The sequence below is a fragment of the Quercus lobata genome, chromosome 1, assembly GCF_001633185.2.
Source record: "Quercus lobata isolate SW786 chromosome 1, ValleyOak3.0 Primary Assembly, whole genome shotgun sequence".
Classification (NCBI taxonomy): domain Eukaryota; kingdom Viridiplantae; phylum Streptophyta; class Magnoliopsida; order Fagales; family Fagaceae; genus Quercus; species Quercus lobata.
In genome coordinates, this window is record NC_044904.1 from 20555035 (window position 1) to 20627123 (window position 72089).

General features: G+C 34.6%; 4 protein-coding genes and 1 pseudogene across 7 annotated transcripts; 1 reads left to right on the forward strand and 4 right to left on the reverse strand.

Moving 5' to 3' along the window:
- The first annotated feature begins 11706 nt into the window (after positions 1–11706).
- Positions 11707–18957, forward strand: LOC115982750 (transcription factor GAMYB-like). 4 transcript variants are annotated; one of them, XM_031105461.1, is made up of 5 exons: positions 11707–11820; positions 13255–13303; positions 13489–13865; positions 17341–18343; positions 18429–18957. In XM_031105461.1, the coding sequence occupies exons 2-5, from the start codon at positions 13282–13284 to the stop codon at positions 18635–18637; spliced, it is 1611 nt and encodes a 536-aa protein (XP_030961321.1). In that variant the 5' UTR covers positions 11707–11820; positions 13255–13281; the 3' UTR covers positions 18638–18957. The 4 variants fall into 4 exon arrangements, with proteins under 4 accessions (XP_030961321.1, XP_030961337.1, XP_030961314.1 ...); XM_031105454.1 differs by lacking the exon at positions 11707–11820 and adding an exon at positions 11905–12455; XM_031105477.1 differs by lacking the exon at positions 13255–13303 and having other exon boundaries at positions 11708–11820.
- Positions 18958–22848: 3891 nt separating this feature from the next.
- On the reverse strand, positions 22849–24407 carry LOC115986784 (zinc finger protein ZAT9-like). Its single transcript, XM_031110129.1, has one exon. The coding sequence runs from the start codon at positions 24304–24306 to the stop codon at positions 23011–23013; it is 1296 nt and encodes a 431-aa protein (XP_030965989.1). The 5' UTR covers positions 24307–24407; the 3' UTR covers positions 22849–23010.
- A 9969-nt stretch (positions 24408–34376) lies between these two features.
- LOC115982770 (tRNA (guanine(10)-N2)-methyltransferase homolog) lies at positions 34377–40804 on the reverse strand. Its single transcript, XM_031105484.1, has 6 exons — positions 40457–40804; positions 40106–40317; positions 39204–39521; positions 39033–39107; positions 38777–38851; positions 34377–35134 (listed from the first exon to the last, which is right to left on the reverse strand). The coding sequence occupies exons 1-6, from the start codon at positions 40656–40658 to the stop codon at positions 34583–34585; spliced, it is 1434 nt and encodes a 477-aa protein (XP_030961344.1). The 5' UTR covers positions 40659–40804; the 3' UTR covers positions 34377–34582.
- A 3076-nt stretch (positions 40805–43880) lies between these two features.
- On the reverse strand, positions 43881–56618 carry LOC115950644 (annotated as a pseudogene).
- Positions 56619–64360: 7742 nt separating this feature from the next.
- Positions 64361–64786, reverse strand: LOC115950651 (trihydrophobin-like). Its single transcript, XM_031067878.1, has one exon. It carries the CDS (start codon positions 64784–64786, stop codon positions 64361–64363), a length of 426 nt encoding a protein of 141 aa, XP_030923738.1.
- Between the last annotated feature and the right edge of the window lie 7303 nt (positions 64787–72089).

Below are 72089 nucleotides of genomic sequence, written 5' to 3' on the forward strand. Positions count from 1 at the left end.
AGAGAGAGAGAGAGAGAGAGAGAGAGAGAGAGAGAGAATTGGTTCCTGTGGTTCTGGTCTTCTTTCATTTGTCATCAATGGCTCGTGTCCAGTCCTCAGCCAGTAATTGTAAGAGGTTCAGCTCTATTTAGGCGGGAGTATAAATTATAATCAAAATATTATTACGCGTGTTTTATAAAATATTTTTATTTACGTGTACTTTGTTAGTTTTTATTTTTAGATGATGAAAATAATTTTAAAAATGTGTAACCAAACAAGCTATTTTTTTTTCAGCCCAAAATATTATTGTTCAGTAAGACTAACGTGGCAAATCATATTCACATCTAAAATTTTATATTTTGTGCTAAATGAGTTACTTAGTGCAAAAGACGAGGAGTCCAACATAAATAAACCAAAAAACCCAATCATTCATCTAATCTATACTTTTATCCAATTATTAGATTTTCATCATCAAATATCTAATTTTGTGAAATGTATCAATTTTTGTGTCAAGTAAGTTACTTAGAGCAAAAGATGAAGAGTCTACCATAAGGGTCCGTTTGGATTGAGAGGGGAGGGAAGGGGAGTCGAGGGAAATTGAGTAGAGTTGGCTGAAAATAGGCTAATTTTGGGCCAATTCTATTCTATTCTACTCTACTCCCCCTCAATCCAAATGGTCCATAAATGAGCCATTAAAAACCCAACTATTCATCTGATCTATACTTCTATTTAGGTGGAAGCATAAATTATGATTAGAATATTACTACACATGTTTTATAAAAAAAATTTATTTACATGTACTTTGTTAGTTTTTATTTTTAGGTGATGAAAATAATTTTAAAAATGTGTAACCAAACAAGCTATTATTATTATTATTTTTTTAAAAAACAAAATATTATTGTTCAATAAGACTAATGTAGTGTGAGTTCCAGTTAGCTCAATTGGTAAAGTCTCTGATAGTTGAATAAGGAATCTTGGGTTTAATCCCCGCTTACACTAAAAACCAATTGATGTCTTGGTCTGATGATAAAAAACTATCATCAGAAGCGGACGCCATAAGTTGAAAGTTTCTCTAAAAAAAAATAAGACTAACGTGGCGAATCATATTCACATTTAAAATTTTAAATTTTGTGCTAATTGAGTTATTTAGTGCAAAAGACGAGAAGTCCAACATAAATAAACCAAAAAACCCAATCGTTCATCTAATCTATACTTTTATCCAATTATTAGGTTTTCATCATCAAATGTCTAATAATGTGAAACGTATCAATTTTTGTGTCAAGTAAGTTACTTAGCTCAAAAGATGAGGAGTCTACCATAAATGAGCCATTAAAAACCCAACCATTCATCTAATATATAGTCTATACTTTGAGAAATTATAAGGTCCTCATGGTGGACAAGTGACGTGGTCCACCATTCTACTAAAAGACTCTCATTTGTTTAAAATTGCTGAGTTATAATTTTTTTTTTTTTAAACAGAAACTGATTATTGACTTAGTAATTTTAAACAAGTGAGAGTCTTTTAGTGGAATGATGGACAAATAATGTAATCCACTAGAGGACTGTATAAATTCTCCTATACTTCTATGCCAATTTTTTAAGTTCCTATCATCTATGTTAGTATTAATACGTATAATTACTCCAAGCATCCTTATAAATCCACCACCCCAAGTACCAACGCCATTGAAATATACTTTGTTAAAATCTAATTATTTTATCGGCTAAAATACAAGAGTGATCATTTTGGAGTTAGGATTCCTCTAACTTGATGCTATGCAAGGGAATACTACTTTAAAACTTTCATAGAATCACAATAAGCAAGTTTGTTCTATTTATCATCTAATAAGTAAATATTATGTTTTGGGAACTTTTTCAATGGCTTAGATTTGCCTTTTCCATTCAAATTCTATTTGTGCATTCATATTTGTTTGCAAATTACCTCACCAAAAAGACATTAATTTACTAGCAACGTTTTTTGAATATTTTTGTTCTTCATATATTTACGTTCACAAAGTTGGCAATAGCATTAGCCATTAATTTGATGATAATTTCTTCTTCTAATTCACAATGACATAAAAGGAGACATACTTCTATTAATCAAATTGATGCAAAAAAACAAATTGATTTAAGAAACAAGATTGGAATTTGAAGAAATTGAATGTGTTTATTTAATTTCCACCAATATCTTCTTCTTTTTTTTAAATAAAAGATTGCATATAACTTTATGCTTTTGGGATAACTAAATAATAATTCTTAATTTCCTTTCTCAATATAATGTTAAATCACAAAATCCTTGCTCTTTTCAATGGTATATTTATGCCAAACTTTCATGATAAATGATATTACACAATTGCATGATAATAGGAAAGAATGATTTCATCTTTCGTGGATTTGGAGACAAGTTTATAAAATATTGGGTAAACTACATATTTAGTCTCTATCCTTTATTCCATATTTTAATTTAGTTCCTAACATTTCAATTTTGTCAATTTGGTCCATAACCTTTTAGTACTATGTCAATTTAGTCTTTGTTGTTATCTAATGGATGCAAATTATTGACATGACAAATGACCAAAATAAAAAATTAGTTTCTGTTTATGTGACAATAAACTATATATATATATATATATATATATATATATTGGCTATTTGTCATGTTAGCAATTTCCATCCAAGAGATAACGACATGAAATAAATTGACATGACGCTGAGAGGTTAGAAACCAAATTGACACAATTGAAAGGTTAGGGATCAAATTAAAATATACCCTAAATGATAGGGACCAAATACGTGTCCTATATAAATCTAAATTTTTAAAATTTTTGTGCCAAGTGAGTTATTTAGAGCAAAAGACAAGGAGTCCAACATATATTTTTTTATTTTTATTTTTTTTTTAGAGTCAAAATGGAGCAATATTATTAAGATGTTGAAGAATCAAAAATAACAATCAAATAAATGTCAGGTGGAACATGCTCCATCCAAACTAGCAAAGGAAAATAAATTCTTGCTCTCTTGGCCAAAGCATAGGCTACAGAATTGCCTTGCTGCTTAGTATGAGAGATAGAAAAAGTTCTAAGTGAACCTAAAATAGACAAAATGTTTTTAACAAACTGGCCAATTAAGAATTGATCCTTATTTGTTGACTTCAAAGCCTTGCACACCACCTCCAAATCTCCTTCAAATACATATTGAGATATGCCCGACTCCACAATAAATTGAACAGCCCTTCTTGCAGCTAATACCTCCAAGAACTATCAAGAACTCAACCATTCATTTAATCTATACTTCTATAGCATTGTTTTTTTAAGTTCCCATAATCTACATTAGTATTTATATTGATAATTACTCCAACTATCCTTATAAATCCATAGGGATGTAAATGAACCAAGCCAATCATGAACAACTTGGGCTTGAATTGAAAAAAAGCTTGTTCATGTTTATTTGTTTATAAATAAGCAAAGCTTGAGCCTTAGTTTTAGGTTTGTTTAATAAACAAGCCGAACCCAAGAAAAAAAAATTGTTCATAAACAAGTTCATGAACTATAAGGCTTGATACAAAACAATCCAAGTATAGATTCATTTATAATTTATATGTGTTAGCTAAATATACTCATTATACATATCTTAATAATAACATGGCCAACATGGGACCACTACCCATTACCTTAATTTTTCCATTCCTTCTAAATTGTCTAAGAACCACTTTAGACTTTTATTGCATTTAAAAATAAATTAATTAGTTAAGTGGGCCATATATGATCTTTCCCCATCAATCATCTAATGTAAAGTTATGAAACATGTTAGTATTTTCCCATTCATAATAGTTACAAACAAGTATTTTTCTAGTTCTTCACCATCTAACGTTAATGTAAAAATTGTATTTTGAACAATTGTTGAAGTTGTAGATAAGGAATGATAACTGAATGAATTTAATTATATAAAATTTTAATTTGAATAATAGCTAACCAAAAGTAGGACTAGATGCATGATAAAATGAGTGTACTATTTTTTCTTTTTCTTAATTCTAGAGATTAAAGCATTTGATAATTTAATTTTCTTAGATCTCAAGTTCAAAAGGTTAACCTGAGCTCAAGTTTAAGCTTGATATTGTCAGGGGCAAAAAAGTTTCCTTCCCGACAAATAAGATTTATGTTGGGTTGGGAGGTCTAAACCGAAACTCGACGATGGGCTTGATGTACGGCCTAAAGGCTATTGGTGAAAATCCAAGAAATCCACTATATTTTATGCCTTAGGCTTAGATTGGAACTGACAAGAGTGGCCCATGAACAATCCCTACAGCGAACACGTCATCATGGTTGAAAAGCATACTGTAAGAAATAACCCAGCAGTAAAGCGTTTCTGCAGAAAATAGCCCAACGATAAGGTGTTTCTACAAAAAATAGCCTAGCGGTAAGGTGTTTCTACGGAAAATAACCCAGCAGTGAAATGTTTCTACAGAAAACGGCCCAGCGGTAAGGTGTTCCTGCAGAAAATAGCCCAGTAGTAAAGTAAAACAAAACAAGATAGGTCTCTAGCCGTTAGTTACTTTACAGACTAAGGGAAATATCTATATTTTCGGACTCATTATCCGTTAGTTCTGGAGAGGAGTTTTCTAATACAATAATATGAGGGAAAAACTTTATCGTAACAGTTACATCATAACCATTGATAGTAAATGAATAGGTAAATATCATGGGTTCCATAATAACAAATAATGGAGAAGACTTAGTTTGAGATGAAGGGAGAGAGAGAGATCCCAGTTAGTGCAGCAAGATCATTTTGGTGCCATAGCATGCTTGTGACTATAGTGTATGTAGTGAGTAGAGAGAATCATTTGTGAGTAGTATGAGTAATGAGTGAGAGTGTATAGTAGTACTGCTGGAATGTTTTGCTGGGGCAAGTAAGTGTCTAAGAGTAGAGCTACGAGAAAGTATTTGTAAGCTAAGAGCTGGGGAACTTAGTTTCTAGGCTTGAAACTAAGAGCTTAGAGATTTTTTTTTCCAGGGCTGAGAGAAAGCTTAAGTAGAGAGGAAGAACCTTTTCTGGTGTATGTCTTAGTGTAATGTTGGTTGTTGAACCATTAATGAAGAGTTCCATTTATATTAGGGTTTTTAGGGGGTGATTAACAAATAATCTTTGCTAAATCTTCCTCAATTTTCAGAAAATCCTTAAAAAATCGTTTTTAAGATTTTTAGCTAAGACTAGCAAGCTCAACTTTAGAAGGTTTTTGCTGTTTTGAGTAATAACAATTGAGTTTCTGGCTTTAGCATTGAATGCTGATTAGCCTTGGCTGATGGGGTCAGAGCATGCTTTAGGCTAATGATCTTGGTTATGCTGCAACTAGAATCAAAGTTCCCTAGGACAGATTGGACCACCCCAAGCCAGGTGTCAACCTTGGAACCCTTGCTGGGAACACTGCTAGGATCCCCTTGGTGCCCTCTAAACCACATTTCCCTAAATTTCCCCATTTGGGGTTTATGTGCTTGGTTCATGAACCAGATAATACATATTTTTAGTATGAAAATGAGCTGATTTTGTATCGTTTTAGGAGTTTCACTAGTCTGGTCATGATACCTTTGGGTTATTGACTGAATGAGTTGAAGGAGAAAGAAGTAACAACTGGTTGAACTAAGCCAGGTGTCAACCTTGGAACCCTTGCTGGGAACACTGCTGGGATCCCCTTGGTGCACTCTAAACCACATTTCCCTAAATTTCCCCATTTGGGGTTTATGTGCTTGGTTCATGAACCAGATAATACATATTTTTAGTATGAAAATGAGCTGATTTTGTGTCGTTTCAGGAGCTTCACTGGTCTGGTCATGATACCTTTGGGTTCTTGACTGAATGAGTTGAAGGAAAAAGAAGTAACAGCTGGTTGAAACTTTCCTAACTTTCTGTCACATCACCTTCAACTTTATGTCACTTGAGAAATGATCAGATTTCAGTTTGTAGAGAAAGGATTCATCCCCTGGTGGACACGTGTCTGTTTTTTGATCTGATTAGACAAGTTGGGACCTGATGGGAAGGGGCTCCAGCTGTTTAATTGTTGCTGAAATTTGGCTGACCAGTTCACGTGTTTTCCAATTTGTTGAGATTTGTGTGTGGGCTGGCCTGACCCAGCTGGGCTTTGTAGATAAGCTTGCTTGGGCTTGGTTAACCCTACAGGATGAGTAATTTTGCCATGGGTGATATTCATGGGCTTTATAGTTAGTTGATTATGGAAATAATAGACATAGTTCCCATAAAATTTTGTGAAGGAGATATTCTTTTGAGAGATGAGTAATTTGTATTTCCCATGAGTTAGAGATTTAACAAATGTTAAAATAATATTTGAATTTAGTAAATATGTGCCAAAGTAGCATTTGGGCCTTATGAAATAGTTGCCAAAAGATTATTCGGGCTTTGCAAAATAAGTGTCAAATTAACATTTGGGCTTTGAGTATAAAGTAATTGTTTTTGCCAAAATATTATTTTGGGTTTTGTAAGATAATTGCTAAATGGATTTGGGCTTTGTAAAATGGATGCCAAATTAGCATTTGGGCTTTTATAAAAATAGTGTAAAGATAATTGCCAAATTAGTATTTGGGTTTTATGAAAGAGTTGCCAAAATAATATTTGGGCTTTATAAAATAGTGCCAAATTAATATTTGGGTTTTGTAAAATAGTGCCAAATTAGTATTTGGGTTTTGTAAAATAGTGCCAAATTAACATTTGGGTTTTGTAAAATGATTTTGAGATTTTGTAAAGTATTGCCATGTAGCAACGGGCTTTAGAGGTGCCATGTAGCAACGGGCTTTGTAAATAGTGCCGCATCATAGCGGGCTTTGTAAATAGTGCCGCATCATAGCGGGCTTTGTAAATAGTGCCACATCGTAGTGGGATTTTGAATTAGCCACATCATAGTGGGACTTTTGAATTAGCTACATCGTAGTGAGACTTTGAATTAGCCACATCGTAGTGGGACTTTAGGGAGTTTGGGCTTTCTTTGGGTTTTGCCCATAAGCTAAATGATGTTGGGCTTTGTGTGTGGATAGTGTAATTTTGCGGCCCAATTTTGGTAGTAATATGATGAGTATTATTTGTAGAGAATTTAAGTTGGATGATATGTGGGATATAATGGGTAATATTTGTGAGAGGACCCATGACAATTTATAGGCTTGTGTACAGAGTATTTGTGAAGGCTCGATAACATGGAGAATATTTGGGTAATATATATGAGAAATATTTATGTGGGTTTTAAATATTGTGTGGGCTCATGTGGGTATTTTGTGAGTGGGCTAATAAAAATCAAGGCTCGAAAATTTGTACCTCAATAGATATTAAGCTCGAGCTTGGCTTGACTAATTAATCAAGCCAAGCCAAGCTCGAGTTTTTTGGCTTTCCCACGAGCTCAAGTTCAAATATTATTTTTAGGCTTGTTATGAGCTTGAGCCAAGTTTGAACTTTTGACTTTTCCTGATTAGCCAAGCTTGACATGCATTACTTGACAAAGTTTAGCTTGTTTACAGCCCTTAAAATCCATCACCCCTAAGAACCAATGCCAAATGCCATTGGAACATACTCTGTTAAAATCCAATTTTTTTTAATCAACTTAAATCTAAAAGTGATAATTCAAATGTTTTCTTCAAAATTCTACATTAATTTTAATTAATTTTTTTTTTTTGTTAGGATCAAATTTACTTATCATGTCTCCATTTTCGTCAACATATTTGTATTTGTAGTTTTGTACTATTCACCTTTCACTCAATAATCTATTAATCTTTTAAGTTTGCTCTAAAACTAACTATTTTGCTATTTAAATTTTATATCACTTACGTTTTAATGATCTAACTTTTTATTGACATCTTTTTGTAGGGTATTGACATACATGACCAACTCTATCCAAATGAATAAGACAGTAATGCATAGGTAATGATTTATTCCCTTAGAGCATTAGTATTGGGGGTGTAAACCCTCCCCCCCACCCCCAATTGCTATTTTACCCACTCAAACACTAAAAATCATTCTTTATCTGGGTTGTCAAACTTAAAAAAATATACAACCTTGCTATGGTAAATCCTAAGAGCATTTGCATCAGTTTATGCAAAAATTCATGTCTATTTTAATATAAGAACTTACTTTTCAAAACATCCCACATTAGATTATCTATTTTGCACTACATTTCATTAAAATATCAATTTTTTTTAATTGTTTGTCTTTCTTCATACACAACAATCACCATTCAATCTCTTATTTCATTCTCGAGATACATAAAGAAAGAATAAATAACTAAATGCAAAATGAATAGTATCATAGTAAATTTACACGGTTACTATAGCAAAATTATAAATTTACACAATTATACACAGATTGATGTGGGTAATTTTTAGGCAAAACTGTATAAATTCTACATATTTTTTCTATTATACACAAATTGATATAAATGCTCTTACTTGCAAGGATGTAAAACTAAAATATTATATTTTATCATCTGCTCTCTCCTCATAGTTTCTCTCAACCCATTTGCCTCTCTCATCTCCATCACTTTATCATTCTTCTCTCTCCATCTCTCTCTCTCTCTCTCTCTCTCTCTCTCTCTCCTATTTCTCATCTTAGCCTCCACTCTCCTCCACTTCTCGCTCACTCATCTCCGCCTCCCTCTCTTCTTTGGTTGTAGGTTTTTTTGTGGGTTTCATAGTGGTCAATTTTGTGTGTTTGGATTTGGGGAATTGTGGGCATTTTCAGTGATGATGGTGCTGGTGTGTGGGAAATAGTGGTGGTTGCTGTGTTTTTTGTGGTTGAAGGTAGTGGGTTGCGATTTCGATTTGGTTTTTATTTTGTTTTTGTTTTTTATTTTATTTATTTGGATTTGTGGATATGGATTTGGCGGTGGTGGCTATTGATGCTGATGGTGGTGGTGGTGGTGCTATTGGATTTTAGGTAGTGGTGGTGGGTTGTGAGGGTGGTGGCTGCTTGGTTTAGTTTGGTTTGGTTTGGTTTTTTGTTGTTGTTGTTGTGGGATTGATTTTTGGATGGGTATTGATTGTGGTGATGACTAGTTTTGATTGTGGGGGGTGGTGACCGGCTATATTTGTGGGTGAAGAGAAAAAAAGACTAGGAGGGAAGAGAGAGAAGGGTATTTTATATTATTTGATTGTGTAGTTTATATTATTTGATTGGGTTGTATGTAAAAATGAGAAATGAGATGTTGGGTGTATTGTTAAGTGGATTGGTGAAATAGATAAAGTAACTTTTTAAATTGTAAAATAGGCATTTTTTAGAAATTCGGATGTGAATGCTCTTAGATCAATTATAATTTCTCAAATTAATGAATTTATTTATTTATTTTTTTTCAATGCTGAATTTTTTCTCTAACATTTGGGATTATTTCCTAACCTGAATTGTTATTTATTAATGAGTTTTTGATAATAGATTTTGACTTTTGAGGATTAGACATTGATTTGTTTTATAAATAAAAATTATGTGCATTTGCATAGGTTACCAGCTAGTGTTTTATAAAAGATTTATCTTAATCAAGTGTATATTCGCATGTAATGATACTTTTTCTCTCATTTGGAAAAGAGGCCAAAGTTAATAATGGGTTTACAATATGTGGAGATAATAGATGATTTTTATCGATTGAAAATAATTGACGTAATATCTACCTTCATCATTTTTATGTTGTAGCTAGGATTAAAATTTTTATAAACTGAAATATTGGAGAAAATAAAAAATAAAAATACTTAATCGGTTTGTAAAGGGGAAGACTGTACTTGGGGTAAATCAAATCAACTCTAAAGATAACTAGTAAAAAAGATCATTCTAAAGTTCGACACTCACGCATTGACACTTACCATATATGATTTTTCAGTATTTAAAATGAATTCTTTCTTCTTTGAGACCCATCAATTTGATACATTGATGCCTATATGTCCCCTGCTCAAGCTAAATTGCTATACAAACTTGGCCAGTTCAACACGTAGAGGTGCTCAGATCAGATGGTCACGTAAATTGTGGAGCTTGCTGAAGATTATTTTAGCATGCCAAGTACATGAAAAAGAAAGGTACTTGTATGATACGTTCGTTGTGAGCATCTTAAGAATGAAGTGCCACATGGACCTTAAAAAAGTAGAATATAGTATATGTTGATTTTTTTCCTTTTTGAGTGTGCTGTGCATTACGGGAAATTTTTTCTTACAAAGAGATTTATGCACTTAACTAGTCATTAAAAGCTAACAAAGGACTTGATTAATAGTCAACATCAATTAAATTTCACTTAAGAAGACTTTGTGTAAGTTAAATAAGCCGAATAAGCTAGAAAAGAAAGTACTGATAAATTAAGGGTGCGTTTGGATACCGCTTATTTTGCTGAGAACTGAAAACAATTAAAAAATAAGAAAAAAGTTATTGTTCACTTTGCGGTTATTGTTCATATGCCTTGATGCAATGTTCATGTCCCATGAACAGTGCACCAGGCGTTGGTAAAAAAAAAAAAAAAAAAAACGCAAAACGTGGATGTGAGAGAAGCTATCCAAATGGTACCTAAGATAGAGATTTCTAATGAAGTGTATGATATATAGTTGGACAGTTACTTTGGTGATAGATGAGTCTACACCGAAGACCCCATTTTTTATTTAGCGTAAAAAAGAAAGAAAATTATACATTCAAAAAAGTGAAAGCCAAGGAAACCAGTTGATCAGTAGCTTATAAAAGATATCATATTGAAATTTTCTAGTAGTGAATAAGTGAGTGAAAATTCTTAAATTATAGAGGGTTTAGAACAAGATTGATGAGAAGTCACATATGTGCTAGGATCATTTCATCAAATTATACCCTATGAATCTCAAGTATGGTTTATTATGTTATGGTTTAGGAACTTGAGTGAAATCAAAATGTTGTGTACGATTCATTCGAGTCATGCAATACATCTGAGCCTGTCCAAAAGGAAGATAATGAGAAGATCTTATATGAAAAACAAATAATAATATCTGATAATTGTTGAACAGAAATGAGAAGCACATGTAGCTATTTTGGTGGTCTCTCTCTCTCTCCCTCACTCACTGGCACTAGCTCCATCGCCAGTCAAAGGCAACTATTTTGACTGAGAAATTTCGTACTAGCAACAGAACCATCACACGCTCAAGAAAATGTACTATGGGCACCACCATTTCCCCTAGACTTTGGCTGCTTAATGTGTTTTTACTTCGAAAAATGCTAAGGACAAATCCGTTTTCACACTCAAATTGACACTTGGTTTAAACGTTAACTCTTAATTAGATTTAGACATTTTTATAAAATTTATGGTATATATTTTAAAATATTGAAATCCAATCAAAAGTTGACACACAAACTTTGTGTAAATTTGCATGGGAGAACAAGTGAAAATTTATCATTTCTACACTTTTAACAAATTACATAAAGAAAATTCCAATTATGTACAGTACGTACCAAATCTAAACACTCGTTTTCCCATCATCATCACACTATCACTATCAAACCTATGATTTTGTGCAGCATATCATTTTCGAAATTGATGGGACACCCAAATCATAGTAATGACTAATGATTAGCTTTCCATTTCAAAGCTTTGATTTTGATTTGAGTTGGAGCATTAACAATTAACAATCAATTCCAAGCGTGTCAGTAGTGTCAGTGGGGGCCAAGGACTTATGGGTCAATTTCCACTATTCATTTTTCTTCACAGTCTGGCTTTACCAATATCAGAGAGAGAGAGAGAGAGAGAGAGAGGTGCCGAACCCAGTGGGAGAAGGAAAAGGAGGAAGAGGAGGAATTAACAACAAAAAAAAAAACTTTTGAAAATTTTACAGAGAGAGAAGAAAATCATTTGCTCAAGCTCAGCTGGTGATTTCTCCTCTACTCTCTCCTACTTTTTCTCTCCTCATGACATGACATATTTTATTTAACTTGGGTTTCTTTGTTTTTTTTTTTTTTTTTTTTGGTTTCCTTATATTTCATTTCTCTTACCATTGTTTTCAAAAACAAAAAAAAAACACTCCTATTCCAATTCTAATTCGTACTACAAACACAAACTCTCTGTGTGTGTCAGTCATCACCTTCAGCATCCTCAGCTCTCTCACTCTCTCTCTTTCTCCCTCTATGGTTCGATCATGTCCTCCCTTTTTCGCTGACTATGGTTAGAGAAAGTCAGGGAAGTCTCTTCTTTGTTCAGCCATCTTTTATTGTTTTTTGAAGGGTTTTTGTTACCTTGATTTGGGACCCTTTTTTTTTTTTTTTAAAATTTTTTTATATCAATTTTGTCTTTTTGTTTGTTTGTTGGTAGTAGTACCATTTCTATGTTCATTGAATTCTAGTATTTCAAGTACTCTTAGAATTTCCTAGATAATCTTGTTATCCTTTTTTTCAAAATTTTATTTCTATTAAAAAAAAAAAAACTCTTGTTCTTCACTCCATCTTATTGTTCTGGTTTGGTTGATACCACTACTTGGAGCTCTGCAAGCAATCTTCAGTTTTTTCAGGTATAATGCCATTTTCCTTCCTTTTCTGTTGTTGTATACAGTATACATTGGTGTCAAATTTCCTTCATTGAGAACTGAAGCTACTAATCAACTTAGACCCACATAAAATTTCACAGATTTTCTTTATTTCTGTTTTTCCTCCTGTATCCAGCTAGTTATAATACTAGACTTTGTTAACTAAATACTTTGAGTGACTCCTCTGAAGTTTACAGATTAACCAATCTTGTATTCATTTTGCTCAAAGTTCAAGTCTTCTAAATTCTGTCCTGTTTGTTTAAAAGATGTTGTGACAAAAGTAAAAAAGATAATTTAATAAGAGTTTTTGGGTCTTAAACTTTTTCCCCATTTTGGGACATGTCAAACACAACAATCTTTCAACAAAGGATTCATATTTTAGAATTAAAGTTCTTCCCCCTTTCCCTGAAAAGGTTCTTATATTTAAAATATGTATTTCTTCCCCCTTTCCCTGAAAAGGTTCTTATATTTAAAATATGTAGTTCTTCCTCCTTCATGCTTTTTAGTTTGGGAAATTTGTGGCTTGAAAGTGTTGGTGTCACTTTTTTTGTCTTTTAATCCTTTTTTGGTTTTCATTAAGAGTAATTATTGGGCATTCTAATTTCGAGGTATTTTACATAATAGTGGGTCCCACTAATTAAATTCCTAATGAATCTCATCATTCATGTAAGAGGAAGGAGCATTACTCCTGAAGTATCGAATAATTTTCCTTTTAAGCGAGTAATTTATTAAGGCCTTTTGAAGGGCTAGCTTTAGTTTCTTAGTTAATTTCCTTTCTCTTCAGTCAGATCAGGTCTAAAGTGCAAAAATTATGTGCCAAATGAATTCCAAGGGTAAGTGTCTGTTGAAATTGTTGTTGTTTTTAAGTCCTAATTTCAGAGCAGTTTCTTGTCTATCTAACACCTAAAACCATTTCCCTTCAATTAAATTTTTGTGTGTTTACTTTTACATATTCTGATATACCAGCTCACTTGCTCAATCTTTATTTGCTGGAATGTTAAATTTCCTTCTCATTTAGGCATATTCAAGGAGATGATGGGCGCAACAAATGACAGTGAGAAAAGAAAAATATCCAAGGGTCGCCGAGATTTGGCATCAATTCAAGAAGCTTGCGCTGGAGGAAGCTTGGGAGTAGGGGGTGGTTTGAAGAAAGGCCCATGGACATCAGCAGAAGATGCAATTTTGGTGGAATATGTTAAAAAGCATGGAGAGGGGAACTGGAATGCTGTCCAGAAGCACTCAGGACTTTCCCGGTGTGGAAAAAGCTGCCGTCTAAGATGGGCAAATCATTTAAGACCAGATTTAAAGAAGGGTGGGTTCAATCCAGAGGAAGAGCGCCGTATCATTGAACTCCATGCTATGATGGGAAACAAATGGGCTCGAATGGCTGCAGAGGTTTGTGGCCATTTTCCGTCTTCATTTTAATTTCTAATGAATATACAGTGTTATAGATCTATTTTTTCTAGTTACATTTAAATGTGAAAGCTATGTTCAGTTATAGTGTACCACATCATGCTATGTTTCATTGGCAGGAATTAGATTATATATGTGCACACAGCACAATCTTCAGTTCATGGACACATGTAGACATGCATACCCACACCTAGACACCCACATATTTAAATGCATATATACTTAAAAACCAGAATTTTTTTTAAAAAAATTTGTTCATGGACTCTTGTAAAGTTAGACATGCATATGTCATGGGGACTTTGATTTTTAGGTGTGTCTGAGGCAGTAAACATATACCTTGTCATGTCCAGAAAGTGCTATGCTGAACATGATGTGTGATGTGAACATAGTGCCGTATAATTGTCTATAGTCTCATAAATCCAGTTTTCCTTTTGGGTGCTCTTTTTTTTTTTTTTTTTGATTCCACCTTTTGGGTGCTCTTGACACAATTATAATGGATTCAATAATGTGATTCTGGCGGAGAGGCACTAACACTTGTTTTCTCTGATTTTTTTTTTTTTTTTTTTTTTAAATTTTTTATTTGAATGATGGATAGAAACTCTGATTTAAATTATTCTCATGCCTTTAAAATTGTGTTTTTGACTGCTTCTCTCACTTTTTTGCTTTGCGTCTGTATGATATGTGTTTAATACTAATGTGGTGTTCCATGGCTAGAGTTTTGTTACTTTGCTACTAAACAATATTGCTAGTCTGAATCACAAAAGAGCACAATTCTATATGTAACTCTAATATTTGTACATTGTTTTTCTATATTGTCTCTTTTGAAGTGCTTAATTTTAAATTATGCTGATTTTATGGCAAGCTTTCGTCAACATCAGACTAATTCACACTTCATTTAGAGCAGCTTTTAAATTTCCATCTCAGAGCTTCTTTAGGTTCTTGAGCTGCCCTTCAGAATTGGGCTGGCTTTACCACTTAATAGTCTCTTGTTTGGCAGACATAAGAACAAAATTTCTTATGGGGGTAGATGCTCAAAGCATGTCATACACATGTCACCAGCACAAACAAATATACTGGATTTTTGAGCATCTGTCCTCATTTTGAGATTCTTCCCCTTCTTTAATAATTGAAGGGCCTGAAGTTTATTATATTTTAGTCTGAAATTTGGAAGTAATGCTTTAAATACTACAAGAGTTTTATTGGGTGAGAATGGCTGTAATAATTCTTGTAAGATGTATGAATAATTGGCTTGCTTTTAACCTTATTCCAGTATGTTTATAAACCATATGATATACAGGTGCATGCAAATTAATTATATTTCTGGATTTCTTCTCTTTTTACAAAGTTTTTGGATATACCATATGAAAATCTTCCTGTGATGCTTTTAACTTGTGTTCTTATTATGTTTTGAAGAAATTTATCTACCAGTTTTCCTGGGTCACTTCACACTATGACTCTATCTGTATTGAAGGAAGCTGGTTCAAAAACGTATTCTGGAAACTGTCAGACTACGATTGCTTTTGTGCTTAAAAAATAAGGAAGAGCTTACAACCTCCTTCTGTGAGGAGGATGTGGCACAGTACCAGCGGGATTAATAAGGATTTATGTCCATAATTAGGGTTAGTGATTAGGATCTTAACTTAGGTTTCAGGAATTTAGGATTAAAATTCTGGTGAGTGCTAAAATTGTTGGATTTGTGGATATAGTGAACAGTTTGTGTCAGAAAAATAGATAAAGAAAAGGGAAAACAAGAGGTAGCAATTCTTGTTTGGTAGGAAGATTTTTGTTTTTGTTTTCAAAACAGTATGAAAATAATTTTCAAAAAATTGAATGTATAACTAGTTTTCAAATAATAAGTTTTACATTATGCGTTTGGCTTCCACTTTTAAGAACAATTTTCAAAATATTTAAAACAAAATTTAAAAAAAGATGTTTGGGGCATGGTTTTAAAAACCGGACTAGGGCAAAAACCGTTTTTGCCTTTGGTTCCCGGTTCAACCTGGTTTTTGGTAGGCTTTTACCAGTTTTGAGGGTTTTTATCAATTCGGACTGGTGCTTGGTTTCCGATCGAACCGGTTGGACCGGCCAATCTAGATTTTAAAACCATGGTTTGGGGAGACCATTTCAACTTTGAGATTAAAAAAAAAATTATTTTACATGTGTAAATTCTTATTCTTATTATTATTATTATTATTATCATCATTATTTTGGATAATGATAAGCTTTAAATTGAAGTGTGGGAATAGAACTAATGTACATTTCTTTCTTTCTTTCTTTTTTCTTTTTATTTTTGGATAATGATAAGCTTCAAGCTTGAAATTTAAAACGTGAGAATTTTTTTGTGATAAAAATAAGCCCCGTAATTTAAGAGATAAAAGAGTTTAGGAAAATCTGTGGAGTCTACTGTTTTCAATTTATTTACAACTATGCCATTAAAAACATTTTCAGTATCTTGAACACATTCTCTCAATTGCTTTCAAAATCTTGTTTTGAATAGGGAAATAATTTTCTGAATACTGTATTTAGAAAACATTAGCCAAACAATGATTCAATTGTGGGAACCACCATTTTATGGTTTCCAAAAAAAAAATATTGTATTTAAATCCTCAAACAGGCCCTAGGTTCACACTAGGGATTCTAGGATTCACTCCTAGGGTTTGAATGCTTCATACACAAATGCAAATGGCTGTTAAAAAAAAAAAAAAAAAAAAAAAAACAGAAATTTTCAATATTTCTTAAGATGGCTGCATATGCTTTTGTACTGAAGTTACCGGAAAAAACTACCTGAGAAAGGTTCTAAAATGCTAACTGACTTCAAATAGAAGAAAACACTTTAAGAAGAATACATTAAATAAGCTGCAACTAAGAAACAAGCATAAGATCTTATTAAAATAAAAGCTTCAAACAAGCAAACTAGATAGATAAATCTCAGGCGGGCTCACAAATGAAATATGGGCTTTAGAAGTTGGATCCCCATCTCTTGTAAACCTTCTCAAACTGCCTAGCTTGTCCCTTCAGGATGTTTAATTGAGTAATATAGCAAACATTCTGGTTTTATTAATCATACATGACATAATTCATCTATTTGCATTGGTTCCAATATTTTTGAAGCCTTGATTTTCTTTCTATGTAAATAGAGAATTAAGTATCCATTATTCAAAATAAATTCCACTTAGTCTTATTCATTTAATTGTCTTGGTCAAAATAATTGTGGTTGTCGTACTGAAAATTCCACATTTTTAATCCTTGCAGCCAAAGATAGTTGTGCAGAGAGCAGAGTGTTGACTATGTTTCATCTTTTACTAGTACTTGCAACACTAGATTTCTTCTAATTTGTAGTCATTTGGTTTTTAAGGCCTCCTGACTTGGTTGTTTATTCATTTTGGTGATGTATTTGCATATGGTCGGAGATAGACTGACCTCCCTTTTCACATTTCTCCTTCTCTCCCTTTAACAGTTGCCTGGACGTACTGATAACGAGATAAAGAATTACTGGAATACAAGGATTAAGAGACTGCAACGAGCTGGTGCACCAATTTATCCACCTGAAGTGTGTTTACAAGTATTGAATGGGAGTCGAGACAACCAAAAGAGTACTTTGCCAATGGGGGACGCACACCATCATGATCACTTGCAGGGAGATGATTTGGAGATTCCAGATGTGAAATTCAAAGATTTGGATCTTGATCATGAGTATCTCTCTTATTCGCCAAAACTTCTTGATATTCCTGCAAGCAGCTTGCTCAAACAAGGTATTGGTTCATCCTGTCCATATAACTTCAAGATCCCAACAATTTATCCCTTCAAACGCCTCCGAGAGTCAGAGACCATGTTCCCTGGTCTGGATGTTAGTGTCAGTGGTGCTCTTCCAGTATTCAATCACTACATGGATAATACTTATGAGAATGTTGCTGAACCCTTTAACTTGCCTTATATAACTTTTCCTGATCATAACACCAATGACCAGTTACCATCAGGTGTTCTTCCTGGCAGCCATGCCCTTTTAAATGGCAATTCTTCTTCTTCCAAGCCCATATCTGAGGCTATGAAGTTGGAGCTCCCTTCACTCCAATATTCAGAAACTCAACCTGGCAGCTGGGGCACCCCTGCTTCCCCACTGCCTTCACTTGAGTCTGTTGATAGTTTGATCCAGTCTCCTCCAACAGAGCAGACTCATTCAGATTGTCTTTCACCAAGGAGCAGTGGTTTGTTGGAAGCCATACTCTATGAGTCGCAGACTTTAAAAGGCTCAAAGAACTCACCCCAGCAAACATCAGACACTTCTGTCATGCCAGCGGATGTGGTGGAAAGTTTGCCCATGAATCCCTGTAAGACAAAATGGGAGGCACATGGTGAGCCAAATTCACCTCTAGGTCATTCTGCTGCATCAGTATTCAGTGAATATACTCCTCTAAGTGGAAGCTCCATGGACGAATACCAATCAGTCGAAACTGTGCTGGGTGAGAATTTTTTACATCATATTAACTTTCTAAGATTGAACAATATAGCTGTGCTGAAAAAGTTTCTGTCACATGTTTTATGCAGGGTGCAGTAGTATGCCTGAAACAGTCAATCAGGATCGAACCCATTATGTCATTAAGAAAGAAATTTCAACTCAGGGAGACTTTACCAGGCCTGATGCTTTACTTGACCTGGGTTGGTTTGGGCATATTAATGAGCATGGTAAGGATCAGTCCACTCTTACAGATGCCATAGGGGCACTTCTTGGTGAAGAATATAGCAATGGCTACTAGCAAATTGGTGCTGTGACTATTGCATATATTAAGAATGGATGTGACTTTGATATTGCGCATGAGAGAACTCTTCTTGACTACTATAAACTTTTTGAAGATTATTGAAATCTTCCTGGAACTTTAGTCATCTTTGAAACTATTTGTTATAATTGATAGGGAGTTTATTCTCAAACTTTATGCTGTTGGTGGAAAGTTTTTATGGTATTGTTGTTCCTTTGCACATTATGGTTGTTGGTTGGTTGTACTTTGGTGCTGAACTTGGAAGACAAGGTTTTAGTAATAATATAATGCACATGTTCTACCCAAGAGGTGCGTGCAAACTCTTTTTTATTTTTATTTTTTTTGCTAAAACTCTTTTTCTTTTTTCATTACCTAACTCACCTATGACATTTTTTTTTTTTTCATTAAGAATGTGTATGTGTGTTTTTTCAATTTACTTTATCATAGTTGACATGTTATATAATGATGATATTTAAATGTGTATTATTTTGAATTGATAAATGATATGGTAGAACACTGAAGAAACTATAGACAAACTGGAATGGCAACCTAAGTAGAATTGACAAGATTGCTAGCTTATAACCATGTCATATGCACGAGTTCAATTAAGAATAATTACAATTAAATACATGTACTTTAAAAAAAAAAAAAAAATTTATAAGTGAATAATTTTTTTTAAAAGAGACTCAATCAAGTACATGGGGGGCATACAAGACAAGAGCACTAAAGGAGATGCATATACTTTTATTATAGAGAGGACAAGTTATAGTCATCCTTTATTCTCCTTTTAAATGCTATTTAACAGTATCTATTGTCCAAATTTTTATCTTCTCAACAAAACAAACCACAACTTCCCCTCACAATTTTGCAACAGGTCACGTCTAGCATTGAGATTTAATAAACTTGGTGTTTTGGGATAGGGATTTTGCCGATTTGGTTCTTTATGGAGAAGACAAGAAAATTTTTATTTATTTATTGGTAAATAAAAAGGCCTAGAAGGCACAATTGATTTCAGAAGAAAGAGGGGGACACAGGAATTATGATCAATGGATTTATTGCTTTGTTAGGTCCTAGGAGAACCACCTAAAAAAAATATATATATATATATATATATATATATATATATATTATGGTAATCTATTCATACATTTTTAAATTGTAAAATTATCCTAATTTTTCAACAAATTTCTCATCATTGACCCCACAAAGTTCTTTTCAATGGATGCAACTGTAAAATTATTTATGCTAGGCTGGTGAGGATTTTAAATTTTTGGGAGTTACTAAAATTATGGATATAATAGGTTGAATTGGTCAAAATATAGTTGTAATTCTTTAAGTGTTGTACCTAAGCTTCCTAATTGGATATACTCACATTATTGTATCTTCTTAATTGGATATACCCACATTATTGTATCGACTAATACAACAAAAACAATATTATTGTCTCAAAAACTTATTCCATAACTTGCTGAAGCGATTGACTGTAATTAGTAGAAAAAAAAAAAGGTTATGGATTAATGTTAAAATGGTTGTCCACCATTCACAATTAACCACTTCAATAAGTTGTGAAAAAATTATGATAATTGTGTCTCGATACATTGGTTTTTTCAAAGAAATTTAAATTCGCCTAATTTTTTTTTTCAAAGACATTTTTCTTCTAAAAAAAATTTCCCTAATTAATTTTTACTAGAATTTTTACCTAGTTGAAGTTTGAAAATCTTGGAGTGCCTCTATATATTAAGAAATATATGACTCTTTTTTTTGAGAAAGAAGAAAATATTACTCTTGATGTCAATTTTTCATTATTTTCAAAATACCCTTATTGTTAACTTCAAATTGATTTTTTTTTTTAAACACAAATTAATGACAAAAAATTATTTTCACAAATGGTTAACAAATTTCTTTTTTTGAGAAACTTTAACAAAGGTTAAAAGACAAATTAGAATTTGATAAAAAAAAAAGGATAAAAAAGTCATTTAATTTGATGTAAACACAAACACACAATTGACTTGTAGTATCCCAATACCTCACGTTTAAGTCTCATTAAACCCCTTTTATTGACAAACTTTTACTTAAAATTTTAAGTTATAAGATAGAAATTCTACTCTAGTCTAATCTAACTTTTCTAAACTTCTTATTCTTATTCAGTTTTTATTTCTTCTTTTTACTTCTAGATTTTAAATGCTAATTTACAGGCTTCTCTACTGGAAAAAATATTCTCTATAAAATTGCAATGAAAAAATATATAGAAAATGTAAAGGCACAATACAACTATCACACATTAAAAATAACAATAATATAACATTCAACTTCTACTTGTTCATGCTTTGCCATTCAATATTTCATCAATTTGAAGACTTCAACGATAGGAGTAATTAACTTTCTTCACCTGTGATATTCTCTCTACAAATTTCACCATGCCTTCATAAAAATTTTACAATATCTTAAATTTAGTCACTGTCTATTTTTCTTAGAAGCATGTGTACGTAAATATTCAACGATAATTTTTTCTACTTGTGTAGCTTCTATACTTCTTTTTTCCTTCTATTTTGCTAAGTAATTTATCATGGTCTAGTTTAACAGTTATTTGTGAGTTTCAAATTCTTTGTAAAAACAGTTTTTTCAAAAGAATAATGAAAATTGTTGTTGTTTTTATCAAAGTTTTAATGTTTCGTTGGTGCAATCAAATTATACGATTGAAAATCATATTTTTGATTTCGTACTATAATGAAAGAAACTCAATCCTACTATTGAGAGATTGACAGAAATTGTTTAATTTTATGCATTGTTGGAGTTTTAAGACCCAAAACTTTTATATATTATTTTTTTAACATAAAACCCATAAACGTGTGAAAAGATTAGTCTCGATTACCACAATATGTGATTCTAATTTCTCACCTAAAAACTACCGCACCATTTTGGCGAGTTGGTACCTCTCTAAGAGAGCAAGTTAAATATTTCTAACCATCTAAAAAAAGAAAAAAAAAAATCACCTAAAAAATAGGAATTGATTTTTTTGCACTTATAAAAAATCAAGAGTTCACATTTCTTATCAAGTCTCACCTATCATAATGGTCAAATAAGTTTTTTATTTTTTATCCAGATTAAACTTTCAAAATATCTAAAATTAATTAGCTCTTTCTGGCTGATGATTTATCAGTAATTCAAAAGGTCAGAGGTTTAAACTTACAAAATCTAATCTTACCCGCTAAACATGCCCTAATTGGCTAATTATAAGATTTAAAATCTCTTTCATATACAATAAATACCTCCAAACTTTTTTTAAAATTTGAGAAGTGTACACGCACTTGCCAAAACCTGTTGTGCAATCCAGAAAACTCTACCAGCTGTAATATCTAGTGTTAAGTGAGAGCTTATACAAGATTTTCACAAGTAGATGAGCATTTGATATTACCACCAAATAGTAAAGAAAAGGAAATAGTCTACTTTGAATCTAATCATCTTCAGTACTGATACTCGAACATCATAAAACAAAGTCAGATAAAGCAAAGGGATATCAGAGCTATCCCAAAATAATTTGAGCAGGTAATAACAAAAATATGAACATGTTCTTCTGGCTAATTAACATCTGCATTATTAAGAAAGAATCGGATGTCTTTTGGATATTTTCTTTGTAGCAAAACCTGACCACATGATTATGCAAGGGACAAGCTCCAAATTCGAAATGCCAATGAACCATAACTCAATTGACACTTCCTTCTAGTCAATAAGAAAAAAAATGACACTTTCTCTCTTTATAAGTATTAAGTGGAGGGTTGAGTCAAAGAAATCACATGTGTAACTTATCAATAAATAAATAAAAAATAGAAATAGCCTAGCATTTTATGTGCCTAATTTATTTTAATTAGTATTGGATAAATAAAAATAAATTGTATTCATTCAAATTAATTAGTTTGGATTAGGATTAGTTCAAATCATGATTAATTGTGATAAGTTTTGTTGATTGATTATAGGAAGATAGTATTTATCTTTTATCGAATTGGAAGTCAATCTTGTATAAATTCATTGTTAACAATGAACATAGAATAATCATGATTTTTTAAGTTAAAAATTGTTGGCTAATCAAGTAGTTCATTAGGCTCGGTTCCTCCAAGCAATCAACAACAAAAAAAAAAACTTGTTTATGATACAGAAACAACTAAATTCAAGAACAAAAGAGACATGTATAACTAGATATAAGAAGCCAAAGTTTGAAAAACAAAATCTTGAATCTAAAATCCAAGCAGTAAAGGTAGAAGACGCATGACCAATATCATGATATCACAAGTTTACAACAGATTGAAGGTAGACTCAATAACATCACTAACTAGCAAGGAAAGAAGACGCATGACCAATATCATGATATCACAAGTTTACAACAGATTGAAGGTAGACTCAATACCTTCATCCTCCACGAGATTACAAGGTTGATTGAGATCAAAATCCAATATTCTTTGACCACTCTGATTGACTTCTCCAGAGGATGCTACTTTAGCTTCATCAGTACCTCCTGGTGATACTACTTCACTGGATAGAGGAGCTTCAACTAGTCCTGTCGAATCACATCTTCTATGCCCATCATCAAGACCCCCATTCGTAGGGAATGTCTTAATAATGCTTTCTTCTTCAATCTCATCATCTACAAATAATGCATTTGTTGCTTGTTTCTTCTTCTCTTTGTTGTGACTTGATCTGTGACCACCCAATGCTTGGAAAGTTGGGAAAAGTTTACCACAATCGCTGCACTTATAGCTGCCTTTATCATCATCAATCAAGCCAAGATCTTCTTGTTCTAAATCTCTCAACATCTTTTTCCAATTCTTCACCTTCTTCTTCTTCATGTTTTTTCCACTAACTTCATAACTATCTTTAAAGGGTTTACCTGGACTGCCACCTTTAGTTTTCTTGCTCTCAGTCAGCTCCACTATGTGCTTTTCTAGTTCTTCTTTTCCACAACTATTACTTCTTGCAGCTTGGTACGGATTGAGACTAAAGAAACTCTTATCACGAGATAAACACATGAGATTCTGTGCAGCCTCCGTGCTACCAATACACTTCCTTCCTCTCTTGTCAGACTTAGACCAGTTAGATACATAGCTCAGAAGATCAACACCAGATCTCACATATGTCTCAGCTGAGCTATTATGATGATGATCATCGTCATCATCCACTTCATGGTCCTCAGAATATGACCTGCCCGAACTCGAACTAGGACTGTTTTGATCAGCTATTGGAGGAGGTTGAATGCCCCTCCAATCTCTATCAGGATGAGACCTCATGTGCCCAGAAAGCGATTTCGTTGATGGGAAATCTTTGTTACATATACAGCACGTAAGCTTATCAGCCATCAGATCATAATTGACAGTCTTCGCCGCCAAACCCGAATCAGTATGACCCTCAAAGACATGTTTCTTGATGCTGTTCTTGGAAAGATCAAGCTTCATAGCTTGAAGATGAGATCTTCTGTGACCTCCCAAAGCTTTTCCACCGTTAAACGTTTTGCCACAGAAGTCACAGATACGTATATCCTGATGTATATTCTGATTGCTTTCGCTCTCTTTTGTGGCTTTTGGCCTTTTGTTTTCACCATAAGCCAAAGTCTCTAACGAAGATGACCCTTTCACATTCTCCATCTCTTCAAGCTGGTTTTCTTGCTCATCAATATCCATTGGAAGGAGACAAGAGAAGGCACGAGAAAAAGGAATAAACAGCTAAGAAGCAAAGAGAGAGAGATACAGAGATTGAAAACAAAGGTTATAAGACTTAAGAGGAAAAGGTTTAATAAGATGGAAGAAGAATAAGAAGATTTGGGAAGCGAGGAGGACTTGTTTTTGGACTGTGATATAGCGAGAATATCTCAGAAAATATGTGCAAATAAGTCGGTATTCATTAAATTTCCGAAAGTGTAACAGATTTCCCATTGCACATGAATGACTTTTATTCCTACAATTAATACATGTAGTCTTCTTTGCCAACTTTTCTATGGCAAAGCTCTTAGGCTTCGGTTTCCATAAGGTATGTACATTATTCCAGTATCCCAAAATATTCCCATTTAAACCTATTACATATATAGTTTTTTTTTTTTTTTTTTTTTTGAATTCACACCTTGTTATTTATTATTATTATTTTTTATAAACATACAGTTTTTTTTTTTTTTTTTTTTTTTTTTTTTTTTTTTTTGAGAAAGATAAACATACAGTGTTGTGTGTCTATATATATATTTGTATGTATAAAATTAATAAAGATAAATATAGGTGTTATGCTGGTTCATGTGGAAAAAAAGAATTTGAAGTTCACTACATGATGAGTTTGAGAATTAATTGTATTTTGATTTTTTACATAATAGTTAGAGGAATGAAGATTTGAACCTTAGATATCTTTTTTGAGGTACTTAAATTTTGTTTATAAATTTATAAAAAGATGTCATTATTTAATTAATAGTATATAGTAAGTTTTTTTTTTTGAGAAACATAGTATATAGTAAGTTGGTAACTTTCTTTTGGTATATGGATATATACTAATTAAATAGAGCTTAGAGCTAATGAACCGGTTTTTTCTCTCTCTTTCTCTAGCTGTTTTTGTGTTTATCAAATTATAAATGGCACATATGTCTCACATCTTATCTCCATCTTCAAACACACCTCAGCTTTTGCACAACATTACCAAACAACTGAATTAGCCGTCAACTGATTTTGATCACCCACAGCTAAGCCGATTCATTCCCCAAGAGAAGTTTGACTGAGGTCAAGTATTTAAGTTATAAACCCTTACCCCTACATATTTTCGAGGAACCACCCATAAATCATGAACCACAAGCCTTTCTATCTTCTGTGTTGATCCCAATAAGAATTCTATTAAGAGCAACTTAACTAATTAAAAACGTGGTGCATGTCTCCACCTTCATCCTCTATTTTCTTTTATTCTACTTGATATTTTAGCAACCCCATTTGAATCATAATTCCTACCTTAATCCCCATTATTACTCACTTGCTTCAGCTAATCAATTGTTAAAACATATAAACATACTAGACCTAACAAATGAGTTGGGTCCGATTGATTTGGGTTTGATTCAATTAATTAAGGGTTTGTTTGAATATCGCTTATTTTGCTAAAAACTGAAAACTTATTACTGAAAATATTATAGCAAAATATTTTTTAAAAGACAAAATGCTATTCATGCGTTCTTTCAGGTGTTGGCTGGTCCATGAACAGTGCAGTGGGACCAGCAAAAAAAAAGGCAAAACACAAAAACATCTCTACACAAACGCACGCTAAGTTACAGATTAGAAACTTATCAGATTAAAATTGATTGTTAGTTTTTCTATAACTCTTACTTGGCCTTGGATGAGTCGAGTCAACTACATATGCCTTTTTTAATGTAAAAAAAGGGAAAAATAAAGTTTTACATACTTTTTAATCTCTAAACTCAAAGCTAAAAAATGGAACAATACATGAATTTTAATTTTAATAATCTTATAGTGTAACTGTAGGGACACGATTCTTTTGGGGCCCAATAATGATGTTGGGCTCATACGTGAAAGATCCCTCACAATATGATTTGTAGAGAGTGGGCTTGAAAAGCTTGCCGTTGGTCATGGGGCGATGTTTCGGTCTTGATTTTAGAGGAATTCCTGTAGAAAAAGGAGTCGGGTTTGAATATTTAAGCCATATAGCATCGCATCTTATGGGGTTGGGCTCCTCGGACTTGATCCGAGGACCATTAGGGTCTTACCCCGGTTACCCAACGGTGGTTTTTTTTATGATGGCGCATGTGTTGTTAAGGTGTTTTCACCCATGGAGTTTCTTTTTGGAGATCGGATCAGAGCCCCTTTCTAAGTTCACTTACTTTTCCTTTTATACTAGCTTACGTCCGCTGTCCTTCGTCCACGTGTAGGGTCAACCTTTACAAGACTGATATTTGTCCCATCAGTCTAATCCCGGAATTGTTGGGGATGGTTGATAAAGCTGGAGAATACAGCTCTGTTAGGTGCAGAGTCTTATCTGGAAAGGGTAGTAAGGATAACTCTCCCAAGATATTTTAGATCTCCTTCCACATTTATTCCTTTATCTCTTTTTTACCCCTACCCTCAATGGAGCTTTGGGTCTGCCGAGGACGAAGCCGTCCTCGGTTGCATCTCCGGGCCATTACCTTTTTCGGCTTGGGCCTTTGGACTCCCCACGAGCAAGTGGGCCTGGCCCATAAATTATTGGGCCCTACAATAGCCCCTCAAAACCCTGCTGTCCAACATCCTGGTTGGAATGGGGGGTTTTGGTAATACCAGGCCTTTATTGTGACTCACTTAATTCAGCCTTTGACTGACGCTGGCGACTCTTCACCTACCCAAGAAGTGTACCGGTCTACAAGATGCTCCTCTTAATTTCTTCATGATGCGCTTATGCCGTTTGGTTATCCGAAGCGCGTCTTTAATATTTTCCCTTCACGAGACCTCCCATATTTGACGGTTATTGATGGCGTGGGGGAACGAAACGGGTGTATTCTTGTCTGCAGATTTCCTCGGGGATCTGAACACATTAAGTATTCTCCTCTTCGTCCCCTATATAAAGAGGAGAAACAAGAATCGTTTCTCCCACAGATGAATCCCTTTAATCCCTCCAAGATTTGAAAACCCTTAGATTCCTTCCGGAGTTTACTTTTACTCTCCGGTTATTCCTTAACCTGAAATACACTCGCCATAGCAGTAAGCAATGAAAAAACCATTCCCTTCCCAGAAACGCCCTGTCTTAACGAAGTTCGAAATGGCTCGGTCAGGGCAAGGATGGCGGAGATTTAAGATTTGTCCCCCCTTCCTTTCAGCCAAAATCCGAAGCAGGGGCTCATCACGTCAAACTTTCGGCGTGACTGAGTCGAGAATTCCCATCATTGTAACCAACCGCTCTCTTACGAGCATACCTAATATGGCCCCAGTGTGATAGGAGTCAGGAACGAGGCAGGGACTAAGTGTCTTTACTTCTTCCTCTCTTCGTTCACTGGTGGCCCCCTCCGCCTCCCTTTCTTAGTCTTCCTAGCACCAGCTCCCTCCTGGTGCTTTCACTTCTTCCTTCTTTTGCTCCTTTTTCTTTCTTTTTATCTCTTCTCTCTTCTTCTCCTCCTTCTTTACTCATGTCCTCTATCTTCCTCATTCATCTCCTCCATCCTCTTCTTCCTTCTCCTTCAAATTCTTCTTCCTTCTCCTTCATCTTTTTCCAAAGAAGGTTCTTCTTTCGATATGAGCAATACTGAGGCAGAGGTTGGAGAGACTTTGAAGATGAGTTTAAAAGACACCTGATTGTTTACTTATCTGTACTGCGGATGTTAGTGTTGCTTCGGCAGCTCACCTTTTGTATAGGCTTGTTTGAGCCCCACTTTGTACGTTGTAATAATTTTTATATTAATAAAAATTGTTGTTATTTTACTTCGCATGTTCTGTCTATGTTTTTACAAATTTGCAAGCGCTGCTAGACACAATAATATATCATTTGAATCAATGATAACTAAAGCCATAATACTTGCTGATAAAAAGATGTAACCATAATTTTAATAGAATTGTTTGACATAGCAATGTGTACCTGTAAATAGCAATATTTGCCCGAAACAGAGCCGAGATTAGAACTGGATGTTCTATGTGGTGCAGGAAGTAATTATTCGAAGACATATCACCCGCAAAAATGAGCAGCCCCCTTAGGCTACCGAATAGCGGAACGTCCCGCCATCATCCTAACACTCTTATTGGCCTTAACATTTTACAGTATTTAAGCCGAGAACTTTCCCTATCCGAGCAGTTGGTTTCCCCATAGGCTTGAGTCCGAGGACCATGCAAGGCCTTGGTACTGTCCAACACTCGTAATTTTTATTTTTTGTACTCGGTTTCCCCATAGGCTTGAGTCCGAGGACCATGCAAGGCCTTGGTTCTGTCCAACACTCGTAATTTTTATTTTTTGTACTTGGTTTCCCCATAGGCTTGAGTCCGAGGACCATGCAAGGCCTTGGTTCTGTCCAAAACTTGTGATTTTTTCTTTTTGTACTTGGTTTCCCCATAGGCTTGAGTCCGAGGACCATGCAAGGCCTTGGTTCTGTCCAAAACTTGTGATTTTTATTTTTTGTACTTGGTTTCCCCATAGGCTTGAGTCCGAGGACCATGCAAGGCCTTGGTTCTGTCCAAAACTTGTAATTTTTTCTTTTTGTACTTGGTTTCCCCATAGGCTTGAGTCCGAGGACCATGCAAGGCCTTGGTTCTGTCCAAAACTTGTGATTTTTTCTTTTTGTACTTGGTTTCCCCATAAGCTTGAGTCCGAGGACCATGCAAAGCCTTGGTTCTGTCCCTGGGCCCCTATGCTGAACGGGCCTGGGCCGCGAATTTACTGGGCCCACAAATTAATAGGTATTCCCGTAGTCTTTGGTCATGCGGTACTTTTTGGCGTCCCAGTGTTCGAGGTGCGCCTTCACGAGACTCCTTTAATCTCAGGGTTGCAGACGGCGTTGGAAATCGAGCCAGAGACATTTTGTCTGTAGCGTTCCTTGGGACGCTGCGTGAATTAAATGCCACCACCTCATCTTTTTAAATAAATAAGAGAGAAAGTTGCTTTACCTACGCACAAATCCTTCAGTTTCCTCCCTTAGCACATCATGTTTGAGGCGAGGGTTGGGGAAAAGGAACTCTCTCCGTCACAGAGGAGCAGTGTCCTCCTGAGACTCAAAAGAGTGATGTACGGGGCAAATGAGGCATAAATTCAAGAGAATATTCCAGTTCGGTAGAGGGGAAAGGGTGTTTCTCCCTCTTTTAGTCAAAATCCGAAACAGGTTCTGTTCATGCCAGAATTTTGGTATGTCAGAAGAAAGATTCTCCGCCACCAGCGCCTCTGCCTTGTCGCAGGCAAACTTTTGGTGAAGGCTCCTCAGCTTCCGGCTCCCCGCATCTTTCCTTCAGCGGTGTGAGGCTCAAGTTGGGTTCTTTTGCTGCCTGAGTTATGGGCGTGCAAAAGCATTGAGGAGGAATAAGGTCTCGAAGCAGTAGCCAACCTCTCCTCTGTGCTACCTCCTCGGCTTTACCTTCACTCTCTTGTATTTTTCTTTACTTACGTAGTTAGCTTTAATGTAAGCTTGTTTCAGCTTTTCATTGTACACTGTAATGTTCCTTTGTCTTAATAAAAGATGTGTTTATTTCTTTATACATACTTTTCTTCTCTGCAACAACTACTTTGTGCATGAATATTAAATGTAAGCTTGTCCTTAATGATATTCCGGGCAGAAAAATGCCTTAACGCAGATTTCTACTGGTTTAAACTCACAAATATTATCAAGTATAACAAGGGTAATCCTTAATAAATTAAACTCTTGGAACTAATCAGGATAACCGCTGAGTGCTGCGCGATGTATGCTAGACCAATGTCCGAGAACGATAAACTCGAAATAATTCGTCCGAGAGGGTGGCCGAGTAGCGAGGGACTTTGATTGTGCTTTTGGGTAATACATTGCACCGTATCGCATCAACCCCTTTGGTACTGGGGATCAGAGGGTAGACCGGGGAATCCGTGCAATTAAGGGATTAACCCAACTGTTAACGAGGAGTTCTCTTCGGATGGATTTTGAGGTTTATGTGCCACAGTTTTTTTTTTTTTTTTTTTTTTAAATAGTTGGTTTCCCCATAGGCTTGGGTCCGAGGACCATGCAAGGCCTTGGTTCTGTCCAAAACTCGTAAGGTTTCCCTTTTGTACTTGGTTTCCCCATAGGCTTGAGTCCGAAGACCAAGCATGGCCTTGGTTCTGTCCAAAACTTGTGATTTTTTCTTTTTGTACTTGGTTTCCCCATAGGCTCGAGTCCGAGGACCATGCAAGGCCTTGGTTCTGTCCAAAACTTGTGATTTTTTCTTTTTGTACTTGGTTTCCCCATAGGCTTGAGTCCGAGGACCATGCAAGGCCTTGGTTCTGTCCAAAACTTGTGATTTTTTTTTGTACTTGGTTTCCCCATAGGCTTGAGTCCGAGGACCATGCAAGGCCTTGGTTCTGTCCAAAACTTGTGATTTTTTCTTTTTGTACTTGGTTTCCCCATAGGCTTGAGTCCGAGGACCATGCAAGGCCTTGGTTCTGTCAAAAACTTGTGATTTTTTCTTTTTGTACTTAGTTTCCCCATAGGCTTGAGTCCGAGGACCATGCAAGGCCTTGGTTCTGTCCAAAACTTGTAAGATTTTTTTTTTATTTTTTTTTTATTTTTATTTTTTTACTTTCGTTTATGCTTCGAATGTAAGCCCCTAGACCAGGGCGGGGAGAGCTGGTTTGTGGCCAAAAGCCCCTAGAGCTGCCCGCGCCGTTGGCACCGCAAGGCATAGCCCCTAGCAGAAGTTTATGTCGGAGCAACCGCTGTGTGTTGCCGGAGACGTAGGAAACCTCACGAACCTCTGCTTGCTAGAGAGTCGACTCCACCGTCACCCACGCCAACGCGCAAGCCTTCCCCACAGACGGTGCCAATTGTAGGGACACGATTCTTTTGGGGCTCAATAATGATGTTGGGCTCGTACGTGAAAGATCCCTCACAATATGATTTGTAGAGAGTGGGCTTGAAAAGCTTGCCGTTGGTCACGGGGCGATGTTCCGGTCTTGATTTTAGAGGAATTCCTGTAGAAAAAGGAGTCGGGTTTGAATATTTAAGCCATATAGCATCGCATCTTATGGGGTTGGGCTCCTCGGACTTGATCTGAGGACCATTAGGGTCTTACCCCGGTTACCCAACGGTGGTTTTTTTTATGATGGCGCATGTGTTGTTAAGGTGTTTTCACCCATGAAGTTTCTTTTTGGAGATCGGATCAGAGCCCCTTTCTAGGTTCACTTACTTTTCCTTTTATACTAGCTTACGTCCGCTGTCATTCGTCCACGTGTAGGGTCAACCTTTACAAGACTGATATTTGTCCCATCAGTCTAATCCCGGAATTGTTGGAGATGGTTGATAAAGCTGGAGAATACGACTTTGTTAGGTGCAGAGTCTTATCTGGGAAGGGTAGTAAGGATAACTCTCCCAAGATATTTTAGATCTCCTTCCACATTTATTCCTTTATCTCTTTTTTACCCCTACCCTCAATGGAGCTTTGGGTCTGCCGAGGACGAAGCCGTCCTCGGCTGCATCTCCGGGCCATTACCTTTTTCGGCTTGGGCCTTTGGACTCCCCACGAGCAAGTGGGCCTGGCCCATAAATTATTGGGCCCCACAGTAACAATTCTACAAAAGAAGAAAAGAAAATGCATTATGTGCTATACATAAAACATGAAATAAAGTTAAATCATATATAAAACAATTAAGTATGCATTTTTTTTTTTGAGGGGGAATTAAGTATGGATTTGGATTAGTATTTTTACTAAAATTTTGTATGCATAGTCTTTCTTTTCGGATATATTTACTTAGTTGTTGAAAGTTGGCAAAAGTATAGTTGTACTTAACAAAAATTAAGGCTTTAGGAAGTTTTATACAAGCATATAAGCTAAAAAACTTAAAATAAAAAGATTAATCCAAATTCAAATACATATATATATATATATATAGAATTTTAAGAATAAAATATAACATGTTAAATATAAAAAAAAAGAAAGTAAATAATTAAGGGGGAATTTAAAATCAATTTACAAAAAAAAAAAAAAAAAAATTACTTAACGTTATTAGTAGTTCTGACAAAGAAAATATTTATATTTGAGAATTTCACATCAAGTTAACAAGTTATACCTTCTCATAAATAAATAAAAATATATAAAAAAAAGTTAACAAGTAATGCCGTTACTATATGAAAATTTCTAATATGACTTTATATTGTATGTAAAAATCCATTAAAACCGAATCAATAAAAGAAGAAATTTTAAGTTTGGAAGAGAGTCTTAGTGAACGGTTCGTGCTAAGTTGATTTGGCCAGGTTATGTCATAATTAGGTACAGTTCAAAAAGAGGTCAAACTATAGCGAGTTGTTACTAAGGTCTACAACAAACTACAGAAACGTACCCTAAAATTATAGATAAATACTTGTTTGGGCCACCACTTAATGAATAAGAGGAAAATCGTGTCCTATCCAAATAAAACGACGGACCAATTAATACACAGTCGTATAATTGTTTTTGTTTCGTTTTTTGTTTTTTGTTTTGTTTTGTTTTTTTTTTTTTTGAGGGGAACACTCGTATAATTGTTGGGAAGCTTAATTACCACAGTAATTTAGATTTTAGAACATGATTTTCTTATTTGAAAAAAGAAAAGAAAAAGAAGCTTTGTGGAACATGTCTGCTATCTATGCGTAGACATACCTGTTATATACCCACGCTTATGTATTTGGTATGGACTATGGAGATTGCACTCATGTCATTTTATATGAAAATTAATTGTTCGCCTTCAAATTATATCAGAACAAGGGCTCCGTTAAAATTTATTTTTAAATTTTCAATAATTAATTGGATTTTTATAATTTTAACAAAATTTTAAGAAAAAATTAAAAATTTTGACAATTAACCACAACACTTAACAAAAGTTGATGAAGAGATATTAATTAAATAAATTTGAATCTTAAAGGATTGATTTGAAGAAAATTTTTTTTTTAGAGAATTGAAATGAATTATGGTGAAATTTAGAGGGTGAATTTTGTATTTTAACCTTACTTTTATTATACACTAGTCAAAATATTGAATAATTTCTCCATTTTCTTAAGGATATATATATTTTGTATAATTTTTTTTATATATAAATATAAAGATACACAGTTATACACATATGCACTATGCAAAAGAGTTAAATAATTAATATTTTATGTCAGGTCATGATCAAGTTATACCTAATGTAACTTTTTCACTCTTTGTAACATTATACCACTTAATAACTTTTTATTACATTAATATTTGAAAATTATATTTTTAAATTACATATTGTCTTTTTTTTTTTTTTTGATAGGAGGGTTGTCTTAAAAAAAAAAAAAAACGCACACCAAATGTCATCTTATTATTTACTTTATGATCTATATAATAAAATTTATTTCAAGAAAATCAAACTTAATTTAATCAGAAGTTCTATAGCTCTAGGTTGCTTTAGTTTAATACAAAACACATTGATTTTGAGATTTAATTGGTTTTAAACTAAGCTAGTGTGGTAATACATGAGGAAATCCTAAGAAGGATTAACAAAGTATAATTTAATCAAAATTTATTTACTGTTGAAGTATTATTCACATAAAACTAAAACTCGTGACATGAGTTTTTGTCTTAATTGGTTTTAACTTTCAACTAATATATAATGATTTACTAATAATCTTATGCTCTAAATTAAAAAAAAAAAAAAAAAAATTAACTCCTCTTAAGTGAAAATGCTAACGTAGAAAAAAGTAGAACTTTCAAAAAGTAAACGTGGCAATACTAGAGATACCCAATTTATATTGGTAAGGAGGTCAACGGGGTGACTTCCTGGGCTGCACGTAGAGGAAGAGCATAGGTAAAGAACTTTGGCTACAGACTCACAAATGTGGTTTTGGTGACCAAAAAATGAAAAAAGAAAAAGCTGTAACTCTATGCATGCCTGCATATCATGTAAACAACCCAAAAGTGATCACTTTGAGTGGTTCACAAGGTACATAACTCTCATTTGTAGTGTTTGGGAGAGGTCATAGTAGACAATCTTACCCCCTTCTTTTATTTTGTTGGGACGGTTGATTCCCGAAGTGGTGTAGAATAAATTGTAGCTAACTTATAATTGATGACGCGCCAGTTGGAGGATGTTGAATTAGCTAAAATTTGAAAACAAGAAGCTCATCATATTGGCTTTAATCACCATGGTAAATTACAAATACATTACCATAAAACAACGAAAACTAATAAGGGATGCATCAAGCTCTCTCTCTCTCTCTTCAAATATGAGAGATACATGGAAGGCCATAAAAAAGTCGCAGGCATAATTGCTCAAGCTAACACAGCTTTTGAAAGCAGGCAATTTTCAAGCCTATACGTATTTCCCTCTATATTTTGGCTTAGGTTCTTTACCGAGTTTAGAATCACCAGTTGCAGTTAACTGAGGATCTGGACTGAAAACTGCAGAATGAAGATTACCGTCTTCTAACCACTTCAGATGGTTTTCCCTAAAATCTATATGTTTTATCCGAGCTGCCTCTGCAATTTCCTCAGTGTAGGGACTTATCTTGACCATGGTCAGTAATACACGGCTATAACGTGAGCTCAATATCTGCTCGGAAGTAGCAATCAGTTTGAAACATGGATGCTCTGGGAAATGGTTTTCTACATTATCATCTTCTCTTAATACAGGGTAAAAGAAAACAAGCCTGCCCCCCATTATAAGCATCCTAGCAGCAAGGTCAAGCAAATCATGGACACACTCGACTAAGCTGTAAGCTCCAGTGGATGGTATGTGGTCTGTCCTCTTGTCATCAGGAACAGTATAAGGGTCCACAGTCCCCTTCAGCAACTTACGTCCACCAGATTTACGCCCCCCAGCACGAACTCCATAAGGAGGATCACAGATTATTGCATCAAATACCTAACAGCAAAGCATATGAATCAGCACATAGGATGCAGCAAACTGAATGGAAAATTAAAATTGTGGAGCCACAAATTCTAAAGTAGGCAATTAGATTCCTGGCAACTAGGACCATAAAATGCCACCATAAGTCTCTTACAGAATTGTTTCAAGTCTCATCTTAAACAAGATGCAGAAAAAAACAAGTTAAGAAGCAATATTTGAAAGATCAAGCCGTCAACCCAATGTAATGAAATGAACCTAGTAAGTTCAGATTGTTCAAAACAAACAACTTTAAATTCTTCAATTTCAAAAGGTGAAAAAGATATCAGCAATAATGACAATAGTATGTTCCAAAAAAAAAAACTTCATTGCATATATCAAAATGATTCCCACATCCAGCCATTCCATTCAGGTCACTAGTCATTTGACCTTCCCAAGTCCCAACCACGAGCTCAATAAGCCATTCAAAACATGCTCATGAACTTTAGCATGCACTCCTAATGCAGATAAGAACCCCACAAATCCATTAGATTAGGGGAAGATAGGATGGTACCCCAGTGTCTGCATTGCCACCCCAAGGTAGAGGGAACCACATGCTTACTTCTCTGTCTAGACTTTTAAAATCATAACACACCCTCAAGCCTTATGGTTTATTCATCATCAAAATTTAGTTCTAGGTCAACAAATTTATTCATTTTCTTCCCCAATTTCAAAAGCATCAGGGTGAAATCCTGTGATAAGTCCATGTGGGTAAATTAAAATATAGGATAAGGCTGAATGAGGAATTGATATACTATTTCACAATGAAATGCAAACAAACAAAAAAAAAGAGGCTAGTAAGCCTTTTTATGAATTTATAAATGAATGGCACACATTGGGCGACCCTTTTTTGATAACTTCCTGTGCTATTATCAGCTTCTTAAAACTGGCTATGGAAAGAGGGAAGAAGCTGCATTTGGTGAATCTGGCTAATTTAAACCAAAGCTGTCAATATGAAACATTCTATATAAATTTAAATTCTGTTGGAAAGAAGAAGTAGCCATACGGGAAGAAACTACCTTCCATGAATTGGCAGATTGAAATTTTTCCAAACTCCAAATTTCCAATTTTTTTATTTTTTATTTTTTTTTTATAGATAATAAGAATTTTATTGATGAAAAAGAACAATGTGTTTACGATTGTAAACTCACTGCCCTTGAAACAAATACAGTCAAATCATAAGGAAAGTCTAATAGAGATAAGGAAATCAGACAAGGAACTACTCTGTGTAAGACCCCAAATACGAGACCACTCAAACAAAGTCCTACCAAGAAAGTTCTTCAACATATCTATAGGTCTCTCAATGTCCTCAAAAGTTCGGGCATGAGAGAAAAGATGTTAGTACAAACTAGGACAGTATGGTATGAGGTTTGAGTGATACCAAACTGGGACAGTATAGCATGGCTTTTGAGCAATACCCCAGTGGTATCAACACCTCTTGCAGAGCCAGGGAACTGGGATTCGAACCCCACCAGCATCTCCCCCTATTTGCCAAGCAAAAAAACTAGGACAGTATAGCACAGTTGAACATCTTAAATTTACCCTATTTGATATATAGGGAACTTTCTATTCTTACCCTGGTACATGGTATATTTGTCAAGAGTCACAATCACTATCCCACATGTTACCTCTAATGCCATGCACCACCACATTGGAGCATCATCAGTTTGACATACAATTAAGCAACGCCAGGTGAAATACCCTTAGTTTTTTTAGGTGACCCAGCAGCACTGCCACATCAAGGCATCTTATGATCTTATCAGCTTCCCTAGCATACAGTCTGGAATCTGGATTTACCAAAAATAAAATTAGAACACTCTGCTCCAAGAGGAGGGATGAATTTAATCAAAGGAGAGTATTCAAATAGATAACCCATGCTTCTGCAAGTTTGGGGCCTATCCATTAATTCCATATTTGAATACCTTGCCATGAGTTTAACATTGATTCCTCACTCACATAAAACACCACTATATGATCTCCATATCGAAATGTGATTCTCAATGTCATCCACATATATAGATATATATTACTAGCCCATTTGTCTCTGCCAAAGTCTCACGATCCAAACTGATTTTATTTCCTCATCATTACACCAGGTGTGTCCAACAGAACAGAGAGAAGCAAACATACAACTTTATTGTACACAATCTCCTTATTCACTAGAATTACTAGAAAATCTTATTTATCTTCTTGAGCTTGGTCCTTGCACCAAATAATTGAACACTCTATAAATTCAAATTCTCATCTATCATTCTCTTCTTAAATTTGCTTTGTTTTTAGACACAGAATCATTTTTCTACAGATCTGTTATGTTGGATAGGGGAAAAAATTGCCAAATTAAAGTGATAAATCCTAGTGTGCTGATCTGTACGTGACGTATCATGAAATTTATATCTTTGGAAGGCATGAAGCCAACTTAAATAGGAAGACTTCATCCATGCCCATATTTGCAAATATCACATAAAAACCAGGTCTGAACTCTAAATATGTAATATCAATAGAAGTAAGTCTACATATCAATTACTCATCCAGTAAAAATCACTGACACCAATGAAAGAAAATGCAATGCTCGATCACCCAGCTCATTCATTTAGAATCCAGCTCAAAGCATAATCTAGTAAAAAATAATAAATCTTAATGCATGGATGTAAATGAAGTAATGGTATTATAGAGTACATCTAGCCATTATCCTTTTGACAATGATAATTGATAAACCACTTTATTATCCTCAGCCAGGACTATATTCAGCCTTAGAATTTTACACAGTGATTATTACTAACCAAACAAAACTTACAGTTTTATCAATTTCATTAAATTACTTAAAATGGCGCATTAGTTATCCCTTAAATCAGCTATTTCATGGTTTTACCATCAAATCTTTAGAAAAAATCACCTTAAAGCTAAGAGCATATACTGTGATTACACTTCAAAAGAAAAAAAGGTGGATGTAATAAATTGTAGATAAACCCTGCCAAACATTAGCATCTATGAAATCATCAAATTGAAACATTTTGAAAGAACTACTGCCATTGGGATTCTCCAAACAAACCGCTAAAATTTTATCATATTATATACTTTATTAGATGTTGAAAAAGGTTCAATGCACTTTGTCTTTGGGTAGTAAATGTCCATAATCAAAAAGACTGCACTGCTATTTAGCAAACCCAACTCATACCATTATCACAGAGAAGGGGAGTGGATGGAGGGTGCTTCTCAGCTAGAGTTGGGGCTCCATGGAGAATCACAGTGGTAAAATACAAAATATCAAACCACAAGAGAATCAAGTGCTATGCAACTATAGGTCTTCTTGGACCTTTAATATAATGCCATGTCTCATTGCTTTTATCAGTTTGCAATAATCAGAATTAATAATCTATCATAATGTCATTATCAAGAAATAAAAGTTAGTATGCTGATATGTTTCACTCAAATGATAATAAGTATTAAATAATATAATAGGAAAAGTAGTTACAATGAAACAATTCAAAACTCTGAATGGCATAGCACAAATGATAGATTAAGGATGCATTTTGAATTGAAAAAGAACCGTATAAATTACAAGAAAACAAACAAGGTAAGGACTCATATACAACAGTAAAAAGAAAGTTTGCAAGAAATGACCTCTTTCAATCCAGGGCGCCATGGAGGAAGGTTATTATCTGCCCTCAACAGTCCAACTGGCATCGGTAACCCATACTGCAAAAAGAATGGGATTAGCTAGAATTATAGGACTAAAAAGTCTCATAATTGACTTTTAGTCACACCAGGGAGTTTCAACCTACAAATTTCTCTTTTTTAGTTGTCTGTTGATGATAACGGAAAGCATTTTAAAGTACTAAAAAAATGTTCAAAATCCAAAATTGTAAAGCACATATACCTGCTTAAAATTGCTCCAAACATTACAATCAGGGCCTCGCCCATCACGAACTACCCTAATGTCTATGTCTGCACCCTGAACAATTTACATCAGTTCATACTGAAAGAAAAGTATTTATGTGCAAATAGTTCAAATGATTCAGAATTCAGAAAAAGAGCAAGAAATACAAACCATTGTCATTGCTCCAAAGTGAGCTGCAGCAACAAGAATGCTACCAGTGCCAACAAATGGGTCATAGACAAGTTTGCCCGGTGTGGCCAATGCTTGGTTGGCCATTAAGAAAGCCATTTCTGCATCCATGGCAGTTGGGCCAAGATAATTGCGGCTTTTTAACTGATATGTTGGCAAAAGGCTCCTATTGGCACCCCCAACTTCCCGACCAAAAAAGATTCTCCTTCCTTCAACTGGTGGAAGTCCATTACTAGATCCATAGTCATCAGTTTCCATAACCCAAAACTTATGGTCTGGATTCTTCAAATTAACTTGACCCTGCAGCCTATATAGGTCAGAAAAACTGCTACCAATGACAATTATTACAACATAGATACATACATGTATAAATATGTCTCACACCTTCTCTTTTGAGTTTATAAAGAAACATTAAGGAATTTTATTTTTGCAAAAAGACATCTACTTTTTCTTTTTCTTTTTTAATCTAAGCAAAATGTAAGAGGTTGAGCCTTGGTGCATTGGCAACTGGCAAGTGCCTTCCACCAAAAGCAACCAGTCATGGGTTTGAGTTCGGCAGTCAGCCTTTCCAAAACAAATTGGGGATAAGGGTCCATTTGGTTAGGCCTTTTAGGAGCCCAAAAGAGCGTCTTTAAAACCCAAAACTCCATTTTGCAACAGCAACTCCTTATAGCTTTTATTTTTACAGAAGTTCATTTTAAACCCAAAACATCATTTTGCAACAGCTTATCCAAATGCACCCTAAGGCTGCCTATCACGACCTCTACCAGACCCATTAAAAATATAGCGAATAACTTACAAACTACAATGACGGAAAAATCAACTATCCCAAAAATCGAAAACTTAAATCACAAATATCAATGAATAGGAGCATTAACATATACCTTGAAAGGAATGTAGGTAAATCGTTTAATTCGATCATTTTGGTCTTGGAAGCTAATGACTTTCCCAAAGCTATCAACAGTAATTTTGAAAGTGGTTCCAGGCTCCAAATATGGCAACTTCCTCTCATCTGGATAGCTCCTTATGCACTCTTCCAATTCTTCATAGCTACTCCCTTCTCCCCAAATTTCATATATACCCTTCACAAGTATACCTACAATTTACCAGACCCCAAAGTTAAAATGTAATTGTAAAAGCATATTGAAAATAGTATCACTAAAACTAACAAAAAACAAAAACAAACAAACAAGACAAAGACAAAGACAAAGACAGAGTAAGGGGGTGATGAGTACTTCGATTGGCGATGTTACGAGCGATATCCTCGGAAGGGAGGTTGACGTAATGGAAAGGAGAGTCGGGGTGGTGATGTAGCGGAAGCCTCCACTCCAACGAAGACCAGTTGTCTTTGCCGTCTAAGAAGAGTTGTGCTAGTGATTCGACCTCTGCTTTTCTGTAATCTAACAATCTGTGGAAGAACATACACAGATACCACATTTTTTTGTATTTAGCTTTGCTATTTGCAAATGCTACTAGCTACCACTACTACTACAACTACAAGTCAGCCTGGTTCAGACTACAGAGGGAAAACGAAAACAAAAAGTCGAAAACCCAAAACCCCTAGCTTTGCACTTTGCACTATTGGGTTTCTGGAGTGCTCAACGAAACGACACCGTTCCTAGAGAATTATGTAATTTCCTTTGTTAACCTTTTCTTTTTTATTTTTATTTTTTTTTTCAAATAGGTTTTTTTATTTATTTATAAAAAGTAGTATTTTTAGAGATTATCAATAACAAAATTGATTAATTTATGATGAATTTTATTACACAATTTTTTTTAAGCTAGCAAAATAGTACTCATAACTCATAAGTCATGCTTAATTAATGCGATATCAATAATATGGATTTTATGGCATGCTTTTGTGTTAATAATAATAATATGGATTTGAAAAACCGAAATAATTCCATAGTGCAATTATGCAACTATCAGATCTTTGTAAGGCATATTGCTGTTCTTTTCAGTTTTTACTGCTTCACATAAAGATTGAAGTTTATTAAAAAAAAAAAAAAAAAAAAACAACAACAACAACAACAAAAAGATGTAAAAATTTAATGTAAAAAAAAAAAAAAGAAGGTTAAAAGTTATTTTTTTTGAGTTGTAGGTTGAAAGTTATTGATTGACCATAAACAAGTTTGCCCGGTGTGGTCAATTCTTATCTTTGGTGTAAGTGTAGATTGAACCAGTGGCGGAGCCAGGAGTTTAGGTCGGGGAAAAAGATTAAAAGTAAAAAACTAATCTAAAAAAATTAATCAATATTAATAACAAAATAAATAAACAACTATATGCTAATATAATTGTCATATAGAATCTAACATAAAATCTAACTTTAATTTGTTTTTTCACACCTAGCTTAATTTACTCAATTGCCCTCAACGATTTTTCATATTTTGAAACTGTTGCATGATTTGGTCACACTCAATAACCTTGAATATATCTTTCCTATTTCATTTTGCTATAAGATTTTTTTAAAAAAAATCATTATTAGGTGGGTCCCATTCCCATATGATTTCCTATTTCCTTGTGGCAATAGGATGACATTGTGTGATTCCTATTTCATTTTACTATAGAATCTTTTTTTTTTTTTTTTTTTTAAATCCTTATTAGGCGGGTCTCCCACATGATTTCCCATAGCAGTAGAATTTGCTTTTTGTGCACAACTACGCCTAGTGTCTTCTTTTGTCAGGGAGGGCATAATGATACATGTACTATGTTAGCAGTGAAAAATTTGGAAGTTTAGGGGCACCTCCCCCCTCCCTCCGTCATTGAATTGGACCTCATATCTTTTATTCAAACATCAGAAATTTTAGCAATAACAATTATCATATTATGTGCAATGACCAAAATACCAATAAGTTTTTTGGTTTAAGCAGGATTGAACTCTGGATCTTTTATTCAACCATCAGAGACTTTATTGATGACAATTATCATATTGAGTGCAATGACCAAGGTTGTCCTATGTATAGAGTAGACTAACCAATTTCGCATCCATCCCACGATAATTTTCTGTCTCTCTCTCTCTCTGTACAATCTCCTAAGTTGAAACTATTCAAAGACAACCTAGAAGAAGATGATGAAGATTTCAACGTTTATAATATTTCTTTAAATTTCTAGTACCTTGGTCCTTGGTTAAGCATGTTTAATTTACTTCATGTGCTTGAAAGATGATAAATATGAAAAATCAGGTTGAGCCAAACAGAATATCAGAAAATTTGATATGGGTTGCACCTTGGATGAGCTCAATTAAAGTGAAATGACCATTAATCAAGCGTAGACACATCTCAACATGAGAACCAGTCTACCAGAGCTTAGTTTTGACATGACTGGGTAGTTGACAGCTATCCACAAGCTAATGGTGTTTGTTTAATTACTTTGGATGTATAGCATTGTTTGATATACTATAATGTGTTTCTTTATGAGGTTGTGAAGGTTGAATATGATCACTGATGAATGCTTTTGTACCTCACGAGATTCAATTCTTTGGAGCTAGCTATAGATGGCTCTATGATAAATTACCACATCTGTTCTATAGCATATGTACTGTGATAAAGTAACGATCCTCTTAACCACTGTCAATATAGCATACCATCACCATTTCTTTTACACTTCACACTGATATTAGTTAAACAGCTCCCCGTAACATAATTGGATTCTTCTTTCTGCTTTTGATGTCGTTATTCTGTGACTCTTTTCAACAGCTGAGGAGGATGTGCTTGACCTTGATGCTAATGGAAAAGGCCTAATCATATTGTTTTTGATGACTTCTTTGCTTAAAGTTGCTCGTTCAATTGTTCTGTTATGACTTTGTGAGCAAGTTATGGCTGACTTACAGTGTACCAAGTATGATTGTACTGGAGAAGATTCACTAGTTGCACAGCATGATTTTCTCCCTGTTACATCTTCCAATGCAGATACCACCTGGAGTTATGTGGGTAAAGATATGGTGAAACGATATACTACATATGGGTATAAGATATAAATTATAAGTTTGTCTAACATCTCATGAGGCCCTAGGTAGATTAACATTGTTTTGGAATGAAACCCAATTGCTGGGGTTAATTGGTGCAAAGAGTACGACATTTATTGACATGACTCACATATTAAAAACCACTCAAAAGTACTCTAGAGTTCATTAAATCATGAAAAGAGTTCATTAAATCATAAAAGTGATGCAATGTATTGAAATCAAGATTTCTATGTCAAAATTAAACTTCTTCTATCTGATGAGAGTATAGGGTTTGATGTTATTGTGAAGTGGGTCTGAGTTTCATCCTTTTCTCAACTATTGATACCTTTGTATCCCTTCAAGCTTCTGAATCTAGATGAGGCTCTTGGTTTCTTAAGTCTATTCCACCACATTTAGGATTTAGTTCATCTTTATATTTCTGTGTTCAAGTTTTCCTAGGATTTAGTTAATTTTATGACTGTACGAGTCAGTTTAAAAAAACATCAATGTTCTCAATGAATTTCCTTTATCTGTTTGTTACAACTGAATATAATTGAGCTTCAAGGGCTTTAATAAAGAGTGCACTTTCCTCATCATTTAAAAAAAAAATCCTCGTGCTTGAAGTTCTTTGCTTGGAAGCTTATTAGTTGATTTATTTCTGGCTATGTTCATGTGTGTGTAATTAAAGCTTCAGGTGATCTTCAACACACATCCCTCTATACAACGGCACTTCTAATTGAGCATCTATTGCTCTGTTGTCTTTCCCCAACCCCTTTCTTGGCCTGAGCATTTATTGCTGTATCAGACTCATGAACATAAGAGCATGTGGAAAAATCCGCTGGCACCAGACATATTTTCTTTTCTATATGCATAAGAAACCTTTTAAAGTGAAGCAAAGGTTGTTGCCTAGTGTTGGTCCCACAAAATAGGGTCCGAGGAGGTGAGACTTAGATTAAGGTATAACCTTCGGCAGGTTCGAAGTGACCACTTTTAAGAATTAAACATGTTCACTTTTGTCCGCAGCCCATAACTTTTATTATTACACCAAACAAAGCTCCCTACTTTCTAAAGTTTTATATTTATTAACTTGGCTATCTTATACAATTATGGTCATGTCAGATACTAAAACCTCAAAGGTCTTTGAAATAACCTTGCAGTTTTCCATGAATACAAGTCTTAATATTTGAGTGTTACCTGATCCATGGATAATCTTTTCTTAGGATTCTTGCTGAGACATAGTTCTATTACTTGAATTATCCCGAGAAGCTGGAGGAAATCACGGGAGTTGCCAATTTTGGGGTCGACTAACTGCAGGTACTTCCTCTCTTTGAGAAGGGGTTTTGCCTGCAGATATGTGAGATAAAATTTGTATGAGCAATCTAGTTACGGTGTAAGTAATGTTCCGATTCTATATATGCATCGTGGTAGAAAAAGTCAAGATCAAAATAGAGTATGTTGATTCAGTTTGCATTTCACTTCCTAATGTAATTCTTGCACATTCTGATATTCTACACTTGGATTTTTAACATGATAAAGTTAAACCTATCATATTTAACACAAACACACACACACACACTTAGAGAGAAACTGGCAAAAAAAAATGTATTTGGATAAATATATACCTATATATAGAGAGTATTTATATAGTCTTTACAACTACAAACAACAGCGGTCACATCTACATAATTTCTTGTGGATTAGTATACATTCTGAGAATAAAGAGAGAAAAAGAAGAAGAAGAAAGAATGGCTAGTTAGGAACTTAAGACACAATTGAAAACCTTAACATGCCATTCTGGACGATTGTGGTTTGACATATGCCATTTTTGTGAAAGATAGAAGAGGTTGCACAAACTCAATTGATAGTGCTAATTCTTTACAAGGCTCTTGTTGGCACTTGATGTTAACACCAAGCCAGGTTGTAGTGATGCTAAGCTTTGACACACTACAATCAGCATGGTTGGATGTCCCAGTCCAACAACAGATTTCAAATGAATTAAGGACAATACTGTGACCCGACTGGAAATAAGATATAGTATATAATGTGGGCAAGTTGAAACTTTTCTCTCAAGATGGTCTTAAGTCATCATCTCATTATTCATTCTACTTTCTGGTAAGCTAATTACTAGAAGTTTCTTCTAGAAGTATAAATGATTGGTATTTTTGTTCTTACCCATCCTACAAGACATTTTTTACCTAGCGTCTTATCCTTGGTCCTCCAGCCTGTGATCAGCTCTAGTAGAACCACGCCAAAGGAGTAAACATCTGTCTTAGTGGACAGTTTCCCACTCTCTGCATGTTCTGGTGCTGAATATGCTGAAGTTGCATCAATTTTGTCTTTGGAGAAGCGATCTGTTTTGTAGTGTTTTCTTGCAAGCCCAAAACCTCCAAGATAACAAAAAATGAGATTGTTGAAATTTGTTTTTTGTGTATATACCAAATATATAGTCTGATACAAGCTTAATAATTTATAAGGTTCAAGCTGTTACCAGTGGTGCAAAATCATGGTTTAGAAGAATGTTATTTGGTTTGATATCTCCATGAATTATATTGTTTTCATGTAGGTAATGTAAACCTCTAAAAATTCCCAGCGCTATCTTTATCCTATCAGTCCAAATCAGAGGTGTGGAGCTTTATCCTGTGCATTGGCATGAATTTCATCTAGCATTAGCATCAAATAATCACTTAACTGCCAAGGACAAAGTACTTCATATAAAATAATAAACAAAGAATTGTATTTTCAATTTTTTTTTAAAGGACAGTTTTCATCCAAACTAGTTTGGAGGAATCTCCTTCAACTCATAACGTGGCGGTTTATAAGACCATTAGCGTGTATTAAATCACATAATTTATTAAATTATTTAAATAAGTCACATGACTATTTAAATAGGTCATGTGACTAAAAGTGCACGTGGATAATGTTTTGAGTTCCCACGTAGTGGGTTTGAGGAACTCTCCTCCAAACCAATTTGGAGAAAACTTTGTTAAAAAAAAAAAAAAAAGTTTTTGCTTACTTGATATATGTTGGTCAAGAGAACCATTGCATGCATACTCATAGTTGAGCAGCATGTGACTTTCTTCAACACAAGATCCCAATAGCATGACCACATTCGCATGCCTAGCTCTGCTAAGTACATGGACTTCTGAGTCAAAGCTCCTGTCCCTGAGAAGTATTTTTGAGTTGCTTAACTATTATTTTCAACTTATTTTCTAGCTGACCTCTGAATGTAGGTCCAAGTGCACCTACAGAAAGACAATTCTCATCTGAAAATCCATCCGTTGCAGCTTGGAGTTCTGCATATGTGAATTCCCTCTTCCATCCCATATCTGGTCGTCTATTCTTGCAAATAGTGCATGTTGAAAATCCACACACCTCTTCAGCTTTCCATGCTTTCATTGAAACCCCAGTGCTGCTTCTCTTGGTCATTTCTTGTTCCTGGTCAGCTTCTGTTTGACCTATAAGCTGATGGTTATTAGGGGTTTCCATATTGGTTTGGGAATCTCATGTTGATTAAAAGAATGATATTGAGGTAATAATTCTCATTAAGAATGTTAATCTCATGTTGATAAGAAGAGAAATAGGAGTTGTGAGGCCCTATAAATAGAGTGAATTGTAGCTTTTGTTGTTGTTATTGTTCTTGTTGTTGTTGTGTGTGTGTGTGTGTAAGTGAGAGAAGAAAAAACTTTGTCTCACATCGGTGTGAGAGCACCTTTAGTTTATTAGAGATTTAGGTTAGTTTATGTTTGTGAGTCTAATTGTAATCCATATTTTACTAGCTAGAGGCGAGTCCAAGTGCTCTTCTTTGGGAAGGTTCCCTATGTTATCATAAAAATAAAAAATGTAAGCCATATGATTGATAGTTTTATATTTTGATTTGCATTGCTCGTGGATGAAAGTAAATATTTTGCATTGCTCATAGGTTCCCTATGTTATCAAAAGTTGCGAGCTGAATTTGAAGAGTTTCCAAAAACTTAGGCAGATGGTGAGGATAAAGATAGTGGAGATATTCATATATTTACTATAGGTACATATTCGATTAAAAATTCATGTATTTCAGATTTTGCTTGCTTCTTTCACATTTGTTAGAATAGAGAGTGGTTTGACACTTACAAGATTTGTGATGAAGAAACACAGTGGCTAATAATATGGAGTGTAAAGTTGTAGAAATAAGTGAGGTTAAAACTAAGATGTTGGATGGGAATATGAAGAATTTGAATAATATGTGACATACATCTGAATATGAAAGAAATATGGTTCTTTAGCTAGTTGGATTATCTGGGTTAGGGATATTCTGCAAGAGTTGGATATATGAAAGTTGGCTAAGGTGTTTAGGTGATATTGAAGGGAGAGGAAACTTACAAGAATCTTACAAGTTGATTGGTGACACATCTAAATGTGGATTGCATGGAGTGAATGATGGAGCAAAAGACAGAGGAATTTAGTTTAAAAAAATTGCAAAGGAAGATAATAATAGATATATGAGAATGAGATTTGTGAAGAATGTAACTAACATGATTATGAAACCAAGTTTGACTGAGAATTTCAATCATTATTGGATCAATTGATTGTATTTCCTGTTGGAATGTAGTGGAGCACCCAAATCCACAAAAGGGTGCTAGGGGGTATCCAAAAAAGTACTAGTGAAAAAACCTCATGGGCTGGAGTTGGACATTTGTTGAGTCTAGTCCAAGGGAGGAGAAGTTAGAGGTTTTCTTGTTGGTTTTGAAATCAACGTGGATTAAAAGAATAATAAGGATGTGTAATAATTCCCTATTATGAGAGTTAGTCCCACATTGATAAGAAGACAAGTAGGGAGATGTGATAGTCCAAATAAATAGAGTGGTAGTGTAGTTTTTATTGTGTTGTGTCTGTGTGTGAAAGTAAGATGTGTTAGTGTGAGAGCACTTGTTGATGTATTGGGGAATTAGTTAGTTTATATTTGTGAGCTTCGTGATAGTTTGTGAGTATAGTTTTAATATGTATTGTTGATATGAGATTTTTGTTGGTGTTGCCTATAGATGTATGTACTGAATTTACTAAAAAATCATGTCTGATGCCGATGCTTTTTCTTGTTTTGTGTGTTTCCACAACATAGACAGAGGAAACAACTAATTCAGTTGTAAATTTATATAAACTTGTTTCTTTTGAATGCCAAAGGGTAGCTCAATCAACATAGAATCACATATCACGAAATGAAGGCTAGTATTTTGAATCTTGCCCTCCCCCCTTGTTTGGGACAGTGACTCATTAAATAAAGTTATCTCTTTCAGTACTTTATCAATGAGTTTTCATGGAAAGATTGAAATAAGTCCTGTACTATGGAACTCATAACCAGGTTAGCATATTCGAAGTGGGTTAATACTTACATCTGGGCAAAAGTTCTATGCTGAAAAGATCTTCATCATCTGGAAATCCTGGTAATAATTCATCATACATTACTTGGTTGTTATGTTGTACGTGTGCAGAGAGTTTGTCTATTCCTATTGTTTTTGGGCCTCTAAATTGTTCAATGCTGTTGTTACGCTTCATTCTCGATATTCCACATGGAAGTTTTTCCAGGAAGTATTTCTTGTCTTTCTTCATCTGCCTGTTCCACAGGTGAAATTTAGATCAATCACTATGTGGTGCCTTCAAATACTTGTATTTTAATTCAACATCAACATTATTCAGCAGAAATATTATTTTTTCCCATGCCCCTTATTTTTCATTATTTTATCCAACTTCCTTAGTGAATTGATATTTTGAATATGATATTGTTTTGTTTATAAAAATTGTATATGCGCATATAATTCAATTTGGATTGCATAGTTCAGACACGGTTTGAGTAAATTAATGCAAACAAGGATAGACTTTTAGGTTCTTTGGAAAAGGCTTATAAGCAAAACTTGGGACTGGATGGCTATTGAGCCCTGAAGTCTATGCAACAAAATGTAATTTGACCTGAAGAAGATAATTACCACAATAGATAGTGAAAACAATATAAGGAAATCTGTAGAGATAGTCTGCAAGAAAATGGTAACACTCATTCAATTTCCACATTCATTTCTTATTATTTGACTACTGAAAAATAGCTGATTAAAGGAATGTTAATCCTCATAATTCCCCTTATAAGCCCCCAGGGGCTCCCATTTTATGTTTTAAAACTTTTTTATAGGATCATTGTATGTGATAACTAGATTGAGGCTAACTTAGCTTGAGTGAAGCAGGAACTACAATTTATGTTACTTGAGCTTGAGCAGTGCAAAATTCTGCTGTTTTGGCTTTCTTTATGCAGCTGTAATTCCATGTCATGACTTATGTCCATACCGTTATATAACTAAAAGATTCACATAATGGTTTGATTTTTTTAACCTATCAAGTATCACCCATGTTGCTTTTATATCTATGGCTGCTTTTAAAGCGACTTCCTTAGGTGAAGGTCCTGTGGCCACCTCTATGTCAAGTTCAACCTGAGATTAGCATGCATAAAATTTCATTAGCTCTCCAAATTTCATTTCACGCCATATCAAAACTTATTGTTTTCAACTCTTTAATCTGCTTAAGAGGCTACTAATAAGCCATAATCTCAATCAGTGAAAGGACTGATGCATAAGAGCTGCTTGATGGAATGACCATAAGTTCTTTAAAAATTCTCTGAAATGATTTCTTGAATGTAACACTTGGGATACTTGGGGAATTGAGATGAATGAATTTTTATTAAATCTACCTTGAGGATGAGCCAACTATATTGTTAATTATATATATATATATATATATATATATATTTTCTGCCTTATTATTAATAATACACGGATGATGACTTGGTAACATGTATACTTCAAACCTTCTACAACAAGTGTTAGCTGGGATGGCTAGTTATCATTATGAAATTTTAGTGAAACAGTGTGACATATGAAATGTTAGTGAAATAGTCTATATAATGTTCAGAATTCTTTAGTTCATAGCCTTTATTTTCTGTCATCTTTGATCCATCTGACTTTGGAAAGTTATTGAAAGTCGTATTCTAGTTTTAGTTCTGTTTTCTTGACACTTGTCTCGACACTTAGCTCGATACCTCTCGACACCTCTATCTATTGAGAATTATTAAGGATTTATATATAGGCTTCAGCGTGATCTGATCCTCATTTTCTTGATCTCTCTCGATCTATCCACGCCTATTCGCCTCCCAAACACTTTCTTCTCTCTCAAAACCTTCAACTCACATGATTTTTGGCCTTTCCTTGCTTCAAATCACTTGGTATGATCTCTTTTTCTCTCATTTTTCATGCATTTCATGCATTTAGACCTAGGTTTTGGGGTTTTTGAAAAATTTTGAGTTTTTCAAAATTGTTGAGTTATTGTTGAAATTTTGGGATGGGTTTTTAATTAAAGGCGTAAATGCATTTTTAGTCCCTACATTTTGACTTTTTTCAATTTTAGTCCCTATATTTTATTTTTACCACTTTTAGTCCTTAAACCAATTAACGCCCTTCATTTAAGTCCTTGAAACACTGTTCTGTTACCAAATTAACGGAAAGACTGACGGATTAATAAAATATTATTAAAAAAATTATTTAACATTTTTTAAATGCCAAAATTAAAAAAAAAATTAATTACTCAATTTTAATTTAAAAAATAAAAAAAACAAACAAAAAAAATTATTTTCTTTCAAACAAAAATTTTACTTTTTTTTAATTAAAATGAATTTTTTTTAATCCAATCTTCTTCTTCTTTTTTTCAAAAGAACATTTAACTTTTAAACCCTTTTCTCTCTCTATTCTCAAACTCTCTCTCTCCTCACCCTCCATGGATAGAAAGTCTCTCTAATCTCAAAATCTCATCTTCACTGATCCGCCAAACTCCGATCTGATTCAAACTCTGACTGACCCAAACTCTCTCTAATCTCGTTCAAGACTCAGTGATGAGGTTGCCTCCGTTGAACTCGTTCAAGACTCAATGATGAGGTCACCGTTGCTGTCGAAGAAAGAAACCCCAGATGGTCTGCCGTTGCCGTCGCCATTGTCATTGCCATCGACCCATCGAACCCATCAAGAAGGTCCGCCGATTAGGTGTATGAAACTCCAGAAAGAAAACCCATAGTTTATTTCTGTGTAGTTATGGCTCCGTTGTACAAAACCCAGTCACCAATTCGGTATTGGAGCCCGATATTGACCAGTGGCGAGCAGATTAAGAGGCTGATCTTCGAGGTTTTGATCATGGAGGCCGTGGGGTTGTGTTTGTGAACATGGATCGGTGGTTGGGTCCGTTGATGATTTTGGCTTGGGTTGTGATCTGGGTTTCGTTTGTGTTTAATCTCTATTTGTGATCTGGGTCTGTGTTTGTGTTTGGTCTTTGTTTCTTTTCTTTTTTTCGTTTGTGTTGTTGTGATCTAGGTTTGAGTTTTTGGTTGCTGGATTTGTGTTCTCGGTTGCTGGGTTTGATTTGGGAAGAACACGAAAAACTTTGGGTCTGTGTTTGTGTCTGGTCTCTGTTTCTTTTCTTTTTTTTTTCGTTTGTGTTGTTGTGATCTAGGTTTGAGTTTTTGGTTGCTGGATTTGTGTTCTTGGTTGCTGGGTTTGATTTGGGAAGAACAAGAAGAACAAGTTGTAATGTTCTTATGAAAAATAATAATGATAAGTAATAATGTTTTTTTGCTGGGTTGCTATTCTTTTGCTTGGGTTTGATTTGGTGGTGATCTTCTGAAAAAAGAAGAAGAAGATTGGAATAAAAAAAATTCATTTTAATTAAAAGAAAGTAAAATTTTTGTTTGAAAGAAAATAATTTTTGTTTGTTTTTTTTTTTTTTTTAAATTAAAATTGAGTAATTAATTTTTTTTTAAATTTTGGCATTTAAAAAATGTTAAATAATTTTTTTAATAATATTTTATTAATCTGTTAGTCTTTTTGTTAATTTGGTGACAGAACAGTGTTTCAAGGACTTAAATGAAGGACGTTAATTGGTTTAGGGACCAAAAGTGGTAAAAATAAAATGTAGGGATTAAAATGGAAAAAAGTCAAAATTTAGGGATTAAAAGTGCATTTACGCCTTAATTAAATGAGTTTAAAACCTCATGCGTTGCATCACACATGCATTATAACTATATTTTCATGAGTTTAGATGTGTGTTATATATGTTAAACTGATTGTGTGTTGATAGGTTTGGATTGGGCTGAGCCCATGATGTAATTTCTTTTGCATGTCATATGTTTATGCATTTTCATGCATACATACCTTACATTTAGTATATTTCTATATATTTGAACTGTTTGGAGCTTTTCTGAGTGTTTCTTTCTTCCCCCTCACTCTCTAGTTTACGTTAGTGCGTCAATGACACCAAAACATAAGTCTGCTCCGTCCAAGAACCCTTTGCGTTCTAGGGCATCCACTTCGTCTTTTGATCCTACCCTTTCTTCTATTCGGTTCCATGATGAGGATGCCTGAAAGGACTTTTTGGAAAACTTTTCCCGACGAGGTGTTCATTCGGAATGCCGAGTTATTTTGGCGGACTTTGCCGACATTGACCTTTCCGATGTCATTCACAGTCAAGGTTGGGAGTCACTGTGTGACGTTCTGGTCACATGTCCATCCGTGCTGATTCAGGAGTTTTACTCCAACATGCATGGACTCGATTCTTCAGTACCTCTCTTTGATACTCGTGTTCGAGGTACGCGCATTGTTGTCACACCGGAGTTGGTATTCGATGTGCTCCATGTTTCGAGGGTAGAGCATCCTGACTACCCCAGATGTGAGCGTTTGAGGACTGTGTCCAAAGACGAGATGATCTCTGCTTTCTGCGAGCGCCCTTTTGATTGGGGTGATATTTAGTTTACACCATGTAAGGCCTTTACTAAAGTTCCTAGATTCATAAACATGGTGATGACTTTTGTTTTGCACCCATTCTCTCACTATAACTCTATCACAGAGTCTCGTGCTCGATTTTTGCTTTCCTTGTTAGAGCACCTCACTATAGATTTTCCTTCACATTTTATTTTTTTTCATTATAGATGTGTATAGGGATACGACTACCTGTGATAAGCTCATTTTCCCTTTGGCTATCACGCGGATTTTATTCCATTTTTCTATTCCTTTTCCCTTTTCTGACCACTTCCCCTTTATGTGTGCCATTGACTACGCTACCGTTAAACAAAGTGAGGTGTAGTTTCGATCAAGGTGGTTTGGTACGGCAGCTCCTCCCACTCCTTCTGCTCCATCCACATTCGCTCCTTCCTCTTTTATGAGCGGAGTGACTCTAGAGGACATCATGGCGCAGCTGCAACGCATGGATGCTTGCCTCGACACTTTTAGTGATGAGTTATGTCAGGTGAACACCAGTGTTGGACGCATTGCTCGACGTCAGGCAGAGATGGGTGGTTATACTATGCCTTCCACTCCTGTAGCCCATGAAAATGAGAGTGATGCTGCTGATGATGATGATGTTGATTTTGATGATGAGGATGATGGCGATGCTAGCTCACCCAACGATGACGAGATGTCTACTTGACACTCTTACCCTTTGTCACTTGTGACAAAAAGGGAGAGTAGTTTTGGTTATGAGAGTAGTCATACTTAGGGGGAGTGTTAGCATAGGAGATTTTTGTTAAGGGGAGAGTGCATTTTGAGGGATGTAGTGAGGATTACTTGTATCTTTTTCTTTTCTCTACTTTAGATAAATTTATTCTTGTACCTTAGGTCTTCTGACCATTATTGACATACATTGTACTTATATTCTTTATATGTTGATGTATGTTTCTTTCACCTATCCTTGCATGTGTTGTTTCTTTTCTTTCTTTATACACATGGTTCTTATTACTTGTATGCAATCTATTATTTCTGTTTCACACAATGATGCTTTGTTAAGTTTTGTTTAAAGTATTTCAGAAATACAGGTTGTCAAAGTCTACTTGTCATAAACTCTTTTCTTGCAAAGTTTTTCAAGAGTTTTTGTTAGGATAGATTTTATTGTATTCAACAAGTGAATATGAGTTGAGTGATTTATGACTTCTTTCATATCTCATTTATTTGTTTTGGTTTTGTTACAGATTGCCAAAGGGGGAGATTGTTAGGAGATATGTGATTCACTTGTTAGGAACATATGTCACTATTTTATGTAATTAGCTAATTCTTTGACAAAATACACTTTACTTGTATTTGGGTAGATCTAGGATATGTTTAATACTTCAAGAAACTTTGTTTCAAGATCAAGTGTTGAAGCCATGCAAGTCTATCCAAGATTCAAGCTAAAAAGTGCATGTCATTAAAGCTCAACAGCAGCTCGACAGATAGGGCATTTATCGAGGTTTATGAAATTTCACACAAAGATGCCTTGATGAGTTTTGTTTAAATTATTCAGAAATACAGGTTGTTAAAGTCTACTTGCCATAAATTCTCTTCTTGCAAAATTTTTCAAGAGTTTGTGTTAGGATAGATTTTATTGTATTCAACAAGTGAATATGAGTTGAGTGATTTATGACTTCTCTCATATCTCATTTGTTTGTTGTAGTTTTGTCACAGATTGCCAAATGGGGAGATTGTTAGAACATATGTGATTTATTTGTTAGGAACATATGTCACTATTTTATGTAATTGACTAATCCTTTGACAAAACGCACTTTACTTGTATTTGGGTAGACCTAGGATGTGTTTAATACTTTAAGAAATTTTGTTTCAAGATTAAGTGTTGAAGCCATGCAAGTCTGTCCAAAATTCAAGCTGAAAAGTGCTTGTCATTAAAGCTCGATAGTTAGCCATCTATTGAGCTTAAAAGAGCTGTTCAGTCCCGTGGCTCGACAGCAGCTCAACAGATAGGATATTTGTCGAGGTTTATGAAAAACAGATTTTCAGTTCTGTTTTGACTCCAATCCGTGTTTATGTGTTTGGGCTTTCTTTTCTCACAACCCTAGACATATAAAATGATTATTTTAAGGGCCGTTAAAGAGTACACAAGTTGCACAAGTGTTGAGCAAAGTTTGTTGAGCAAAGTTTGTTCAAGCAATTTGTGACCGGAGACACAGTTTTGCCCTAGTTTATCTTTCTTTTAAAGAAGTTGCTGTGTTTGTGCACCATAGGGTTTTGTGACCAAGCATCTTCTTGATCTTCATTGTTTGGATGAACTGAAGAACTTTGCAGCCAACAAACTTCTCTAGTTGGTGATTGAAGTCGTGTACTGGTTTCCGTACAATTGGTTAGTCACGTACTGGGAGCTGTGCATTGAAAGGAGAAATTGTCACTACAGAACAAGTCCAATTGGGTATTGGGATAAGGGTTTAATTGTAGGTTGGTATAAGGTACTGAAATTCCTTGTAACCGCTTGTTGTGATAATAGTGGAATTTCGGGAGTGGTGACCTTAAAATTATACAGTGGGGTTTTTGCTGTGTTGGTTTTCCCCATTCGTAAACAAATCACCGTGTCCATTTATTTTCCGCTGCACTTAGTTTAATTGGTGATTTGTATGTACTATCACGCGCTTGCATGTTAATTTGATTAATTAATAAAATTAGCTAATTAATCAATTAATTCATCACAAGGGGTCAATTCGATTTTGGCCTATCAAATTTGTAAGCAAATATTTCTTAGAAAATCTGTTTTTAAAAAAAGAAAAAGAAAAAAGACGTTGCTCCTGCACCTTTGTCTCTTCATATTTTATTAAATAGTTTAGTTCCTTTAATTGTTGCATGAGGTTTATCCTATGTTTTCCAGTACCAATTCATTTTATTTTATCAAGACTTCTATTTAATTAAAGGCAACTTATACGCATGACATTCTCCGCCTGCAAGGAGAGTTTCATGAGACTATTGATTATAATTTGGCTAATCATATCTGCTAGCTAGGTGTCATTGTATATATATTTGAATTTGAATATGAGCAGTCTATAATTGCAAAATCAAATTCATATATTTGAATTCACTGTGATATTGATTGACTTTTAATTTATTTCTATAAAATTGAATGATATTATAACAGTGACATTTTAAAGTTCTAAAACTTAGATTCTGGTAGTTGATCTCAACAGTACCTGCTTTGCTTCATACAGCTTAGAAATCTCAGCAAGTTCTATGTGGTTTTGATACTCATTCTTCTTCCTAGCTACTTCCCTGCCAATGATTCTCTGATTTGCCCCGAACATTGAACTGGAGTCCACTCTGCTTCCATACCCCACTAAAAAAGAAAGGAAAAGAAGTGTAAGAAAGTAATTAATTAAACTACTGACAGAACTCTAAACATTCTATTACTATTCTTTTAGTTGATTTGCTTTTCTTCCTTCTCCTTCCTTTCAGGAGATAAATACATGAATGCTTACACAGCTTTCTGCTTCCCATGATAGATAGCGTACTTGGGGTTTTAACCTGATGAATGACTGCAAGGAGGGTGAGCTTATCTCCAGGCTTAAGTGATAAGCCATGCAGTGCCAACCCAATTGTGCTTGAACTAACTTCTCTTGATGCATCCTGAATCACCACCACCCTCTGTGCTTCCATGAAAGTAGTTAATAGTTTTGAAACTGTTTACTTGAGCTACAATAATTTGTGTCAAATTTGGAGAGGAAAAGAAAACAAATGCAGTATAAGAAGATTGATATTCATACTATAGTAGTACATACAGGCTACAGCAAGAGGACACAAGAGTCATCATCATCTGTTGAAGTATTAGAGAATCTTTCTATTTTCACTTTTTGTTCTTAGATTTTTGAGCTGTAAGCAATGTGTGGAAAATGGGCAACCATAGAAAATTAAAACTTTTAGTAAGTTAACAAAAGGTTAAAGAAAAATTGAAAATAGAACTGAATCTTGCATGTTAACGTGTATAGTGTTGTGGGCTTTATGCCCAACTAGATTACTTGTATAGTACACATTCTTATACTACACTCTTACTTGTACTGCACTTATATGCCTCCTATATAAAGGCACTCATGTATATTCTTTCATTTTGAGAAATACAATACAATTCATTCAATATTTCTAACATGGTATCAGAGCCATTGTTCTAATTCTTTGTGTTCTGTAGTCTTGTCTTTGTCGGTAATTTCCGCTGCCTCAACTTCTCCAATCAGTAAGCCTTTTTAGTGCCTCTTTTGACTGCCTTGCCACCGTCAGAGGTCTCAGGGTTGAATCTCCGTCGTAGAAGCTAAATCTTCGCCGCCAAGACCACTGCCTTCGTTGGATTTGTCGTTTTTGACCTCTGACTAAGACACAAATCATATAAATGTGTAGGTTGTCATACGATCTACCCAACCAAGCCGGACCGATCACCATTAGACGTATCATGCGCCTTCACGCGCCTGTTGACATCATTGCTGATGTCATTCTGCCACGTCACCCCTAGTTGCGTCATATGCTGACGTCATCTCTGCCATGTCACGCTAATGTCATCAACTCGCATCATCGCTGACGTCATCTCCAGCTTGACCTTGACCTCAGGCAGTTGACTCTTCAAGCGTTGACTTTGACTTCTGCAGGGTTGATCGTTGACTTTTTCCTAGGGTTGACTTTTTTGTAGTCCAGGTGCTCCTTACCCAGTTTTTTGCGTAGATTTCATTTTTACAGTCCATTTTTTTTTTTTGCATATTTTGCTTCTAAATGAAGAATAAGGATAGGTCTTCTTCTGGTTGCCATAATCGTCACTGACAATCTAGCAAATGTTTTTGCAAACGTTTTGGCCACAATATTGAGACTTGCTATCATCGCAACAAATCAGCTGTTTCAATTTCTGCTACTACTGTTGCTAACACTGAGAGTGTCCAACCAATGGCTCCCGTCTCTACACGGTCTAAGTCTTCAGGTTGCACTTTCACCATGTCCACAAATGACCTTAAAAACATCATTGCCAATGTCATTCGTATGGTTGGTAATGCATCTTATTCCTCTTCTCTCTCAGGTTTATCTAGTATGTCTCATTCCTCTTGGCTTATGGATTTTGCTTGTTGCAATCACATGACACCTCACTTGTCCTTATTTTCTAAACTTAAACCTGCACCACACCCTCTTAATATTTGCATAGCAAATGGTTCCATAATGTCTGGTCATAATATAGGTTTTGTTTCGACCTCCAACCTCTCGGTTCCTAGGGTCTTTAATGTTCCTGACCTTTCTTACAATTTATTTTCTGTGGGACAACTAGCTGAGTTGGGTTATCACATTATATTTGATTATTCTGGGTGTATTGTATAGGATCCGAGGACGGGATAGGAGCTTGGGATTGGTCCTAGAGTTGGGCATATGTTTCCCGTGGAAAACCTTCGTCTTCCACTTGTTGCTCCTGTTTCTATTGAAGCAGTTACTACAGTTTCTTCAATTCCTTCCCTTGCACTTTGGCATGCTCGACTTGATCATGCATCTTCCTTTCGGGTATAACAATTGGCTTCTAGAGGTTTGTTAGGTTCAGTGTCTACAGAAAATTTTGATTGTGTTTCATGTCAGTTAGGAAAATAACCAGCTTTACCTTTCAATACTAGTGAATCAATATTCACTGATATCTTTGACCTTATTCATTTTGATATTTGGGGGCCTTCCTCTGTCCCTAGTATTGGTGGGTCTCGATATTTTGTTGTCTTTGTTGATGATTACTCTTACTATAACTCGATTTTTAATATGAAACATCATTCTGAATTATTGCAAGTATATTTTAATTTTGCAAAAATGGTTGAAACTCAGTTTTCCAAACGCATCAAAATTTTTTCGATCTGATAATGCTCTTGAATACACTCAATATGCTTTCCAAGCTGTTTTGCATTCCTATGGCACTATTCATCAACTAATTTGTCCAGGTACCTCTTAGCAAAATGGTAGAGTTGAACGAAAACTTCATCATATTCTTGACATTGTTCGTGCTCTTCTTCTCTCTGTCAAAGTTCCTGCTCCTTTTTGGGGCGAAGTTGCTCTTCATGCTGTTCTTGCTATTAATCGCATTCCAAGTCTTGTTATCCAAAATCAAACTCCATATGAACGCCTTTTTGGGTCACCTCCAGACTATCACCACCTTTGCTCCTTCGGTTCTGCTTGTTTTGTTCTTCTTCAGCCACATGAGCATAACAAACTTAAGCCTCAGTCAAGGCTTTGTTGTTTTCTTGGCTATGGCGAAACTCAAAAGGGATATCGGTGTTATGATCCTGTCTCTTATCGTCTTCGTATCTCCTGCAATGTTGTCTTTTGGGAACATCGCCTCTTTGTCGAGCTCTTTTACTTTTGTGCCTCCCTATCTTTCTCCTTTGTTTTAGATCCTTTTCTAGATGGGGCACATATTCCTTCTGTAGCTGCTTCTGATCCTCCTATAGTTGCTCCTGATCCTCTTGTAGACTTCTTTGTCCAACCACCAGATATCATTGATCCCTTTTCTAGTTCACCCTTTAATGAATAGGTGGAAGATGAACAGGTCAAAGATGGGCTACCTAACCCCAACCCTAAGCTTGGGTCCCCTGCTCCTGCTTCGCCTGAAGATCTTGCACAAGACATTCTACCTCGTCACTCAACTCGGGTAAGGTCCATTCCTACACATTTACTTGACTATCATTGTTACACTGCCCTTGCTACACTACACGAGCCTCACATCTATCGTGAGGCTTCCACTGACCTTTTATGACAGATTGCAATGAAAGAGAAACTTGATGCATTATCTAAAAACTATACTTGGGATTTGGTGACACTCCCCCCTGGGAAATCTGTGATTCGTTGTAAGTGGATCTACAAGATTAAGACTCGCTCTGATGGGTCCATTAAGTGCTACAAAACTTGTCTCGTTGTAAAAGGTTTTACACAGGAGTATGGGATTGATTATAAAAAGACCTTTGCTCCGGTTGCTCGTATCTCATCTGTTCATGCCCTCTTAGTTGTTGTTACTGCTAGTAAATGAGACCTTTTTTAGATGGATGTCAAAAATGCATTCTTTAATGGGGATTTAAGTGAAAAAGTTTATATGCAACCTTCTCCTAGTCTCTCTGTTGACTCCAACAAGGTTTGTCACCTTTGACATGAACTTTATGGCCTTAAACAAGCTTCACGAGCTTGGTTTGCCAAATTCAGCTCTACCATCTCTCGCTTGGGTTACATGGCTAGTCATTATGATTTTGCCTTATTTCTTCGTCGCACTGACAAAGGCACTATTTTACTTCTCCTGTATGTTGATGATATGATCACAACCGGTGATGACCTTAGTGGCATTCAAGAACTCAAGGATTTTCTCAGTCAGCAATTTGAGATAAAAGATCTTGGATATCTCAACTACTTCTTAGGTCTTGAAATCACTCATTCTACAGATGGACTTTATATTACTTAAGCCAAGTATGCCTCTGAACTCTTGTCTCGAGCTAGACTCACTGATAGCAAGACTGTTGACACTCCAGTTGAGCTTAATGCGCATCTGACTCTCTCAGGGGGGAAACCATTGTCTAATCCCTCTCTTTACAGATGCTTGGTTGGCAGCCTAGTTTATCTCACTATCACTCATCCAGACATTTTCTATGCTCTTCAACAAGTGAGCCAGTATCTGTCTACTCCACGATCGACTCACTATGCTGCTGTTCTGTGCATTCTTCGATACCTAAAGGGCACTCTCTTTCATGATCTTTTCTACTCTGCTCATCTCCTCTTGTTCTTCGTGCATTTTCTGATGCTGATTGGGTAGGAGATCCCACTGATTGCAGGTCCACCACTGATTATTGTTTTCTTCTTGGTTCTGCTTTGATTTCTTGGCGAAGTAAGAAACAAACTCATGTGACTAGCTCCAATACTAAAGCAAAATATCATGCCCTTGCTGATACCACATTTGAGTTCCTTTGGCTATGATGGCTTCTCAAAGACTTAGGTGTGTCTACATCCTCTGCTACTCCTCTTTATTGTGACAACCAGAGTGCCATTCATATTGCTCACAATGATGTCTTCCATGAACGGACTAAACACATCGAGATTGATTGTCATTTTATCTGTTATCATCTTGTCCATGGTGCTCTCAAGCTGATCTCAGTCTCCTCTAAAGATCAACTTGCAGATAGCTTCACCAAGTCACATCCTAAAGGACACCTTCGTACTTTGGTTGACAACCTCAAGTTGGTCTCACATCCACCTTGAGTTTGAGGGGGGTTGTTAACGTGTATAGTGTTGTGTGCCTTAGGCCCAACTAGATTACTTGTATAACACACATTCTTGTACTACACTCTTACTTGTACTGCACTCATATGCCTCCTATATAAAGGCACTCATGCATATTCTTTCATTTTGAGAAATACAATACAATTCATTCAGTATTTCTAACATTGCATAGCTAAATGCCTTTCAAGATAAAGTTGAAAAGGTCAAGTTAAAATGAATATACGAGAATACAAAGAGTGGTGAATACAGGAGAACATCAATGAAGTTTCAAGCGCATATGGTATATCCGAAAGGAATGAGATGATCGGTTTTAAGGTTGTAGGTTTGTAGCCATTGTTAAAACCAAAGCTGAGAATCTTCTTCATTCTTCATAAAAATCATTGTCTTATCCTATTCATGTTACTATTTACAACTGCAAGACAGCTAGAGAATAGAGACAAAGAGTTTGGGAAATTTTGATGGGAGAAACAAAGTTTTCTTGAGGGAGTTCCTATTTTGAATTAGATTAAGTCAAGAAGAATCCTCGACAATTGCTCATGCTATCTTACAAAAATAGTGACACTGGATTTTGGTTCAAGATTTTATCTCCACTTGAAGATGCAAATTCGTTGAACTCGAAAATGGAAGAGGAGTCATCATCTCGATATAGATGTTGCTTTTTGTTAGCTTTCGTCCATAGTGACTTGAAAACATCATTAATATGTATGTCAAATGCTAGGATCGATAACTAGAATCGAGTTTTTTATTTTTATTTATTATTTTTTTAAATTGTATTTATGTATATGTATTTCTAAACCAAGCTAAAAAAAAACAATCATTCGTGCTCATAGATCAATTTGGGTGCTTAGATTTAGACTTGTTTATTATTAGCTCATGATGATTACCGAAATATTAACACATTCAGATGCAATGTGTATTTGCATCTAAATGTGTTAATCCTAAAATGGTACATCGACATTAACCAGTACTAGCATATTTCGTTTCTTTAGCTAAATTGAAATGGTCTTTGGTATGATATTAACTCTCTTATTCCTAAGTTTGTACCTTAACTTTAGACTTACCGTCTAGTTAAGTTAGACCTATGTGTAAGGGTCAAAATAGTGATTCATAGATCTGTAATTAGGGGGTAACACCCATCTTCATTATAACCCTAGAGCTAGTGGCATACTTTGGGATTCTTGTCATAATAGGTCTATACTAGGTAACAAGTGTAGTAGCATTCACAAGTCACCCCTTGGAGCACCCACAACCAGAACAATAGATATTCCATGATTGGTGGACACTACATCTCTCACCCTCGAAAAATGCAAACCTCGCTAGGGGATTGGTTTGTATTTCAATAATGACAATTTACACCCTTAAAACCTTTATATTTAACTTATAAACAAAAATGCATTAGAAATGCAATTGGTCTTGTCATGCTAGAATTACACTACTTTTATTTTAGCTTTGTAAAAGAAGTTATTTTATACGACTTCTTTTCCAATATATTCTGTTGATTTGATTTCAACTTAAGGAATGACAAAGAGACTATACATACACTTTCTTAGCCAATTTGCATTACCATCATGGCTAATCTAGTGTTTCATGAATGTACGAAACACATTAAAATTGATTGTCACTTAGTACTTGACAAAATTCAAAAGTCTATGATCTACTATTGGTTGCTTCTAGTTATCATGTTGCTATTTGTTGTTAGTCTATTCTTGGGACTTGTGGTTGAATCTTAAGTATTTTGGCTTGTGTGAATTGGATTTGACTTACCTGCAGTACTTTTTTTAACTAGAATCTCCTTTTATTGTATATTTAAAATAAAAAGACATGTCCGTTAAAAAAACACTGGAGGTAAGTCAAACCCGTGTAAATTTTGTAATTGTGTATTTCAATAAAATTTTTCTTGATTATCAAAAAAATAAATAAAATCAAGAGGGTATAATTAAGGCTATGTATGTTTCTAGTTGTCATCAAGTTGCAGATATACTTACTAATAAATGACTTGGTCTTCCATTATTTTCAAAGCTTATGCTTAAGATGTGATTGCTAAACATATACTCTTCCTTAGCCTATACTAATTCAAATCAATGAACTTATTGCTACTTCAGCAAGTGTCATTTTGAGAAGGGGGGGGGGGGGGGTGTTAAGTAAAAGAAAGAAAAACAATAAGCAACAAGTTATGTTTAGCATTAAACACAACAACGGCAACTTCGCATGAGTAGACATTCATGTGAAAGGCACAAGATCACTTTTAGGAGGTGTTTAGTTCGCTGTGATGTGCCTTTGATGTGATGCACATTACGATGATTGTGACATTAAAATTTTTGGTTTATTTTATTTTTTCTAACACTACCATAATTTAAAATTATAAAATATATCACATCATCTTAATCTCATCACCTTCTTAAACAATGTAATATTGTATTCTTGTATTTAGCCAATGTTGTATTTACTTCCCTGTGATAGTTGAAAGGGTTTTGCAGTAATGGTCAAAAGTAAGCAGGTAGTAGAATTTGAAGTTGATAAAGAGATTAGGTAATTAGGGCATCAGTTTTTTAGAATAAATATATTAAGAATGTTAGATATTTTTTGTTAAGATGGACTTCCATTAGTTGGATTTTAGTTTGTGAAAAATAGGTTGTACTAAAGGTTTTTTTATTTTTTTTATTAATAACAATTGTTATATAGATAGCATACGAAACATGAAAAAAGTTCGTGAATTTTGTAACTCTTAAAGGTTTAGAGTTCATGAATTTTGTAACTCTTAAAGGTTTAGAACAAAAATATTTAAGAATTATAAATACATTTATAACTATAATTAAGAGGCATTAGTAAATTTGGTTAACTCAAAGAGGCATTAGTAACTTTCCTTCTAATGTTCATAGTTAGTAAATGAAAATAAATTGTAAGTTATATTTATCATCAAAACCCCAATATATAACACTTACCATTGTGACTCCACCTAAAACACAACCTCCTCCTACTTTGTTGTTACAATACATTCATTTCTTTTGTTATAGTCTTGTAACACAAAGAAGTACTCCAATAGTGATGGCATTTAAGTGCTTCATCTTAGCTTTATTCATTACAATATCTATCTTTAGTATTGATGTTAGCCTTGCAAATCGCCATCTTTTCCAATCTTCTCAACCTAGTATACCAAACTTGCCAGTCATACCCACATTGCCTGAACCAACACTACCACCTTTGCCTTCACTGCCAACTTTGTCAAAGCAAACGCTACCACCTTTACCTTCATTGACAACGTTGCCAAAACCAACGCTACCATCTATTCTGCCTCCATTGCCAAAGTTGTCAAAGCCAACATTACCACCTTTGCTGCCTTCCTTGCCAACATTGTCAAAGCCAACACTACCAACTTTGCTGCCTCCATTGCCAAAGTTGCCAATACTGCCACCTTTGTTGCCTCCATTGCCAACGTTGCCAAAGCCAACGCTACCACCTATGCTTCCTCCATTGTCAACTTTGCCAAAGCCAACGCTGCCACCATTACCCACATTTCCGTCTATCCCCACTATTCCAACTCTATCAAAACCAGCATTGTGAACCATTCCCTCAATCCCACAAACCCTAATTACTTCAAAGGTCTAGTCTAAATGTCCACAATAATTTAGTTCAATTACAAGGTTTACAATACTATAAAATAAAAGAAAAAAACTATTGTGTTGGATGGTGGTACAATTGCGTTACAAAATTGAGGGCCTCTTGCTTTTTTAGCATCTTAAATGTTATGTGAGGATTTAATTTATGATGTGATATTTGTTTTATCACGAATTATTATGTTCATCTTGTAGTTTGATTTTATGTTATCATACTTAATAATCTATGTTCATAATAATCTTTTAAATTTTCAATTGCAATTTCTCCTAATTTGTTGCTATTGTTATTAGAGAAATGAGAATGATGCCTATCCATCAAAATTTGTCTATTGACCTTGGCTTATCTTCTTCCAAGATTAAGGATTTGAAGGCCAAAATAAGGGGGCAATTAAGAATATATATATAAAGTAAGTAAGTAATAGATTTAGACAATAACATCAAAAGGCTATCACCATCACTAAAGAACTAGGTTAAAGGGTACAATTTTGATAAAAATTACTCATCACAAACTCTCATGATGCACTACAAAATATTACGCAAATATGGTGCTACATATATAAGCATCATAAATTTTATATATATATATATATATATATATATATATATATATTTATATATATTATTTATTTACTTTCATTATCAAAATCAAAACTAAAAAAAGAGCTTAGAGTTTTTAGGATCAGTTGAATTCATTCAAGTAGTTGTGTTATCTTATACGGATATAAGCTCATAGTTTCCTTTATTTTCTGAAAAATAAGGTAGTCTCATCAATACGAAACAATGTTGAGCTAGCTCTTAATAATATATACATTATGTGGCCAATGCCCTATATATATAATATTGTTGGTTACACAAAATGGTGACACTTGCCCCTTTATCAAAGCCTATGACACTGACATGTTTGAAAACATTTAATAATTATCAAACTTAATAATAAATACATTTAAAAAAAAATTGAAAAGGAAGAGAACCGCCACACCTTTAATATTAAAAAACGTATGAGGTGAAGAATTTGACAAGGAAAAAAGCCAAAATTAAACGACTTATTTGGTTACGAACTTAATTATATTATCATTACCATATTTATAATTATTATGTTATAAATAAATAATACAATAGAAGTACTCAAGTCTAAAAGCACACTTATAACTCTTCGCAATGATAGCCTGGGCCCTGGGCCATCTAGAGCCAAAGAAATCAGGTCCGTTTGAATCTCCCTAGCTACAATGTTGATCATCTTGCCCAGGTTTCAAGAGAGAGGCTGGAGGAATTTAAGGCTGTCCTCCCACCAAAACCTCCCCAATTTCCAAAGCCTAGTTTTGCATGGAGGCCTTTGCCAAATGAGATGTTTAAGATAAACTTCGACGGTGCTGTTTTCTGAAATGAGAACAAGAGTGGTATTGGGGTCGTCATTCAGAATCAAGCTGGTTTTGTTATTGCATCTCTCTCATAGCAACTTCCATGTGCCTATCAAGCTCTAAAATTGAAGCTTTGGCAGCAGCTCATTCTCTTGAGTTTAGGTTAGAAATTGGAGTTGCCATGCTGTTCTAGAGGGAGACTTGGAGCTGCTCATGACAGCTTTGGTGGAAGGAGTGTCCTTAGCCTCAGTTGATCTGTTAATTAAGGATGTTGTTCACCTTTCTACTTTGTTTTCTAAATTGCTTTACTCTTATACAAGGAGAGACGGGAATAGACTTACCGATAGTTTGGCCAGGCATGCTATCAATGTTGATGATGGATGTTTCACCACTTTCTTTCTTTGTGTTTCAAGCTAATTTAGCCAGACTTTCTTTGGTTTAATTAAAGCATTTAAGGTTTTCTTTCTCAACCACCAAAAAAAAAGGATATAATATTAGTTTCTTATAGTAAATAATAGAAGTTGTTGTAAATTATTTTAAATTTTTTTTAAAAAGGGAATCAACATTTCAGAGTCTTTTAGTGATAACAAAGTAGCTTAAAAGGTCGATAAATAACTTTTGGAATATCAAAACAGTTGATTGCCCATTCAAACATAGCATTAAAATCACTTATGCCTTAGACAAAGCGATTTATGGCTATAAAGACTTCCTTTTGTTATTCTATTTGGTATAAGGGAGGACAGTTATGGCTAAAATTACTAAAATTTCTTTATATTTTTGCTATTCTCTTTATCATTGACTTTTGTGCACATGCAAATAAGTAACTTTAAATTTTTTCTTTTTATTGTACCTATATTTTAAACCTTTTTTTAATTGATATAATAAAATTTGAACCTATAGTTTGTTAGAGGTAAGATTCGAATCTTACCTATAATAAAAGATCTTTATTATCAGACCAAAACACCAATCGGTTTTTGGTGTAGGTGGGAATTGAACCCCAGATTTCTTATTCAACCATTAGAGACTTTTTTTCTCAAAAAAAAAAAAAAAAAAACCATTAGAGACTTTACTAGTTGAGCTAACTGGAACCCACAATTTTCTTTAGATAATTGAGATTGCCTTCAGTATGATATTAACTCTCTTATTCCTAAGTTCATACCTTAATTTTAGACTTACCGCCTAGTTAAGTTAGACCTATGTTTAGGGGTCAAAATAGTGATTCATAGATCTATAATTAGGGGGTAGCACCCATCTTCATTATAACCCTAGAGTTAGTGTCGTACTCTGGGACCCATGTGTCATAATAGGTCTATATTAGGTAACAAGTGTAGTAGCATTCACGGGTCACCCCTTGGAGTGCTCACAACCACAACAGTAGATATTACATGATTGGTGGACACTCCATCTCTCACCCTCGAAACATGCAAACCTTGCTAGGGGATTCGTTCATTTTCCAATAATGACAATTTACACCCTTAAAACCTTTAAATTTAAGTTTGAAACAAAAATGCATTAGAAATGCAATTGGTCTTGTCATGCTTGAATTACACTACTTTTATTTTAGCTTTTTAAAGGAAGTTATTTTATTAATATGATTTTTTTTCCAATAGATTCTGTTTGGTTGGCTTTCAACTTAAGGAATGACACTTTCTTAGCCAGGTTGCGTTACCATCATGGCTAATCTAGTGTTTCATGAATGTACGAAACACATAAAAATTGATTGTCACTTAGTTCCTAACAAAATTCAAAAGTTTATAATCTTTTATTGGTTGCTTCTGGTTATCATGTTTCTATTTGTTGTTAGTCTCTTCTTGGGACTTGTGGTTGAATTTGAAGTCTTTTGGCTAGTATGAATTTTGTAATTGTGTATTTCAGTAAAATTTTACTTGATTATAAAAAAAATAAATAAAATCAAGAGGGTATAATCAAGACTATGCATGTTTCTAGTTGTCATCAAGTTACAGATATACTTGCTAATAAATTACTTGGTCTTCCATTATTTTCAAAGCATATGTTTAAGATGTGATTGCTAAACATATACTCTTCCTCATCCTATACTAATTCAAATCAATGAACCTATTGCTACTTCAGCAAGTGTCATTTTGAGGGGGAGGGTTACGTAAAAGAAGAATATATATATATATATATATATATATTTATAGAGGGGGAGTATTTAGTGTTAAATATATATATGGGTTCAATTCAAAATAGCCAATGTTGTATTTACCCCCTTCCCCTATGATAGTTGAAAGGGTTTTGTAGTAATGGTCGAAATTAAGCAGGTCACAAATTTTGATGTTGATAAAGAGATCAAGTAATTAGGGCAATAGTTTTCTATATATATATATATATATATATAACGGTATAAATTAAGAATGTTATATTTTTTCTACTAAGTTGGACTTCCATTAGTTGGATTTTCAGTTTGGGTACTAAAGGTTTTTTTAAATTTTTTTTTTTTTAATTAATAACAATTGTTATATAGATAGCCTATGAAACATGAAAAAAAGTTCAAAAATTTTGTAACTCTTAGAGGTTTAGAACAAAAAATATTTAAAATTTATAAATACATTTATAACTATAATTAAGAGGCATTAGTAAATTTGGTTAACTCTCAGCCAAAAAAGAGGCATTAGTAACTTTCTATCTAATGTTCATAGTTAGTAAATGAAAATAAATTGTAAGTTATATTTATCATCAAAACCCCAGTATATAACACTCACCATTGTGACCTCACCTAAAACACAACCTCCTCCTACTTTGTTGTTACAATACATACATTTTCTTTGTTATAGTCTTGTAACACAAAGAGTACAATGATGGCATTCAAGTGCTTCATCTTAGCTTTATTCATTACAATATCTATCTTTAGTATTGATGTTACCCTTGCAACTCGCCATCTTTTACAATCTTCTCAACCCAATATACCAAACTTGCCAATCATACCCACATTGCCTAAACCAACACTGCCACCTTTGCCTTCACTACCACCTTTGCCTTCATTAGCAACGTTGCCAAAGCCAACGCTACCAACTTTACCTTCATTGACAACATTGCCAAAGCCAATGCTACCACCTTTGCTGCCTCCATTGCTAACATTGTCAAAGCCAACACTTCCATCCTTGCTGCCACCATTGCCAAAGTTGTCAAAGCCAACATTACCACCTTTGTTGCCTCTATTGCCAACATTGTCAAAGCCAACACTACCACCTTTGCTACCTCCATTGCCAAAGTTACCAACATTGCCACCTTTGCTTCCTCCATTCCCCAGGTTGCCAAAGTCAACACTGCCACCTTTGTTGCCTCTGCCAACGTTGCCAAAGCCAACACTACCACCATTGCCCCCATTTCCGTCTATCCCCACTATTCCAACTCTACCAAAACCAGCATTGTGAACCATTCCCTCAATCCGGCAAACCCTGATTACTACAAAGGTCTAGTCTAAATGTCCTCAATAATTTAGTTCAATTTTACAAGGTTTACAATACTAAAAAATAAAAGAAAAAACTATTGTGTTGGATGGTGGTACAATTGCATTACAAAATTGAGGACCTCTTGCTTTTTTAGCATCTCAAATATTATGTGAGGATTTAATTTATGATGTGATATTTGTTTTATCGCGATTTATTATGTATCATCTTGGAGTTTGGATTTTATGTTATCATTCTTAATAATCTATGTTCATAATAATCTTTTAAATTTTCAATTAGGATTTCTCCTAATTTGTTGCTGTTGTTGTTAGAGAAATGAGAATGATGCTTATCCATCAAAATTGGTCTATTGACCTTGCCTTATCTTCTACCAAGATTATGCAAATATGGTGGTACATATATAAGCATCATATATATATATATATATATATGTTTATTTATTTTCATTATCAAAATCAAAATTAAGAAAGAGCTTTGAGGTTTCAGAATCAATAGGCTGCATTCTAGTAGTTGCGCTATCTTATGTGAATATAAGCCTATAGTTTCCTTTATTTTCTGAAAAATAAGATAGTCTCATCAATACGAAACAATGTTGAGCTATTTCTGAATAATATATACACCATTATGTGGCCAAGGCCCTATATATATAAAATTGTTGGATACATAAAATGGTGACACGTGCCCCTTTATCAAAACCTATAACAATGACATGTGTGAAAACATTTAATAATTATCAGACTTAATAATAAATACATTTTTAAAAAATGAAAAGGAAAAGAACCGCCGCACCTTTAATATTAAAAAAATGTTTGAGTTAAAGAATTTGACCAAGAAAAAAAGCCAAAATTAAACGACTTATTTGGTTACGAACTTAATTATATTATCATTACCATATTTATAACTATTATGTTATATAAAAATAATACAATAGAAGTACTCAAGTCTAAAAGCACACCCTTGGTGTGATGGTATGATAGTGGAGGCCCATTGTGTCCTCAGTGCTTGGTATCAAGACACTCCTTATCTTGAGAAGTAGGAGGCCCATCCTAAACTAGTTGTTAACTTGTCATTCCATTTGCATCAAAAATTCAAGGCGTGATATTATAACAAAGCATGGCACAGATCCAAAATGATAGGAATTCATTCCTCATGGTAGTGAGAGATATCACATGGCATCTAATTCAAAAAACCATTGCTCACTTGCATGGACATTGCATCTGCTTTAAGCATAAAAATCAAAGTTACACATCTTTCATGGCAAGTAAGGCAACATAATAAGGGCATTAACCTCAATTTGACGAGTAGTGGAAAAACTCATTGTCACATAATCAAATCATGCATTCCCCAAAAAATGAGCAAATTAAGAGTTTCATGACGAGCTCATGGAACAAAGGGTGTCCTACAAGGTTGTACATTCTCTTTGTCATCCAACATCCTAAAGTTGAACATAACCAGGAATGGGTCTTGATATGCAAATGGTTTTTTGGCTCTTTTGGCCCAAGTTCAAAAGATGGGAGTTAGAGACTCGAGCTCACTTTGCACTCTATTGTTTTAGACAACAAAGGCTAGTGATGCACTATGAAGAATCGTTCAAAAGTTATTGCTCACAAAAAGAAGTATCAACAACTTTAATTGGTTGGAGTTGGCTCATATTTGTTACAGAGCGATTGAGTAACCCTATTTTCTCATATAGTTGTCATTAGTCACTCGCTCCAATAGATGTAAGCACACTGCTGAATCACATAAATTCTTTGTATTGATTTATCTCTTCTTTAATCTTGAGTAAACCGATTTTTCACAACATAATCCTTGCATAATAATAATGTCATAATCACTATACAAATAATTGGGGAAATAATATAGAGGTGATGAGAGAGAGAGAGAGAGAGAGAGAGAGAGAGAGAGAGAGAGATGATTCATGTAGTGGGAATTAAAATCATCTATCTTTCAACAATAGAGAAATATCTTGTGAAAATTGGAAGCTCTCAATAATAGTAAACAAAAAAATACAAAACATATTCATCTAACAAAATTGTGGTGGAACATACTTTAAATTTTGAGGATTTATGAGAAATCTAATCAAACCCAGCTATTTGCCAACTTACTTTCTACACCCTTGAAATAAAAGACGCATGTACATCCACGTGAACATACTTAACACTATCTTAAAACCCACATACAGTATAGACATCTAATCTAATGCCATCTAGTGAAAATGCACCCTTGATTGACTCGAAGATTTACATTAAAATCTCAATGACTTCTATGAGGTTTCAAATTTTCACTCAATGATTCACATTTAATATATTTAAAAATATAGTTAATTTTTTTTAGGGGAAAATATATATAAAATTGAATGTTGTATTTACCACGTTAAAATTTGAGAACTTTGTGCCAAAGACTTTAGCTATTATAATAATGAGCAATGACTTCAATTGTGCTTTATCTAATCCAAATCCATCAATT

Excerpts from the sequence above, each read along its gene's own strand:
- LOC115986784 (XM_031110129.1), bottom strand. The coding sequence starts at position 24,306 with ATGGATATTGATGAGCAAGAAAACCAGCTTGAAGAGATGGAGAATGTG.
- LOC115982770 (XM_031105484.1), bottom strand. The coding sequence starts at position 40,658 with ATGTGGTATCTGTGTATGTTCTTCCACAGATTGTTAGATTACAGAAAA. Across the intron at positions 40,318-40,456 it reads TCGTAACATCGCCAATCGAA|GTATACTTGTGAAGGGTATA; the intron begins GTACTCATCACC and ends GGTAAATTGTAG. Across the intron at positions 39,522-40,105 it reads TTACCTACATTCCTTTCAAG|GGTCAAGTTAATTTGAAGAA; the intron begins GTATATGTTAAT and ends TATAGGCTGCAG.
- LOC115982750 (XM_031105461.1), top strand. The coding sequence starts at position 13,282 with ATGTGCCAAATGAATTCCAAGG. Across the intron at positions 13,866-17,340 it reads GGGCTCGAATGGCTGCAGAG|TTGCCTGGACGTACTGATAA; the intron begins GTTTGTGGCCAT and ends TCCCTTTAACAG. Across the intron at positions 18,344-18,428 it reads ATCAGTCGAAACTGTGCTGG|GGTGCAGTAGTATGCCTGAA; the intron begins GTGAGAATTTTT and ends TGTTTTATGCAG.
- LOC115950651 (XM_031067878.1), bottom strand. The coding sequence starts at position 64,786 with ATGGTTCACAATGCTGGTTTTGATAGAGTTGGAATAGTGGGGATAGAC.